Source organism: Cyprinodon tularosa, unplaced genomic scaffold, assembly GCF_016077235.1.
Source record: "Cyprinodon tularosa strain WSP-4 unplaced genomic scaffold, ASM1607723v1 ctg372, whole genome shotgun sequence".
Lineage (NCBI taxonomy): Eukaryota > Metazoa > Chordata > Actinopteri > Cyprinodontiformes > Cyprinodontidae > Cyprinodon > Cyprinodon tularosa.
In genome coordinates this window covers 125,814-197,902 of record NW_024039088.1, presented here as the reverse complement: position 1 = coordinate 197,902, position 72,089 = coordinate 125,814, and the positions used below count along the sequence as shown (strand labels likewise).

General features: G+C 38.1%; 2 protein-coding genes across 2 annotated transcripts; one reads left to right on the top strand and one right to left on the bottom strand.

Annotated features, from left to right (window-relative positions):
- Positions 1–38,879: 38,879 nt before the first annotated feature.
- Positions 38,880–53,449, top strand: LOC119790848 (ubinuclein-1-like). The gene is made up of 13 exons (XM_038296579.1): positions 38,880–39,107; positions 40,669–40,767; positions 40,844–40,936; positions 41,177–41,317; positions 47,377–47,459; positions 47,556–48,147; positions 48,386–48,456; positions 50,472–50,604; positions 50,682–50,788; positions 52,300–52,383; positions 52,488–52,631; positions 52,693–52,743; positions 52,822–53,449. Exons 1-13 carry the CDS (start codon positions 38,880–38,882, stop codon positions 53,228–53,230), a joined length of 2,235 nt encoding a protein of 744 aa, XP_038152507.1. The 3' UTR covers positions 53,231–53,449.
- A 7,885-nt stretch (positions 53,450–61,334) lies between these two features.
- LOC119790842 (intercellular adhesion molecule 1-like) lies at positions 61,335–71,348 on the bottom strand. Its single transcript, XM_038296557.1, has 7 exons — positions 71,169–71,348; positions 66,057–66,213; positions 65,896–65,971; positions 63,014–63,152; positions 62,605–62,937; positions 61,763–61,846; positions 61,335–61,643 (listed from the first exon to the last, which is right to left on the bottom strand). Exons 1-7 carry the CDS (start codon positions 71,221–71,223, stop codon positions 61,573–61,575), a joined length of 915 nt encoding a protein of 304 aa, XP_038152485.1. The 5' UTR covers positions 71,224–71,348; the 3' UTR covers positions 61,335–61,572.
- Between the last annotated feature and the right edge of the window lie 741 nt (positions 71,349–72,089).

The window sequence follows — 72,089 nt, the reverse complement described above, 5'->3', positions numbered from 1 at the left end:
TCTGGATCAATCGCTAATTACCTGGCGCAGTCCTCTAATTCAGACCTGTCTAAACAGCGAGGACGAGGCTAATCTGGCTCCCGGAAAATATCCAAGTGACTAAAGGAGCCAATTCCATTAAATTCCACAAATAAAACTTACATCTGTTAAAATGAGAAAACACAATTGTGTCTTATACTTACCCATTGCCAGAGGTAAATCTCTACAAATCGAAATATAATTGGAAAGGTTTGTTTCAGTAATTAATTTTACCCGTGATACACATTCATTACACTAAGTGGTGCATTGTAAGCGTTTAAATCAGATTTAAGGGATACTGCTAAGACTAATAATATTAATATTACAATAATATTGCAATACACCAATAATTATAGTTTTTTTAAACAAACATTATAGCCTACTCTTGCCTTATCTTAACCTATAAAAATACGGGAAACACTGCAAACTTATACAGTTTAAGCCACAAAAGTCTGTATACAAAACTACACAAAATGAAAAAAGTCCAGTGGAAAATTGGGTGGAAGGAAAATTGTACTTTAAAATTTGTAAAGATCAGACTTTAGATAACTGTGAATAGAGAGTAAATAAAATAGTTAAAGGACTTCAGCTGAAAAAATTGCTTTAAACCAGAACTTTTATGATCCTGTGGTCAACACTCTACTGATACAGAGACATCAGAAGCCCTATTTATGCTCAGGATATATATATATTTATATATATATATATATATATATATATATATATATATATATATATATATATATATATATATATATATATATATATATATATATATATATATATATATATATATATATTTACAATTTTAGTATGATTACTGCGCCAAAGAGCAGTAATTAAAAATTAAGAAAGAAATTAACCTACTATCTTGGTTTTGTACAATCTACATATGCGCTATGTGGGGTCCACATTGTCTTTTAATGGGAAAATAAATATAACATTTCATTTCTAAATCCAAGTTGAACTGTCTAAATAAAAAGAGTGCAGAGTCACTGATGATCTAGAAAGCCATATCATCCCCTGGTGTTGGTCCACAGTGTGTTATTAAGTCACTCAGTGCAGTCACACCTTCTGCTCCCTTTGGCTGATTAGCTGTGATGAGGATTTCATTTTTCTGTATCTCACAACACATGATCCTGGTATCAACAAATGTCCATAAGGATGCTGTGAGTTGATGTAAGAGGAAGATGAGGGAGACTAGACCTACACTGCTGATGAACTGAAGGTGCTATTAAAGTAACCTGGGCGTCCACAGGCTGATCTGCTCTGTTTTTATCTTATTTATTAAAAGTGACTGAGACCCTTCACTTGTATATTTGGATACAAATATGGCCTCCTTCATGTTATTTGTCTCCAACCATTTGACTGATTTAATAACAACTCTGTACAATTACTCTCCCCCTTTTATCTGAGCTGTCTTATTACATTTGAAGCTAAAACCCATTGTTGACATCAGCAAACATTCAATACCAGGTCTGTTTTCTGTTGTGTTGATTAAAGCACCTCGCAAACTTTCCCTGTAACATGTGTGCTGCAATGTTTAACCAAAATTTTTTATGTATGATACAATATGCTTGACAATAAGATTATAAAAAAATATAAGAGTAAAAAAGAAATATTTTTTTAACATTCACAGTAATAGGGTATTTCAAAAATGTATAGAGCGCATCTGTTCATGGTTTTTCCTGTTAATAATCTCAGATCTAACTTTTAAGACAGACAAATAGCAGAAAGAAAATTTAAAAGCAAAGTCCAACTAAAATGTATTGTTTGAAAACATTTAAAATACTACAAGGTGCATAAAATAAGACATAAAACGACAATATTAAACATGTAGTAAAATGTTTATAACACATTTATTTAATTATCTAACTTAAACTGCAAAAACAAAAGGTTACATTTTACTAGAGACTTAAACCCCTCTTTAATTTTTAGAAGTGATATATTCCAAAGTTTTGGAGCCATACTTGATCTCCTTTTAAGTTTTTACTAAGGTTTTGAACCAATTAAAAGCAGAAGGTTTGCTGATCACTCTGTAGAATAATAAGTTAAACACAATACATATAGAGAAGCCCTTAAGAGGGTAGCCTACCCTCTTCAAGAATGAAAAGGTTTGCTGTGCAGGTGCGAAATGGAGATTGTCCCTTCCTTTCCAAGTTCAGATCACACTCCAAAGGATACCAAAAAGTTCTCATCCTAAGAGCAAGAAAACCCTTAACAAACCAGTGATTAGAAGAAAAAAAGAATATCCGAAAAGTCTGGTCTTTGAATCAATCCGGCAGCAGTGCTGTGGCATTAAATGAAACTCCTAAAACAGAAATCAACGTCTGAAAACAAGTTCTTCTATTAGAGATTGCATTCCAAAGAGTCTGGTTTGTCAGATTAAATTTTGAAAATAACTACCTTTAAACACATATTAATCATACTCTTCATACACATTTCTGATTATGATCATATAAGGAACCTGTTGGATCTGCTCCCTGATATGTTTAGATTGCAGTAGGATTAAGATTTAATACTCTGCCACATGTACTGTCTGGATTAAGAAAAGAAGACATATAAGCCTAGGTTTACTGATGTGACTGTTTTTTGCTCTGGTTGTTTCATTTTCTCCATCTCATCTAACCTCATCTCCTAAGAGTTTAGTCCCATCAGGGAAGAATATCATGACAGAATAAAGGTGATCAGTCAGAAATCCTTGGAATTGATTTATACTCACCGTTCTCAGAGCAGAGGACTAATAGACTCATGGTCATGAGGTGTCTCTCACAACATAACTGAGACACTATCGTTCATGAACAATAATAACAGATAATCTCAAATTTAGCACGGACAACAATGAAGGAAGCATTTTTGTTCAATAGCTGCAAAAAGCATGAAAATTATGACAGTTTTATTAAAGGTGTTTTTTACTGCTAATCTTTCACAACATAGAAATACATTTGATTTGAGGTTTGATTATGTGCTTATTTAGATTTTAGTTTTAAAAGCTGAGTATTTTTGCAGAGTATTTAGAACATAACAGAAGCCTTATGTAAGGGAGTTGTGTTTCTGCAAATTAAGTTGACGTTATGATAGTTTAGCTAAGTTTTCCCACGTTTTCTCCTATTTAAAATGTATGTCCTGAATGTCAACAAAATATAATAGAAACCACTCACTTAAAATATTAAACAATGGCACAAACAATTTAAGCTGCTTTTATGTCATGTGTCACTAAGCTTCCTACAATTTTGTACTTTATTTTGTATGGTCCATTTATGGGAGCGCATGTAAGTAATTGGTAATCAAAAATCCACATTGAAAACCCCCATGTAAAAAAGGCAAAAGTTTAATTCTAGAGTTGGAGGATATTTCAGGTCCCTACCTTGTTAAAAATACAGAAAGAGTGTGCCTCTCCGGCTCTCCACAACCACTATTGAGCATTTTTTCTATGGTTAAAACTTTACATGCACAAGTTCACCCTCACAAACAACTACAGGTGCTAGGCTTCAGGTACTTAGAGATTCACTTCCAAACAGAAACCCCACATTCATATCTTCAGGTAACACAGAGTACATGTCAGACTTAATAATATTACTTTAGCGATAGTTTCAAGGTGTTTGCTTTATTGTATATCTCGTACCATGTCTTTTGGTTGTGCTGTTCTTTTTTTTTCATCTCATTGCAGGTGATGAAGCAGACTGAAAATGTTTTGTCATTGTCTCCTTCCTATCTCCTCTTTCTTTCATCTTTTGTCCTTTTTTTTCTTTTTCTTTTTCCTTCTTATTCTTCTGTTTTTCTGCTCTACTTACATTGCAGTGTCCATATGAACTGTAAAACTCCCTGCATAATTATAATAAAGCAATTTATATACATGAAACAAGTGAAACACTTGTGAAAGTAAAATCTGTTGGGCTCCTTTTGGCATCAAGACAATTATTCTTATTACCACCTTGCCAGACAGGACACTGTAAGAAAAAAAAAAAATACAGAAAGATGGACGCGTTATTCAAATATAGTTGTGATAACATGCAATATAACTGTGACAGCAGTAAAAAAAAATTTCAACATTTTATTTAAAATATCAAACAGCTCTAAAAATTGCTCTAAAACTGTTTCCCTCACCACACAAACACCTGTTACTAAAACCTTCAAGCCATCTGGAGGAAAAGGAAAAAAAGTCAGACACCTGATTCAAAGAAATGATGTTGTCATGTGCAGCTTAAAGTGAGGTCCTCCCTTCTATTTTCATATTTTCTGAATCTTTTCAGCCAAAATGATGTGTGTCACTCACAGCAACAAGGACCTGTTACTCAAGTAATAAAAAGACATATTACTATATTAGTTTTCATAATAATAATAATAAAGCATGCTGATAAATGAAAACACTTAAGTGGTTAGTAAAAGTCACTTTTATTATCAGGTATCCTGTGTATTTTATGGAAATAATAACCTTACTGAGACAATAGTCAGTCGTTTGCAGGAGGCAAACATTATTTTAATTTTCTTTTACACTGGGTTATTGTAAGCCTATATTATTCTCCATAAGTGAGTCAATGCTGTTTAAAAGCACCTTCTGTTGAAGTTACAGCTGCAAGTCTTTTGGGGGATATAAATTAAACTATGACTAAAAAAAGAAACAGTTACTCAGCTTAGCGAAACACATAAAACACGCACTAATGTTTTCAAGATTTTATTTCTGTTGATTGTGACAATTTTTCAAATACTGCTGATGAAAAAAATACAAATTTAAAATATTATATCAAGACTAAACCGTTTTTTTACACAGCAATTACAGTTTCATAAACAATTAATCAAAATTTCAACTTAAAGGTTGTTATTATAAAAAGTAACTTTTAATGACAAATAGAAGGCATATACGCTGACCCCTGTTTCAGACCCCAAACCCCCCCGCCACCGGACTTACTCTTGTTACCTTGGCTGGTAACAGCCAAGTTGACCGCTGGGTCACCTTTTGACACTCTTCCCATTAGTGCATCAACAGACAAAAAAAAAAAACAACATCTTAGCATGTCTATGATAATTCATCACTACTGTTGTTGTTGGTGTTTTAATAACTATTATGGTGTTTCGTTTTTTATTTGATATGCCCAAAATCATTTATGTCAAAAGTGTGTTAATTGTCAATGGCCTTTCACTGAAAAAAATTCCCTATACGTATAAAACATTACTTGGTTATATGCTGGTGAAGATTGGACTGGACTTTGTTTGTCCAAGTTTGAAGACGTTTCGCTTCCCATCCAAGAAGCCTCGAACTCAACACTATTTCTGACATTTTTAATTGAAAAATATTCCTAGATGGAATGCGTAACAGTGATTCTAATCAATCAAACCTAAACCAGCTTTGCACATAAAGAAAATGTAAATTAAAATGAATATCTTTGTTAGTGGGAAAATGTACCCCCACTACGTGGTCCACACTGCAAAACGTAGTGGAGGTACATTAATGGCCATTTTTTTTGTGGTACTGTTACGTTTCTCCTGCCTATACGCTTTCTATTGTTTTACGTCCTAGTCACGTGACTTTCAAGATTCCAACTGGGAGAAGAAAAAAATATATATATATGGCCGACATTCGCTCATTTTTTTGTGGAAAGATTAATGACTTGAGTTTGTTTTTGCATTAAAATGAGTTTTGATTACATTTCTAGTGAGAAATGTATAGTTTGTTGGCAGAATATTTACTCAGGGAATGTACATATTCACTTGCTTGTTCGTTTCTTGCAAAGATTTTTCAAGATAATGTGAAACTGAAACGTTTTGGTATAAACATGGCTGAGATTTCTCTAACTTTTAGTGGAAAAATGAATAATTTCAATCAGTTTCTGCATTTAAATGGGTTTTGATTACATTTATAGCGAGAAGTGTAGGGTTTATTTACATTATATTTACTTAGTGAACATACATAATCACCCGCTTGCTAGTTTTTGCTACGTTTTTCGGATCTCGTCAGGATTATGTGAAATTGCAACGTTTTGGCTGCTACCCATCGCCTAGCATTTAGCTGCCGCCCCGATTCAACATTGAATTCTTTGTGATTTAACTCCATCTGATGGATCAAACCCTCGCCACTGCGTGCGTTGCGTCTGAGGTTGATTTTCAGATCAATGCATTACGTCATGACATACGGGAGAAACTAATTAAACTAGTTACCGTAAAAAAAGGATCATGGGTTAAGATCGGATGTGTTTTATTTGGAAATCTACCGGATCCTTTGTGCATTTAACTTCCTGTTTGGTGCGATCTCATTGATGGGTTTTGACCAGATTTTGACCAAAGAGGAATAAAAAAAAAAACAATTTAAATACACAACCAGCATATCTTGAATCAATGACAGAGAGCATACATAATCACCCGCTTGCTAGTTTTTGCTACGGGTTTTCAGATCTCGTCAGGATTATGTGAAATTGCAACGTTTAGGCTGCTACCCATCGCCTAGCATTTAGCTGCCGCCCCGATTCAACATTGAATTCTTTGTGATATAACTCCATCTGATGGATCAAACCCTCGCCACTGCGTGCATTGCGTCTGAGGTTGATTTTCAGATCAATGCATTACGTCGTGGCAAACGGGAGAAACTAATTAAACTAGTTAAAAAAAGGATCATGGGTTAAGATCGGATGTGTTTTATTTGGAAATCTACCGGATCCTTTGTGCATTTAACTTCCTGTTTGGTGCGATCTCATTGATGGATTTTGACCAGATTTTGACCAAAGAGGAACTCAAAAAAAAACAAAACAATTTAAATACACAACCAGCATATCTGGAATCAATGACAGAGAGCGACTGGGACCAGAAGTTTATTAATTTCTCCCCATTGATTTCCATTCAAAATGTTTTCGATCCCACCGGGCTCTAGGGAAGGGGCGTGCATACCGCCACCTACTGTTCATGAGTGTGTAGCAACATTGTTTTACATCTATTAAATTCTATTTTTTAATTTTGTATTCTGAAGATAAATAAATAATGCTTTCCTTAATCTATAAATATCTTTTATATTTCCTTTATTTCCCAATAATCCTTTAAGACTCCATTCTTGGCCTGTCCTTTCAACTCTTTTCAATTCTTCCTTTCAGGTTCATATGTTTTGCAGTTCATCAATACATCTGCATTTTCTATCTCTCCACATCCTTCACATTTATCATTATTTTTCCTCCCTATTAAGTATAAATTGTCATTTAAATAAGTATGACCTACTCTTAATCTGATCATTATTATTTCTTCCCTTCGGTTTCTCTCATTAATATTTCTATTTAATACTGACTTTTGTACTTTATATAACCTTCTTCCTTTTTATCTTCATTCCACCTTTTTTTTTTTGCCATTTTTCAATTTCTTTCCTCTTAATAAATGATTTTCCTTCCCCTTTCCCTAAAGGAATTGTAATTGTTATTTGTCTACTTTTCATTCCACCTAACTTTCCATTAATTAGCTTGAAAACAGCTCTTTGTAGGCACCCAGTTTCTCTAACAATGGCCCTTTTTGGGTTACCCTCCATGCATTGGGTGTCAGTTCAGTGGCAGTTCCAGAACACTTTCTTAGGGTTGACCAGGCAGTACAATAATGTGCATGTGGCCAAAAAGTAATAGGGATCAAATTCGGTTCAGAGTCAAGCTATTGGGATCAGGCATCAGGTTGAATTTGCATATTTTCTTAGCCAAAAGAAGGATTTGTTGGGCTACTGTAATTTTGAATTGAAAAACGTCCTGAATGGGAAGTCTTCAAACTTGAAAAACAAAGTCCAAAGTTTTTTTTTTTTTGGAATGATTATGACCTGGATGTCTAAGAATCTTCACCAGCTTATCAGGGAAATGAATGCCCACAATGTCTATATTCTCCAAAAGAGAATAACAGAACAGACCTTCATGAGGCCCTTGTTAAAGCTATGCACATATTTATGCATCTATGCTCTTCAAATAACTTTCTGGTTCGACGCAACATTTACATTAAATGGGTTGAGAGGTTGTTCTTTACCAGAAAATACATAAAAGATTCCCAGATGACTGCCGATACAAACTCTCCCCTATAAAACCTAAAACTAATTCTTATAAGAGAGTAAAATCTGTATTAGTCTTCATTAAATGTAGCATATTGTTGTAAATAAATGATTGCTTTATTTTTGGTGTCAGCTTTTGGTCAATATGCTAACCTTAAAAGGTCAAAGTGGGAAAATGTACCCCCACTACGGGTAGTAGTGGGGTAGTAGTAGACAAATTAGCAATTAGAGGAGGCAATAACAATTACAATTCCTTTAGGGAAAGGGGAAGGAAAATCATTTATTAAGAGGAAAGAAATTGAAAAATGGCAAAAAAAAGGTCTTGAAAACCAAGTCCAGTGGATATTTTTTGAATTTTTACGGAAGGACTATGACCTGGATGACTGAGAACCTTCATCAGCATATCAGTATTAAATAGAAATATTAATGAGAGAAACCGAAGGGAAGAAATAATAATGATCAGATTAAGAGTAGGTCATACTTATTTAAATGACAATTTATACTTAATAGGGAGGAAAAATAATGATAAATGTGAAGGATGTGGAGAGATAGAAAATGTAGACGTATTGATGAACTGTAAAACATCTGGACCTGAAAGGAAGAAATTGAAAAGAGTTGAAAGGACAGGCCAAGAATGGAGTCTTAAAGGATTATTGGGAAATAAAGGAAATATAAAAGATATTTATAGATTAAGGAAAGCATTATTTATTTATCCTCAGAATACAAAATTAAAAAATAGAATTTAATAGATGTAAAACAATGTTGCTGCACACTCATGAACAGTAGGTGGCGGTATGTACGCCCCTTCCCTAGAGCCCGGTGGGAGCGAAAACATTTTGAATGGAAATCAGTGGGGAGAAATTAATAAACTTCTGGTCCCAGTCGCTCTCTGTCATTGATTCCAGATATGCTGGTTGTGTATTTAAATTGTTTTTTTTTAGTTCCTCTTTGGTCAAAATCTGGTAAAAACCCATCAATGAGATCGCACCAAACAGGAAGTTAAATGCACAAAGGATCCGGTAGATTTCCAAATAAAACACATCCGATCTTAACCCATGATCCTTTTTTAAACTAGTTTAATTAGTTTCTCCCGTTTGCCACGACGTAATGCATTGATCTGAAAATCAACCTCAGACGCAATGCACGCAGTGGCGAGGGTTTGATCCGTCAGATGGAGTTAAATCACAAAGAATTCAATGTTGAATCGGGGCGGCAGCTAAATGCTAGGCGATGGGTAGCAGCCTAAACGTTGCAATTTCACATAATCCTGACGAGATCCGAAAAACGTAGCAAAAACTAGCAAGCGGGTGATTATGTATGCTCTCTGTCATTGATTCAAGATATGCTGGTTGTGTATTTAAATTGTTTTTTTTTTATTCCTCTTTGGTCAAAATCTGGTCAAAACCCATCAATGAGATCGCACCAAACAGGAAGTTAAATGCACAAAGGATCCGGTAGATTTCCAAATAAAACACATCCGATCTTAACCCATGATCCTTTTTTTACGGTAACTAGTTTAATTAGTTTCTCCCGTATGTCATGACGTAATGCATTGATCTGAAAATCAACCTCAGACGCAACGCACGCAGTGGCGAGGGTTTGATCCATCAGATGGAGTTAAATCACAAAGAATTCAATGTTGAATCGGGGCGGCAGCTAAATGCTAGGCGATGGGTAGCAGCCAAAACGTTGCAATTTCACATAATCCTGACGAGATCCGAAAAACGTAGCAAAAACTAGCAAGCGGGTGATTATGTATGTTCACTAAGTAAATATTATGTAAATAAACCCTACACTTCTCGCTATAAATGTAATCAAAACCCATTTAAATGCAGAAACTGATTGAAATTATTCATTTTCCCACTAAAAGTTAGAGAAATCTCAGCCATGTTTATACCAAAACGTTTCAGTTTCACATTATCTTGAAAAATCTTTGCAAGAAACGAACAAGCAAGTGAATATGTACATTCCCTGAGTAAATATTCTGCCAACAAACTATACATTTCTCACTAGAAATGTAATCAAAACTCATTTTAATGCAAAAACAAACTCAAGTCATTAATCTGTCCACAAAAAAATGAGCGAATGTCGGCCATATATATATATATATTTTTCTTCTCCCAGCTGGAATCTTGAAAGTCACGTGACTAGGACGTAAAACAATAGAAAGCGTATAGGCAGAAGAAACGTAACAGTACCACAAAAAAAATGGCCATTAATGTACCTCCACTACGTTTTGCAGTGTGGACCACGTAGTGGGGGTACATTTTCCCATGAGACTGGGTTGACTATAGTCAACTCTGTACAGCACTTTGGTCAGCTTTGTTTGCTTTGTAAGTGCTTAACAAATACAGTTAAATTGGATTGAACATATTTTTAATTTTACTTATGGAGGTGCAAAATCTACAGGGCAACAGCTTCATCCACAGCACTTGTCAGTAAGATTAGAAAACATCCACAAGTTCTCAAGATAATAAAAGACCATCTGCAGTACCAAACATTAAACATTGTTATAAGTTCATGATTTATTCATTCATTTCAGAAAGTGAAATTCAAACTCATCACATACAAACTGAAAAACTTTTTTTCCCCCAGCTTTTATTGTCATTACTCTGTCACAAGTACAGCCGGGGAGCAGTGGGCTGCCATTGTGCGGTGCCCAGGGAGCAGTGTGGGGTTAAGGATCTTGCTCAGAGATTCAGAGTGGCAATCCATGGGAGTGGGGCTTGAACTCAGAACCTCTGGATTCCAAGCTCTATGCTCTAACCACTAGGCCACCACTCCCTTCCTCTCTTGTAATTCTACTGACAAGCTGTTCCATTGTGGAAAGAAGCATATTGTGCTCTAAAAAGTCCTGTTGGAGGCATTGACTGAGGACTTCAGAAAACACAGTGGACCATTACCAGATGATCCAAATCGTATTCTTATGAAGCTCCCCAAATGTTTGAGCAGAAGATATATTAATGGGTGCTCACAGCAGAGAGTTGATTTAAAATTCAGGGCCGGCCCAAGTCAAAAGTGAAATGAGGAGCTGCTTAGGGCCCCAGAACCATCAGGGGCCTCCCATAAAGACAGATCTAAAAGATTTTTTTTTTCATGAGAATACTATTGATTTAATTGAATAACTTCAACATTAATTAATGAAAAGATTCAAAAGAAATAGTTCACCATTAAAATATGAGGTTCAAAGAAATTGCCAAGTTTACTTAATTAAGTTACAAACAATAATCTTTGTTTTATTACTTTGTTACCATAATAACAATCAGTTACATTTTTTACCTTTATATTTAATTTTCAATTTTTTTGCGGAAAAATACAAATCAGCAAATAAGAACAAAATATATTTAAATGCCTTCAGATTCAGCCTATTCCAGCCAATCGTTATTTAAACACTGCTAATAGTAATTATATTCTTAAGAGAAAGAAGGGCTCTAAATCAAATCCTGCTTAAAGCCTCATACCTCATACCACCTTGGGCCACCACTGTCAGTTCATATCTGATGATGAAAAATAACTGTGAATTACCAGAAGGCTGTAAAACTGTACAACTGGAGAAAACCTAATCTTAGTTACTTTATTGATTGTTATCCATCATTGCCATCATTCATCCATCCATCATCCATCCATCCATTCATTACCCATCCATCAAGCTAGCCATAATTCATCCATCCATCCATCATCCATTCAATCATCCATCCTTACGTTCATCCATCCATCCATCCATCGATCCATCCATCGATCCATCCATCCATCCATCCATCCATCCATCCATCCTTACGTTCATCCATCATCTATCCATCGATCCACCCATCCATCCATCCATCCATCCATCCTTACGTTCATCCATCATCTATCCATTCATCCATCCATCCATCCTTACGTTCATCCATCATCCATCCATCCATCCATCCATCCATCCATCCATCCTTACGTTCATCCATCATCCATCCATTCATCCATCCATCCATCCTTACGTTCATCCATCCATCCATTCATCCATCCATCCATCCTTACGTTCATCCATCATCCATCCATTCATCCATCCATTCATCCATCCATCCATCCTTACGTTCATCCATCATCCATCCATTCATCCATCCATTCATCCATCCATCCATCCATCCTTACGTTCATCCATCATCCACCCATTCATCCATCCACCCATCCATCCTTCCATCCATCAGCCAGCCAGCCAGCCAGCCAGCCATCCATCCATCCATACGTTCATCCATCCATCCATCCATCCATCCATCCATCCATCCATACGTTCATCCATTCATGCATCCATCCATCCATCCATCCATCCATCCATACGTTCATCCATTCATGCATCCATCCATCCATCCATCATCCATCCATTCATCCATCCACCCAACATCCTTTCAAGCATCATCCATCCTTCCATCCTTCCATCCATCATCCATCCATCCATCCATCCATCCATCCATCCATCCATCCATCCATCCATCCATCCATCCATCCATAATATTTTCATCCATCCATCCATCCATCTCTCAATCCATAAATCCATCCATCAAGCCAGCCATCAAGCACGCCATCCATCGATAACATTTTCATCCAAATAATTTGTCAAATAAAAGTATAGGAACCTCTACAAAAAGATATTTTGGTAAAAGTCCAAGTTACAGACTGAAATGTTACTTTAGTTCAAGTTTTTAAGTAATCTGAAATGTCTTGTACTCAAGTATGAAAATTACTGTAAAAATATAGATGTACTCAAAATGCAGTTTGAATGACATTTTATTATATTTCAGTAAACTTTGAAGGTCAAACTCACTTAAGATGATATACTTAACCAAGTGCAGGAGAAATTTAGAACACGTTTAGACAGAAAATACAAACTTTTTGAAAGCCTTCAGTTTTCCATCTTCAAGTAAGGTCAGTGCTATACACTTTAAAATTGTACACAGCCAAGTTAAGGTAAAATTTAGACCAGAGGATGTATACTAAGAACAGGGTTAAGAGATAAATCAGGCTTAGTTAACATATAGAAAGTGGTAAACCTGCTATAACATTATGGTCAAGATTTTGCAATTGTGCCAAGTGACCGAGCTACAGTTACTGAAACAGGTGGATTATAACAATTTCATAAGAAGTTACCTCGATGTGTTTCTTCAAGTTGGACAGTTTTTGTAAGATAGAATTTACATATCTTTGGGCAGGCATAACAGACACTTTATGACTTACATTACGCAGGATACGACAAATCTTTAACACCCACAAAAGAGTACAATGTATTTAAATAAGGACATGGGTTCTCATCACCAACTGGGGGTTCCCCTATAGCAGTCACCGTCGTTGTCTCCATCTCCTCTTCCATATGGCTGCTGCTGATTGCCAGACTGGCTTTGTGTTTAATGGGAGAAGCGAAATGGGTGTATCCAATTGGTGGTGATGAACTAGCCCAGGCAAGTCAGAAATTTGTTGCAGTCAATCTGTAGGTGGGGTCAAAACACTTGCTCTGTCCTTTTTTTGTAACAAATATCTAAACCAAACATTGAAACTGTATCAGAGTAAAAGTATGCAATTAAGTTCCTAAGACATATAGAGAAGTAAAACTGAAATATATCAAAAAATGTTATACTCGAGGAAAGTGTAAAGTACTCCAAAATATATTTAAGCACAGTAGTGAAGTATTTTAAAGGGGAATGTTGTTTTTTTTTACATTGGCCCCTTGATTTTACGTTATTACATCATGTTCTACTCACCCATGTGAGTTTTGTGTCATTTGGAGCTGTTCTGCAGATATTCCATTAGGTTATATCCAAGTAACGTCATACACGACGCCCTATAAAAAATATAACCGCGGATGTCTGGGGGACAGTGATTCGCCTACATGTTATGAATACCATAAAGAAAAAATTATGAACAGTTCAGTTTGTATGGGGTTCCGTTAGTGCCAAAAATATGTTTATGTGTCTTCTGGTGTGTCCATGTATTGTGCTTATATAATGGAAGTTGTATATGTAGTGGTTTAAAGTCTATATGTCAGATGCATATGTTGTTTCTATATGCTGAGCATATGTATCGTGTCTATATGATGGATAACGTGCATTGCATTATTCTTCACTTTATGTTGTTTGACCATGCTGTTGAACCCGTCAGCATGTGATCTCTTTTTGCTGTCGTTTCCTTTGCTGTTACAGCCTGTCGTTCTCCCCTGTCGTCTCCCTCTGCTGTTATACCTGTCGTTGTCCCGTCATCTCCCTCTGCTGGTACACTACCTATACAGCTTCCATTACATAAGCACGATGCATGCACACCTTACATAGACACATGGACACACCAGAAGACATATAAACATACCAGAAGACACATAAACATATTTTTGGCACTAACGGAACCCCATAAGTTTGTGCCGTCAACTTGTTTGCCCATAGGAGGACGTTACTTAGATGTAACCTAACAGAATATCTTTAGAACGGCTTCAAATTACACAAAACTCATATGGGTGAGTAGAACATGATGTAATAACGTAAAATCAGGGGCCAAATGTAAAAAAAACGGCGTTCCCCTTTAACTTAGTTACTGTACAACACTGGTGTTAACATCTGCAAGAATTCAACAGGAGAAATTGCACATTTTTATTTGAAGGCAGCACCAGAGAGAAGGTCTGTTTTTTGCAGCCTCCCTTTAAATGTGAACCAATATCCTAAATGTCAAGTTTTATCAAGACACCTCTTGCTAATGCGACCAGGAAACAGCTACATGACACTTCCTCTTCCATTTTAGCTACACTGTGGTGCAGATAGGCAATTTACTGCAGTCCTGGGGTGCATGTTTATGGGAGATTTGAAAATAGAAAATGGCTCCAATTAAGGTTGGAGTTATCCTATCACGTGAAGTGTCTGTCCTATTGTGGAGGAAATGGTACTCGAATTGAAGTGTGAATTGGAAAATGGAAAATGAAAGGTTTTGAGATTCACAATCACAGTGCAGGCCAGAAGCAACTGGGCGTCCAGGTGGCCATCTTTGGGGGGGCAGTGGATGGAGGGAGATGGGGGGGAGTGGGAAGATTATACATATAAATTGTAAACGGTGTCGCAGGGGCCAAATCTTACCCGAGGCAGACACTGCTTCATTCTGTGTTAAATTTCTTGACAGAGAGCCACCCCTCGTGCTGGTGAATACTGAATGGTAATCAGAGCTGGTTGAATAAGTGCCACCCCTCCCTCCCTCCCTCTTCGCCCTCTTCCATTACTGTGAATTAATTCGACTTTATTTATCCAATTTCTGGAGCTGACAGAATGTTAATTTGAGTTGAGATTTCTCTCTGCTGTTCTGCCTGTGACCCGCAGCCCTGGGATTGGCGTGTTGTAATAACCTGAATCTTTCACCAGAAGCTTCAATAATTGTTACCTTATTAGCATGTAAATTGTTTAATTAATATTATTATGAAGAACCATATAATCCCTCCGTTACTTGACCCTGAGTCCACACGCGAGCGGGGCTCTCTGCATTTCAATGTGCGTTTTTATAAATGGACCCTTTAATGTTGCTGCTCATAGGGCTGTTATGAACCCCCTATTTTCTCTTTTACAGGATCTTATAGAAGTTTTGAAAAACTTGAGTGGTGCTTTTCATGTCGCCCCTTCTTTATCTCTCTCCTATACTCGTTCTGTTTCCTTTTTATTTCTTTGTTGCTCTTTCTGATGCGTATTTATTTTCTTGCTGCCATTTCAGACCATCAAACTCCTCTTTCCTGTCATTTGCTTATAAAAGCTGTTTTAAACCACCCCACTCTTTCCTCTTTCCCAGTGACTATGCAAGCCAAACACATGCAGCATTGAATGAAAAGCAGCCCTTGACATGAGGTCCTCAGAGACCACAGCATTTAAATTCCCTTTTCTTCCTTCCTCCTCCTTTTTTTGTGCTAGGCACGAATGACATTGTCAGATGCTAGCTTTAATTAACTTGATAATAAGACGGGCGACTCGCAGACAGGCCAGGGTTCTGCTTGCCGTGCCTCAAGCCACCCCCCACCCACACACACACACACACACACACACATGGACCTCTCATCAAAATTTGCAGAAAATGCCACTCAAGTGGTGGGAGATAAAATAAAGCTAAAAAAACAACAAAGCTGTGGTCCTCCCTGAGGTGACTCAGCTCAAACATGTGGTCATCAACGATCTGAGGCTAAATGTTTTTAAAGAAAAGAAAGATTGAATAGCAGGTTATTTAATTTGATTCCTGTTGATGTTATGGGTCCTGGATGTGCTGGAGGAGATCCTTACATAAGAAAAAAAAAATATTGTAATTTTGTATCACTATCAATTTCTAGATATATTTACTACTGTGAAGCTTCTCAGAAACTTATATGCCCTCAATATAATACGTTTATAATTTGTCTGCACAATCAACACCATGTAACACCGTGCAAACCTACTTGGCAATAAACTTGATTTTTATTCTCATTCTCATTCGGATTCTGATTACTAGATATATATAGTTCCAAGTTGGATTTTCCTAGAATTTGTTGCTTGCATCCTTTAACCAAAGCCACAGCTTTAGAATCAGAATCAGACAGATCTTATTGTTTTAAGGTATCAGCCAGGGAAAGCTTAAAAACTCATTCAAATAATTCACAGCAGCAAAGTCATGTGGTAAAACCCATACACTACAAAGAAATACTTGCATGTCCATGTGTATTTCCATGTGTATTTATCAACTCTATCCAAGAAAGTAATTTATTCACGAAAATGATCACTTGTTTAAATCCCAGTGCAGCATTGGTTTGTTGAAACTAAAGATATTAAGGAAATTGTGCTTCCCAGCTGAAGAAAAGGTCAGGACCCCCCCAATAGCTGGTCATCATCCTTTGGCCTCAGTGAGATGCTTCCTATAGCCATGCACGGGTGTGTAATCAACGTAAGTAAAGTTTTCCTACATCTACACTTTAAGCTGAAAGATTTGGGGTCGTTCTTGTACACAGCCTGTTTCAAATCAATCCACAACATCTCAGTGAGATGAAAAACAGGTCTTTGACTGAATTCTAATCCATTCCTCGGCGGATTTACAGTCATTGTCATGGTGCAGGATCCTGTTCTGCTTTACTTTTTTTTTTCTTACAGATAATCTCAAATGTCACTATAGCACCCTCTAAAGAACCGTATATTGGATCTAAATAAATTAATGTTGACTTTAAAATACCTTAAAGTAATAAAGCATGTTGAGATATGTCACTTCTACGTACCACAAGCTGGTGCAGTGTTCTTTTCATTGAATACTGTATTTAATATATGCCAAACATGTCGTCTTCTCATGACTATAAACAGTTTACATTTAGACTTGTTTGACCAAAATACATTATTCCAGCTGTTCTGTTCTCACATGGAAGTTAAACAGTCTACTTGCCGATTTTACAGGAATTGATTTCCATATTAGTAAGAACTTGCTTGGGGTCTTTCAATGAAGTTGTTTGTAGACTCCTATTAGCATTTTTTTCTCAGGATCAACCTGCTTGGATGGTCTAAACTGGACATCTAGGCAATTATTTTGAGACCTCTTAAGCTCTTCTTTCAGACTTGCTGCAGGTTAAATTCGCTGCATGTTTCCATCTTATGATGGTATTCACTCTCACTTCAACAAGGAGGATTAAACCAAACTAAACGCCTGTTGTTTGATCAAACTTCACTCAAAATGCTGGGTAACAATTCTTTAATCATAAGCTCCTGATGTGATACTACGGCAGGGTTTAGCTAGCTAGCAGTTTGCAGGAAAATGTTTTTTTCTTCAGTTAAAATTGTTAATTAATATCACCTAAACTGACCATCCTTTTTTAATTGATTTTAAATATAAATTCATTCAAGTATATTATAAAAACAGGGGTTTTCCTAATTTGTCCTATGTTTTTTTTCTCATGGCTGTTTGTATCTATCAGCACAGTGAGGTCTGTTGTTATCATTAGTATGAGAAATATATATATATATATATATATATATATATATATATATATATATATATATATATATATATATATATATATATATATATATATATATATATATATATATATAATATATAGTGAAATCAAAAAATACTGACCATTCTCCACAGTGAATGAAAAGACAATTCAGAAACTGATCAGTAAGGCTGTTGAACACTATTATAACCATTGAATCAGTTATGCTACCCATGCAGCTGTATGTGATGCCTTGGTTGCTAGAACCACAGCACATGATCAATTAACAAAAGCACAAATGTAAGACCCAGTATGGAACATGTGAGTTTAGGCTTAAAACTGAGAAAATTACCTTACACACTCTTTTAGACATGTTTTCAAGCCTTTGAAAGCACTAAATTTAAGAAGAAAAAAAATGACTTCAAGAAACTCACATCCAAATCTTTTTAAAGCCTAAATTCTTTTTTTTTGTTATTTGAAATTTGATCATATAAGTTAAAAAACTGAAAAACATGAGATGCACTTCAGAGCTATCAGCCCCTTCGTTTGTCTCTTTCTTAGGAGGAATTAGGTTGTGCTTATATTTAATTAGCAAGAAGGTGAAGCGGTTGAGAATTAATTACTCAATTATTGCCTCTGAGTAAATTTTTAACCAGCTGAAATGGAGTCGCTCATTATTTGGTTGATTGGTTGATAATTAAGAGTCTAATCTAGATTCACTTTTAGAGAACTGCTGTTGATCCTGCGGTTTTTGTTTGCAACCTTAAACCTAGAAACTGGATGATAGTGTTACTAGTAGTTCAGGAAACAGAGAATAAAACAGAATAGAATAGAATAAAAAATCCATTTATTGTCCAACAATGGGGCAATTCTGGTGTTTGCAGCAGTAAAAAGATTATAGAATAAAATGGTCACACCAATGTGGACCTTAGAAAAATGTATAAGAATAACATAATAGTGAAGAGTTAAAAAATAGACAATTAAAATACTGTACTGTAAAGTGTTGATGTCCTGGCAAAAAAAACCTTTGACTTTGATGGCAGAAAAATAACTTTTTGTTTTATAGAATTTTTTCACCTTTACTGTAAACAGATGAAATTTGGGGTAAAGATGTTAAAATGATTATGCACATACAAATATTAAAGGTACACTATGCAACCGGTGTTGATTTTCCAGCGAGGCTCCCTCCAGAGGGCGAAAGTAAAAGTGCACTGTCGTAAATATGCTCAGCTGTTCTCCTGGTTTCTCCGTCAAGCCAGGCGCGGTTGTTTTGAGCTTAGCAGCGAATGACTAATGCTGCGTTCACACTGGACGTAGCTGGCGCGACAGAAGCAGCGAGTTTACATGCAAAGTCAATGGTTGACGCGCGTCAAGGCGCAGCAAAAGGTCCTGCGGCGCGTTTTGAGCTGCAGGCGCAGCACGTCTGAGCAGCTGAAGCAGCGCGTCGGGCGTCGGGCGTCGGGCTAAGCATCTGACGCAGGGAGAGAGACACAGCGCTGATGATCAATTCTCTTTTATTAATGCCTAAATTAACTTAAAATGCAGAAATCTGCCGGCAGAATATGCAGCTTGGATTATATAGATGAAAAACACCTACCAGCTGCCGTGGTGAACCGCGAGGAGGCAACCCGGCCAGAGGCTGCTGATGAAGGGATCCCTACTTTCGGCGCATCCCTGGTATGTGGGGGTCTGAGCGGCTCCGACAGAAAAAATATTGAAGGCAGGATAATAATCTGAATGAACTGACTGCACTGATTACGTTTTCAGGTGTATTTTCTCACTTAAACACATATTAAAACTACTTTATTCCCACTGATCACAGCAAATATAGCTGCAAGGCAGAGAAAGGATAGTGAAGCTCCGCCCAACGCGCGTCAGACACACTTTTGCACCGCGCAGCCAGAGCAGCAAAGCTGTTTCAGCCGCGTCAGAACTAACTGGTACAAGCAGCAAAACTGAAGCAGCAGACGCGATTTTGCTGCTTTTGCTGCGTGAACGTAGCATAACTGCACAAAGATCGCCACTGTGCTAGCAACGAGAATGCTTTTAACTGGGGGGTGTAGCAGTTCTCGCCGTAAAGCAAGACTGACTCTCACGAGACTTCTGAGCCTGTGGGTGCGGGTCGGTGCTCCTGCAGTTGCAAGTGCAGTATTTCCCCCACAGACCACCAGGGCGGCCGAGAATACCTTTGTTCAACCTGAAATGACTCATTTAGTCATCCATAACGTTATGGAACACATTAATTAACTGAAAAATGTTGCATAGTGTGCCTTTAATCTGGAGCATACCAGTGGGCAAACAATTGAAAATAAATATAAACTGTGTTTATGTTTATCGTTCATGATATTTTTTAAACCTTTTAGATAATCTGTTAAGTTCTCGTTTTTTACACATAGAAAATTATATTCAGGCTATTGAGTAACAAAAAAATGAAACCTTTTCTTCAGTTTCAATTAAAATGGAGTCATTCCCTCTGTATTCATTTTTCCTTTTTTAACTTCCAGAGTTTGAAGCTCGATAGCTTCCAAAATGCCACCTTAATTATCACCAAGTGAGCCCCCCTCCTGCTTCCTCCTCTTCAGTCCTTTCTCTTTCTTCTGCCCACCGTCCTTTTTCCTTGGCTGTCTTGGCACAAGCCCATGGGCGTAGGTTTGCATAGGGACCATAGGGACATGTCCCTACCAAAATTTTGAACCGACCTAATTGTCCCTACCAATAATTGGATGTGAGCAACATGTTTATAATTTACAGCAGTAGTTGTTGCAGCAGTGGCCTCTTTTCCTCTCGCAGCTCCTCTGCCTGGTCTCTCCTGTCCCTTTTACGTAGCAGCGCATGGAACTGTGCTGCGCTGTTTAACTCTACTCTCATTGGTTGTTCTGCCCTAAGTTCCGCCTTCTCTCTCTCTGATTGGCTGTTTACTAGTCCGCGTGTGCTTGGAGCACAACATTGAACATTTATTCACACTAGAATGCAGCGGTTACAACAATTAATATTAGGCTACAAAACTAGTCCCACTAAAAAAAATGAATATCATGTATACTAAAAAACAAAAACTTTTTTTTTCTTTTATAAAACGAAATATTCTGAGTCAGCCAGGAGTTCTGAAGACTGCTGGAAAAATGGGCAAATAAAGGCTGTAAGCCATCAACATTTCTGATTCTTAGCCACAGCCAACTAAAAAAGAAAATGTGAGGGTTTCCTTTTTACTGATATTTAGTTGATATTACTGTTTTCATTTTTTTGTTTTTATTTTTACAATTTTGCTTCATTACCAGTAAAGAGCGAGTATCCTTCTATCAAATGTGTTGTGGAGTGGGAGCTGAGAGATAAAGGCAACAAAGACCTGTTCTACAGGTGCTGGTCATAAAATTAGAATATCATGAAAAAGTAGATTGATTTCAGTAATTCCATTTAAAAAGTGAAACTTGTATATTATATTCATACATTACATACAAACTCATATATTTCAGATGTTTATTTTGTTTAATTTTGATGATTACAAATGACAACAAATGAAAATCTCAAATTCATCATATCAGAAAATTAGAATATTGTGAAAAGGTTCAAAATTGATGGCCCCTGGTGCCACACTCTAATCAGCTAATTAACTCAAACCACCTGCAAAAGCCTTTAAATGGTCTTTCAGTCTAGTTCTATAGGCTACACAATCATGGGGAAGACTGCTGACTTGACAGTTGTCCAAAAGACGACCATCGACACCTTGCACAAGGAGGGCAAGACACAAAAGGTCATCGCTAAAGAGGCTGGCTGTTCACAGAGCTCAGTGTCCAAGCACATTAATAGAGAGGCGAAGGGAAGGAAAAGATGTGGTCGAAAAAAGTGTACAAGCAAGAGAGATAACCGCACCCTGGAGAGGATTGTGAAACAAAACCCATTCAAAAATGTGGGGGAGATTCACAAAGAGTGGACTGCAGCTGGAGTGAGTGCTTCAAGAACCACCACACACAGACGTATGAAAGACATGGGTTTCTGCTGTCGCATTCCTTGTGTCAAGCCACTCTTGAACCACAGACAGTGTCAGAAGCGTCTAAAGAGAAACAGGACTGGACTGCTGGTGAGTGGTCCAAAGTCATGTTCTCTGATGAAAGTAAATTTTGCATTTCCTTTGGAAATCAAGGTCCCAGAGTCTGGAGGAAAAGAAGAGAGGCACTTCATCCACGTTGCTTGAAGTCCAGTGTAAAGTTTCCACAGTCAGTGATGGTTTGGGGTGCCATGTCATCTGCTGGTGTTGGTCCATTGTGTTTTCTGAGGTCCAGGGTCAACGCAGCCACATACCAGGAAGTTTTAGAGCACTTCATGCTTCCTGCAGCTGACCAACTTTTTGGAGATGCAGATTTCATTTTCCAACAGGACTTGGCACCTGCACACAGTGCCAAAGCTACCAGTACCTGGTTGAAGGACCATGGTATCCCTGTTCTTAATTGGCCAGCAAACTCTCCTGACCTTAACCCCATAGAAAATCTATGGGGTATTGTGAAGAAGAAGATGCAATACACCAGACCCAACAATTCAGAAGAGCTAAAAGCCACTATTAGAGCAACCTGGGCTATCATAACACCTGAGCAGTGCCACAGACTGATCGACTCCATGCCACGCCGCATTGCTGCAGTAATACAGGCCAAAGGAGGCCCAACTAAATACTGAGTGCTGTACATGCTCATACTTTTCATGTTCATACTTTTCAGTTGGCCAACATTTCTATAAATCCTTTGCTTTTATTGGTCTTCAGTAATATTCTAATTTTCTGATATGATGAATTTGAGATTTTCATTTGTTGTCATTTGTAATCATCAAAATTAAACAAAATAAACATCTGAAATATATGAGTTTGTATGTAATGTATGAATATAATATACAAGTTTCACTTTTTGAATGGAATTACTAAAATCAATCTACTTTTTCATGATATTCTAATTTTATGACCAGCACCTGTACATCCGATTCCCAGTTCAGATTGTGAGCTAAACCACCATAATAAAAGAACCTCAGATGAGCTGCTTTTAAGAAGGGATTCAGCTTTGAGTAAAAAAATAATAATAATAAAAAATCTAATATCCCTGGTTCTTGAGACTTTTATCTAAGTGGGTTGCTCTGTGGGGAAAGGCACATTTTACATTTATATTACTGTATGTTTTAAAGTCTCTATACTCCAGTTAATGATGAATCACATACTAAATTAGTTGACGATTATTGAAATAATCAATTAATATGATTCATTTTTTTCAGCCCCAGATGAAATACATGAAATGGGCTACACAGAGTAACTACAGCCCAGATGTTCAACTTTTATAGTGAATTTAATATTTTAATGAATGTATTATTTTGCTTGATACAGAGAGAGCATAGTAGGTACAAATATAAGAGTGGGGTTTAACTCTGCACAATTGTATATCTTCAAAAGAAAATACTGTATTTACCTTCTCTCTTAGTCGTTCAAATGAAACCGTTTTCAAAGTGGAAAACAGTCCTAATTCATCAGAGCCGGTGATACTTCAAACATTGATAAACAGCATCTAATGAGTGTAGAGCTTATAACATTTTTATTAATGGAGCAAAATATTGCTTTTCTCTTTTAACAATGAATTCCTCTTATCAGTACGGATGCTCACATCCAGCATAAAAAAGGGCATGCATATTGCATAGTACCAATGACACCAGGCCAATAGTGTCCCTACCAAAGTTCAAATCAAACCTACGCCCTTGCACAAGCCGTACGGAAATAGACCTAATTAACCCCCCTACCCCTCAGGGAAATCTGCTATGCAAATTAACATTTTCAAAATATAATAATTTGAGTACTGGGGATGCCAATTTTTCATGCACGGTTCCAAGAATTTGCATGCACATTAAGCCACCCAATCAATACCTTGCTTCTTATATCTTGATTGTCTTAAGTGTGTGGTTACGTGCACCCATGCACGCGTGGAGAGGAAAGGGTGTTACAGCCAATCCTGGAAGCTGATGGGCTTGTAGTGCATGTAAGAGGAAGAATAGATCAGCCTATTTGGCCACTGGCTTCTAGAGCCCAACAAAACCATCTGCTGAGAATGAAGGCATTGGAGAGAAGGGAGGGGTATGGGGTAACCCAACAGCCCCACAAAAGAGCTTAGCTAAAAGCTGCTCTGTAAACGAGGACGGATGTTTTAATTAGGAAGTCAGTTCATTTAAATTTTGCATCTCATTTGAATCACTCTGATGACTAGCTCAGTGGGATTGGTGGCGAGTGCTGACATGAAATAACTGAAGCTGGGTTTTCTGAACTCATTGAAATCCTCATGATACCATGATACCATACAACCCAACACCATGCTTTCACATGACATAATAATCATGACACAACATAAGTACAGTATGGAGTTATTTTTGTGTATTTATTACATTAAAGAAAAAATTGCTCTGAACAGGCAAAATAATTTTTAAAGGTCAAATAAATATTTTAGAGAAGACAACTTTTCACACTGCTACCAAAACTATTTGAGACTGAAGTAAAAGAGACAAAATTAAATATTTTGTCATCGAACAAATAAAAGATATTTGGAAAATGATTTCCTGGGAAAAAACGCTATCTCAAAATTATATTTTTACTCTTAAATATTGTTTTTTGCAATCAGAGTGAAAACGTTTTCTCAAAAAAATCGATTTCTCTGTCAAAACCCCTTTCTTCTCTCTTTCAAATAAAGTATTACCACTCCGCTGACAATTTTGTTGAGACTGGCCAATAGGAACAGTGGCCCATTCATGACACATTTTTCATACCGAGAGAAAAATCCTAAATTGAGAGAAACTCAGGTTTTGAGAGACATAAGAAAAACTCTTTGAGGGAGAAATCTATTTTTGAGAGAAAACATTGCAAAAAAGCAATATTTCAGGGGAAAAATATATTTTTCCCGGTTAATCATTTTCCAAATGTCAATTTATCCTTTATTTATTTTATGACCAAATATTCTTTCTCAAAACTTCGTCAGTCTCAGATAACATATGTTTTTGCTATCAGTGTGAAAATGTGTTCTCTTCAAAACATTTATTTTGCTTTCAAAATTACTTTCCTCTTTCAGATCGCTTTTTTTCTACTTGAGTTTGATAGAAAAAAAAACACAAAAATAACTCCAGACATATGATGATCAAATAAAACCAGATTTTTAAATAAACTGTATAGACTAAGACACTATAACATCCTCTCTGACATTACATCAGACCACATTTTTCCAGTTTTAGATCTATTATTAATATTGCAAACACATTGCCATGTCAAGTTCAGGCTAAGATTAATACTCCTTTAACAATCTGGGATAGTCCACATTACAACATCATGGTTTTGTAAGGTCACAAACTCTTAGTTGAATAGAGGAGCAACGGGTGAATCTCATGGAAACAACTAAGCTCATATTCATTGTGTAGAATACTGGAAATAAGAATCAAATCAGAATGAATTGGACTAAAAAGAAAATGCAGATGCACCTTAAATAGATTGCTTCAACTAATAACAAAAACGCTTCATGGTGCCGCAGTTTGTACCACTCGCCTTGAAGCAATAAAATCCAGGGTTTGAAACCCATTAGGCTACAGGGTCTTTCTGCATGAAGTTTGCATGCTCTCCCTACCTTGCCTTTATACATAGACTGTTGGCAATATAGGCACCCGTGAGCCTGATGGACAAGCAGTATGATGGTTAAACTTATACACAAAAATTTGAGCTGCATTCTTCTTAGAGAGCAGGAACAGTATTTTAGAGCTTCACATTTCTGGTTCGTCCTTGGGTAGAATTTCCAGATAACAGAAGGGGGCATATTCACCTGTTAAAGCAATCACAGCAACATACTGTAAGCATAAACATAATTAAAAAATATTCAGCCATTATATGGTTCCAGACAAAGCTGGGGTATTTGTCTTGTATACAAGCTATTACTCGTTTTAATTAACCCCAGAATTAATTTCAATTCAGTTTATTTATGTTGCTCCTGTTCTCGGCACATGTCCTTTTAAAGCACTTTACAGAGACAATACTGTCAGACTGGTTTGGAAAACCAGTTGATTGCATCCAGTCATTAACTTGCAAGTGTGCAAGCATGCATGTAGTGATAGTGGAGAGGAAAACTCCCTTTTAAAGGGAAGAAACCTCCAGCAAAACCTGGCTCAGTGTGAGCGGCAATCTGCCAACGCCGAGGGGCAACAGAGTCCTGATGGGAATATCCAAAGCCGAAGTCGTAGCAGAGCAGATTAACAGAGCAGACAGAGGCAAAGCAAAACTCAGGATCCACAAGGCAGAAATAGGTCATAATCAGATAATCAGAACAACAAAAAGAATGCTAGAGTTACTATCACCAAACAGCTTGAATAATCTGGCACTGGTAGCTGGAAAACACGCAGCATATATAGGAGCTGGAAACGGGTGGATTAAGATAAGCAGTAATGAGAAACCGGGCAGAGTTCAACAGGTGAATGGAATGAGCAATCAACCCAGCCACCAGTGCCAGGATTATGACCGAATGAGGTCCTTATCCAGGATGAACCGGGCAGGAACCTAAGACCTCTCCTCTGGTCCCTTCCCAGTCGACTAAATACTGGAGCCCACTGTCTCTCTGCCTAGACGGTGGAAGACGGCCGACCGTGTAGACTGGGTCTCCATCAATGAACCGGGCGGGTGGGGGTGACCTATGGGTGGAAACAAACCTGGAAGTCTTTACAGGTTTGACCCGGGACACATGGAAAGTGGGGTGAATTCTTAAGTTACGAGGGTGGTGGAGGCGGACGGCCACCGGGTTCACCACTTTAACAATAGGGAACGACCCAACACAGCGGGGAGCCAGCATCTTGCTGTCGACCTTAAGGGGGAGATCGTTAGTTGAAACCCTTTTTTTTTTTAAATAGTAAAAGTAGATTTGTCCATGATGTTAACGAGTAACTGATAGTTTGTTGCAAAGCAAAGTTAGTGTGCAATCTGATTCAGCAAAGATCCACCCATACATTGAATTATTCTCATAATTTTTATACAGTCCAAAATTCCTTTAACAGATTCATTGCAAGAAGAGGGCTATGATGTATCATTTACTCTGATAATGAAAACAAAAACAGGAGAAAAAGATTTAGTTATGGCAAAATCTATAAGGATCAGCACTCAGAGATTTCCATTGAAAAATGAAAGAGCAGCTCGGTGGGGGCCTTCAGGGAAAGACTTGTGATATCTGTAAAAACATGCTTAAGAAAGGTACCAGGGAAGGCATCATTAAGCATGAGGAACTCAGAACAGTTCTTACTGCAGATGAGGCTGTGTTAGATTCTAGGCCTCTGCCTCAAGTACCTAGTGATGCATTAGAACCTCAGCCACTTACTCCGTCTCATTTCCTAGTTAGTAAACGCCACGAAAAATGATTCCCTCGCCTCACCTAAATCAGGTATGCACTCACTGCAAATAGTGCAGCTAGGTAGAAGGAGGAAATACAGACAGAGACTTTTACCTGGTTTTGCAGCAACTGGCACAGAGATTACTTGATGGACTTGAAATCAGCTTACAAGGTGAACACTCCTACTCCAACAGCAATCAAATTAGAATAAGTTGTTCTCATAGGGAGGACTGTACACCCAGACAAACCTGGAAACTGGGCAGAATTGTAGAGACCAGTCCAGGCAGGGATGGTCTCATATGTTCATATAATGTTTATACAGATATATATATATATATATATATATATATATATATATATATATATATATATATATATATATATATATATATATATATATATATATATGTGTATATATATATATATATATATATATATATATATATATATATATATATATATATATATATAATATATAATATATAATGTTCTACAGATAGGCTGCCATGGAGGCCTATTCAGTTATTATGTTCTTTAAAGTATGTTAATAAAGAAGGTCAACCCTATACTGATGAAGAGTTGTTCATCAAGTGGGACAATGTTGTGACTTAAAAACTTAACAGTTGTTTTAGGTTTAATTTACTTGATTGTTATTATTCACTGAATTTAGCATGATTGTCCATAATTACACAGTTTTAAAAGTGAAATGTACTCAAATGTCCAGTATGATTTACTTTGGTGAAAGGAAGGATTTTATTTTGAAGGGACTAACTTTTCTCCATCTGTGTCTTGTGATCTGGTGTTGGCTTTGATAGAATATGATCTCCGGCTATGCTACTGCAAAAAGCTTTAGCACTGCAGAGTAAGGGGCACTGTGTCTGTTCACGGTTTGATTAGGTCAAGTATTGACCTTCCAAAGCAACATATTACACCTCCTGTTCTTTGGTGGGCTTGGATGAGGTTGGCGTTTAACTACTGAGTTTCGTGTGAGACCAGATAGGAATCAATCGCAGGTTCTCTGTATCTGTGAATTTGTTTGAGGTCTGACTCTATCGCTTCATCATGCATGAAAACTCAGGATTTTGATGAGTTCAGATCTACCATACATCATGAGTAAATTTATAAAAAGGAGTGTTAAAAAATGTTTGGAGGAGTTTGATCCAATGCACAGGGGCAAATATGCCCAAATCAGAGTCAACATTTTATATGAAACCCAAGATGGTTGACTTCCTGTTACTTGTAGGCCATGGGTTCAAGAAACATTTGGGTAACCCTCTTTAAGGGTAATCTTAAATCAGTGAGTTCTGATAGTTGTTATAGGCCCCCAAAAAGCCACTTCATTAGCAAAGATAATAATAATATATAAAAACATTCAAATTACAATAGGCTGTTGCAGTGCTTAGCTGCCTGGTTCTAAAAAGCCAACAGGGTACAATCATTTCATCAATAGACCTTTGTACTGAATGCAACTGGAACGAGTTACTGGTGTAGAACTTTGTTACACCATAGTATGAAATTAGGCTAATTTAATGCCTATCAATAAATTTGGAGAATAAAGTAGAAGCCCTCAGGCCTGAGTTGTGTTAGTTAGCTGCAGGGGCATTGGTGCACTTCACTGATTCTTTTAAACAGAAAAAGACACAAAACTTAGGGCCAAATGAGTTACAAAGTGGCTGTAGGTTATCACACCATCAGTGCTTTGGATTGGCAGCAAACTCAGACCCATAAAACGTTTGTAGACAGAGCTGAAAAGGTGTGTTACGGAAGTTGACTACACCTTAAGACTGGTTTATGCTCAGAACCAGGTCGTCTGAGTGTGTGTCGGAGTTAACGCAAATATAGCCCCCCCTTCCGCAGACACTCTGGCCCACCTCCCCAAAATTGTAGGTGCCCGCAGACAGTGCCGCAGATAGTGTCGCAGGGAGCGGAGAAAAGTGGCCTCTGATTGGTCAATTCTACATCCGCTCTAAACCATGCGCATTTCCTGTTTGATACCTTATGGCAAAAACTCAGGCTGTAGTGCCATCCACAACGCCTGGCACACCTCGGACACTATCCCAGACACAGTGAAGGATGCTAGTTTGTAGCTCTGTGCGACGGTCTGTTGGTTTGCACCCGAAGCCAAAACATGCAGCGCTGCGGCCAGTTTTTCTGGAACACTCACGGGTGAACTTTGTGTTGTCCTGGCATTGGATGAGGGGTTGTAGTTGCCGAACAAGCTTGTCAAACCGACACACGGACACCCTCAATCCTAGCTAGTTTGTGATTGTCCCTCTTGTGGCGTGGAATAACATAGCGCAAACCACGCTTCAAAATTGGGCATAAATCAAAAAATATCTGCGTCATACCTGCGACAAGCTCACTGCTAAACACTGCTGCAGGAGTATATCCAGCCCTTTAGTAAGCTACAGCAGTTCTGTGTGGGGGAAAAACGGCTAATATTTCAGCAAAATTTTCCTGAATCTTAAAGAACAGTTTGATACTTATCACACAGTAAAAAAAAAAAAAAAAAAACCATTCTCCAAGGGACTGAGGATGTCAACTAAATTAAAAGAAAGTATAAAAATGTTACATAATGATCTCTTAATATTCTTACATATACTTACAGATTTAATAGACCTAAATGATGTAATGTTTTAGTCTGATTTAATGTTAGACATTACATCAGTGTCTTTTACATACAGGTGCTGGTCATAAAATTAGAATATCATGAAAAAGTAGATTGATTTCAGTAATTCCATTTAAAAAGTGAAACTTGTATATTATATTCATACATTACATACAAACTCATATATTTCAGATGTTTATTTTGTTTAATTTTGATGATTACAAATGACAACAAATGAAAATCTCAAATTCATCATATCAGAAAATTAGAATATTGTGAAAAGGTTCAAAATTGATGGCCCCTGGTGCCACACTCTAATCAGCTAATTAACTCAAACCACCTGCAAAAGCCTTTAAATGGTATTTCAGTCTAGTTCTATAGGCTACACAATCATGGGGAAGACTGCTGACTTGACAGTTGTCCAAAAGACGACCATCGACACCTTGTACAAGGAGGGCAAGACACAAAAGGTCATCGCTAAAGAGGCTGGCTGTTCACAGAGCTCAGTGTCCAAGCACATTAATAGAGAGGCGAAGGGAAGGAAAAGAGGTGGTCGAAAAAAGTGTACAAGCAAGAGAGATAACCGCACCCTGGAGAGGATTGTGAAACAAAACCCCTTCAAAAATGTGGGGGAGATTCACAAAGAGTGGACTGCAGCTGGAGTGAGTGCTTCAAGAACCACCACACACAGACGTATGAAAGACATGGGTTTCTGCTGTCGCATTCCTTGTGTCAAGCCACTCTTGAACCACAGACAGCGTCAGAAGCGTCTAAAGAGAAACAGGACTGGACTGCTGGTGAGTGGTCCAAAGTCATGTTCTCTGATGAAAGTAAATTTTGCATTTCCTTTGGAAATCAAGGTCCCAGAGTCTGGAGGAAAAGAAGAGAGGCACTTCATCCACGTTGCTTGAAGTCCAGTGTAAAGTTTCCACAGTCAGTGATGGTTTGGGGTGCCATGTCATCTGCTGGTGTTGGTCCATTGTGTTTTCTGAGGTCCAGGGTCAACGCAGCCACATACCAGGAAGTTTTAGAGCACTTCATGCTTCCTGCAGCTGACCAACTTTTTGGAGATGCAGATTTCATTTTCCAACAGGACTTGGCACCTGCACACAGTGCCAAAGCTACCAGTACCTGGTTGAAGGACCATGGTATCCCTGTTCTTAATTGGCCAGCAAACTCTCCTGACCTTAACCCCATAGAAAATCTATGGGGTATTGTGAAGAAGAAGATGCAATACACCAGACCCAACAATTCAGAAGAGCTAAAAGCCACTATTAGAGCAACCTGGGCTATCATAACACCTGAGCAGTGCCACAGACTGATCGACTCCATGCCACGCCGCATTGCTGCAGTAATACAGGCCAAAGGAGGCCCAACTAAATACTGAGTGCTGTACATGCTCATACTTTTCATGTTCATACTTTTCAGTTGGCCAACATTTCTATAAATCCTTTGTTTTTATTGGTCTTCAGTAATATTCTAATTTTCTGATATGATGAATTTGAGATTTTCATTTGTTGTCATTTGTAATCATCAAAATTAAACAAAATAAACATCTGAAATATATGAGTTTGTATGTAATGTATGCATATAATATACAAGTTTCACTTTTTAAATGGAATTACTGAAATCAATCTACTTTTTCATGATATTCTAATTTTATGACCAGCACCTGTATATTGTCTTTATACCATATATGCAAACTTGTGGTTTTAACTTTATACTACACCAAAGGTGAAAAATGTATTTTAGTTTCATAGTTTTTCAGCCAAAAATGAATAAATTGAGAGGATTAAATATTTTTATGTATTCCCTGTAGAAGTTATGCTGTCTGGTTGTTTTCTTTAAAAAGCAAAAACGAAAATTTTGTTTTTTATACACTCTGTGTTTACGAAGTTACAATTAAAGTTGTCTAAAAGTTGTTTTAGTCTAAGTTAATTCAGAAGTTATTGTACAGCTAGATTTACTCAGTCAAAATTGGTGATAGATTTAAAGAGAGATTTCCTCTTAAAATAACCATCTTAATCATTATATGGTTTCTGAAGTGCATTGTCTTTGCAACGCCAGTAAAATTAGTTCAAATTCTCTTTTTGATGCTTAGAATTTTTTCAAACACATTTAACACCGCAAGAATAAGAGTCTGTGTAAGTTGGGGGAAGGACAGATCAAACCAGGAGACAACATAGGAGATAATCCTGAACTAAGTAGTATGACATAATCTATTTTTTTTTTATTATTATTCTTAAAAAGAACTGACATAATATAAAACAGTCTATCGCTTTGCAACACTTTGGCTGGTCACAAAATTCTGGGAAATAAAATTAGGTCATAATTCTTTTTTTTTTTTTGGATCAACCAGCTTATTTTTCCTGCATCGTTGCTAGATGTGGCGACAGCCTGCTGCAGGTGGCGCATAACCAACATGCTGGGACAGTCAAAACAATTATTGTTCAAATTAACAAATGAGAGCAAATCATTTCCCTTAAACTGCTCTTTCCACCAAGCGCTGCCTGATGAGGCCCTCCGGAATATCCCATCCTAGCATATGTTTAATTGTTTACCCCTGCTTGTTTACATAAATAGAAAAATGCTGCTCCTTTTTTTTTTTTTTTTTTTTTTGAGGGGGGGGGGGGTATGTCGGAGGGGTAGGGGGAGATAGAGGAGGGTTTAGAGCTAGAATACTACATGACAGAGCTGGAGAATTAATAACAATTTGTGGCAAATAATTACTTATCAATTAAAGCTGTTATCCTGCCTAATTAGGCAACGTTCATTAAATTCAGCCAATTTAAACCTTAATCAAAGTTAGCAGGGCCTGGCAGCAGGAGACAGAGTTAGTGGAGGAGCGCCTCCAAGTGGAGGAGAATAGAGGGCAACATTGCATGGAAAATTTGTACAGAAAAAACAAGAGAAAAACCTAATTAATCTGCTGATATCTCCTGGAGAAATTCAACTGTGGGCCTGTGTGATTCATAATGCATGATAAATCAGAAATTCCTGCTATTTAGCAACACACAACTACCTCTGAAAATTCAAGAGCAATAAGTTACATTTTAAAAAGACCACTGAGCATTCACCAGGAAAAGAAGAAGAGCATTAAAATGGTGTTACTAATCATCAGTGATTGTTTTGATCAAACATAAAGAAGCAATATTTTAAAGTGGACTTTAATCGTACATCACTTTAAGCATAGTTAAGCTATTTTCAGAGTAATCTTTAAATGCTTTTGATCTAGTTCACTCATTGTTAGATTTTAAAAAGAATAAAAAATCAAACCAAAGTAGTCTGTTTGATGGGAACAGGAAATGTGAGGATCTAACCACAAGTCTTTGACAGCCTCTCACAGATTTTCTATCAGATATTTAGATTATTTCGAATCGCTTTCAACTCTGAGCAGGTTTCTTTACTCCATTGACCAAAAAAAACACTGTATTATGCAGCCAACACCATGTATGACGGTTGGGGTTTTAAGGGGGATACCCTGCTTTACTTTTCCACTACACACAGCATTTTACATTTTAATCCAATAGGATAAATTCTTTACACTATCTGATCATGGCACCAACAGGCTGAAGCTATAATGAGACAAACTGTGAGAAAGTCAGAAAATAACAATTACAAATAATTTACAATATTTCCATAAAATGTGCATTTGAAGTAAACCTAGTAATAATGGAGCTTTGTTTAAATATTTTGCTAAAAAAAAAGAGAAAGAAATTAGAATGTAATTATGCAGGAAAACCACAAAAGCAAATTCTAAAATCTGGAACTGAAAATTGATTATTTGTCCCTTTCCTATCTAAAAGCATCACTTTCAGAAACACAAAAGCTCCTTACAGCCTCCTTCACCCTCTGGCCCACCGGGCCTTCATTTTAAAGCCTTCACTTCCAAGAATGCTGTGGCCATTTGACAACAAAGCACGCGCTTCACAGGGCGCGAGGCACAGAGGATGGAGTTAATTAATACTGGCTCTTGTTTGGTCTAGTTAATGAATGAGTAAATTATGCACCTCTGGGACACCACCTCCCCAATCGGTATAAATTATCCCCCACACCACTCGTCCAACATTGTCCTCCAATTTCCCTGCTCTGATCCTCCACTGATGGGGTCCCTGTCACCAACCAGACCTCCACACACACCCACACACACACTAACGCAGACCCATGATACCCCTGCCGTCTCCATCTGTCTGTCTTTGTCCTGCCCTGGTGTGTTTAGTTCATTGTGTCGTGCAAATTTATTGACGCCTTCTCCTTCTTTTTAATTCAACACTTCTGTTCAGCCTCGCATCTTCAAGCTTATGGAGGCAAATAGCTTCCATCCAATTAACTCGTTTGAGAGGGAAAGCCAGTCATACAATCTGACGCCCCCCGTCCTCCCCAATACACACATACACACACTTAAACTCAGAGCAACAAAGTCGGTCCTGTTGGCGAGAGGCTTGAAAAAAAGAGATCCATATTATTTGCATTAAAAGCTTCACAGCGTGAAATTCATTTATAATTACAAAATGAGAACCCGTGTGCGTTATGCAGATCAGGGACACGTGTGTGTGAGTGTCAGGGTGTGAGAAGGGAATTGGGTTTGGACGGGTTATTTTGTGATATGCTAACACCGAATGCATGGTGACAGATTGCAATTATCCCATCACTGTAATTGTCAAAATCAATTCAACTACAGGCTAAAAAAAAAGTAAAGAGGTCTGATCCTTTTTATGGTTTTGAAATTCTTCCATAAAATATACTGTCGTGGTTTGAACAAACCAGTATGAAAGGTTGACATAGAACAAGAAATGTGCAGAGTTCATTTTTTTATTTTGCACTCAGTGAACATATTAGCAATAATTATTACAGCGATTGGCAGTAAAGATACCAGCTAGAGGTGTTTATTTGTGTGTAAGCTCAGCAAAGAGGAATGGATATCCACTGCAAGAGTTTACCAAATAAAACATCCTTAAAAAGTTTACTTAAGAAAGAAAAAATGCTTATTCTTTTTTTCTGTTTTGAGCTCCATGAAATCATAATCTGATTTATTCAGATGCAATTGAGCAAAATGAAGGAATGCATCTTTGTTTAGAGTGCTACCAGCATGGGGTCATGATTTGTATACCTTAATTGTATATTTTCTTGTTTCCTTTAAGTAAAGAAAGGAAAACATTGTGTTATAAAGTGAAAATACTCATTTTATTACACAGCAGTGTGGTTAAATACCATAAGAGTGACAGTGGAGTGATTTTGTAATGGAACTGTTTCTATGGTGGTTTGTTTTCTCTGTAGTGCCAATCTAAGAGTAAAAGTCTACAGTTTGAGTAAAGAATATGTGGGGTTAAAAGCTGACCTTTTTTTGTCCTAGACATGTAAAAATCTTGGATCATGATTCGGGCTAATAGATGGGATTTGTTCCGTTTTGTCATGGAACCAAACTTCGCACTGATGGAAGAAGCTGAATGAAGGCACTGTAGAAGGACATAAGCAGGATCAACACCAAAGTAACTAGAGAAAAGTTGAAATGCATTTCACAAAGACTGGAATGTTAGAGCTACATTGAAGTTATAACATTTATACATAGTAGCATAAAAGATACACCCTATTTTTACTGACATGCAGCACAAACATGCCTCTGATAATGTCAGCCTCACTGAACTTTATGAACTACTGTATACTGCTCATATAGTTCTGTGTCTTTTTCTGTCTATTCTGATTCTCTTCGCAGCCAGCTTCTATTGATAGTTTTTTCTTTATTAAAATCCATGCAGTACAAACAAATAAGATTCTGTTTAGCAGGATCTTTAAAAAAAAGAAAATCAGAATGAATATCAACATTTTTGATCAAATGTGCTGAAACAAAGAATTTGACTACATCTCCAAATTCCTTGTTTGTGTACACAAACTTGGTCAAGAAAATATCTAATAGATTAAAAAAAAAGATCATGAGTATGTATAGGGTAAATGATCTAAGTGGCTCTGGCTGTTTATATGTGGATGAAAAGATAAATAAAGCAAAAAGAAAATCTGTGGAATCCCTTCTCAACTTGTTCAGAAAGATATTTAGTGCCACCTTGGGGTCTTTAATGTGAACTGCAGCAGTTTTGGCCACCTCAGATAGCTTCTATACACTCTGTACTGTGAAACAGAGACATTTTCATCATCCAGCATCAGATAAATTCAACTTATCTGATTTTTTTTGGTTTAATTTAATTTAATAAATGCATTTATATGTAACAAATATTCTTTATTCTCTATCATTGTACAGTTAAATGTTAATGTCTGCTTTTAAGAAAATAGAGATGTCCTTCAGGAACAGGATTCCGTTTTTGTAAAGGAAAGCACTGTGTTTACATCTCTAAGCTTTCTCTCCACGATTCTTTCCTGAGAAGAGATCACTCGGAACAAATATTTTAATTAACACTTTATATTATGTATATGTATTAAATGACCATGAGGCTTGACAAAAGATTTTGACAGAAATTGTAATCCTACTCAGACCAGACTTCACTGGCTCCTGTCAAAATAATGCTCAGTGTTCTTAGATCACAGAAAATGCACCCACTTCATTCCCAAATCTTTGTAAATTAGAAAATGAAGATGATTACTTTTTTATCCAGAGAGAAGAACTCTCCTAATTAGATAAATCCAAGCAGCATAACAGGCAGGGCTTATTAGAGTTTAACAAAAACATATATGAATAATAGAAATAAATATAACAAATAACCTTCGTGGTAATTTTTTTTTATATTCACACACAAACACAAATCATTGCTGCATTGTTTGAGCATAAGCACGCCTTCAGCTTGTACGCTATCTGACTTTTGTGTGGTTAAACTTGGTGTAGAGATATGCACCTCGCTGTGCTTGATTAGTAAAATCTCCAGATCTAAACCTCAGAGAACAAATGGAGTGTGTGTGGTCAGAAAATTGAGATTTCAATTTGTTCCTTATTTCATATATTGATTTATGCTATTTACTCACTGAGAAATGTTTTTACTCAGTCTGTTTCCCCTGAGAGGCCACAAAATGTCTGAATGAGGAGTGTTTGGATAGAATAAACACTTATTGTCATAATTCTATCTCAAGGTTTATTCATGACATGTTACTGTTTAACCGAAATGTCTGGAATGTGTTTTGATTGAGAGTTCTTTTAAAAATGGGGAACAAACTCTGTGTAGATTAGAACATACATGTGTGATGTTGTTGGTGTCATGTTCTCAATTTACTTTGCAAAATAAATAAAGCGCCGACTGAGTAAATCCATCGATCTGTTTATTTAACTGGACTAGTTATAAATTTTTTTCACACAACATGTGTTGACAATAAGAAGATAACAGATCCTAGAGCCAAGGACTCGGTTTATGGTGCATGAATTAAGAAAAGGGCCAGGTGCATTGCTACAGATCCCACCCACAAGAGCAATGCATTGTTAGGCCCACTTCATAAAACTTCTCAGGAATGTTGCATTAAAAACAAGTAAGCTAAGGAACAGTTTCGTTTCCAAAGTTCTGAAGGTATATTAAAGGAATAGTACACCCAAAACATGATTAGCCTTCATTTTCTACTCACCCCCATGCTGAACAACACTCTGGAGTACTTTTTTGATATCTCAAATGCATCTGGAGATCTGGGAGGCTTCTTGCTGTCTGCTGACATTCAAATAATGGAGGTCTATGGTGCCCGAGGCAGAAAGGTCCATAAAAGTCCACAAAAAACGTGTCAATATTCCTCCATACTGCTCGTCCAATGTATTCCAAGTGTCCTGAGTGGGTAGCGTCCATAATTTACTCGAAACGAAGTCATTTAGAATGTTTTTAGAGCATAAACAGTAGTGTATAGGATTTCCTAAAAGCGCGTTCACAAGTCTACGGAAACCGCGGCAGACCAAACCAGACGAAAGTGTGCATTCAACTCCGCAAAGAACTCATGCTCTTCCTCAACATTGAAGTCCTCAGACATTTTTCTTTCGTTGTTTCTTTCTTTGCACAGGTAAACAGCACATTTCTTCTTCTACGCTTTCATTATCGGCAGAGCAGACGCTGAATGCACACTTTCATCTGGTTTGGTCTGCCGCGGTTTCCGTAGCGTCGTGAACGCGCTTTTAGGAAATCCTATACACTACTGTTTATGCTCTAAAAACATTCTAAATGACTTCGTTTCGAGTAAATTATGGACGCTACCCACTCAAGACACTTGGAATACATTGGACGAGCAGTATGGAGGAATATTGACACGTTTTTTGTGGACTTTTATGGACCTTTCTGTCTCGGGCACCATAGACCTCCATTATTTGAATGTCAGCAGACAGCAAGAAGCCTCCCAGATCTCCAGATGCATTTGAGATATCAAAAAAGTACTCCAGAGTGTTGTTCAGCATGGGGGTGAGTAGAAAATGAAGGCTAATCATGTTTTGGGTGTACTATTCCTTTAAAGCCCCTTAACTTAACCAGAGAACCATCAAACTGATCACAAGCTGAAGTTTATGTAACCTTTGGCCTTATTCCATTGCATGTGCATTTTGAGCCAGTGTGAGATTTGATTATAAAATGAAAATAAGGACCTTTAATTTTTACAATGCAGATGAGCTGCAACTACATAACACACACAACTGGGGGAGAAAAAGGCAACCTCTTTTGGCATTAAATTAATCATATTTAGTTACTTAAACTCAATTGTTTTATGTCCTACCCAGCTAATATGAAACTATTGTGTTAGTAACGAAAGTAAATGCCAAAAACGGTTGCATAGTTGTTTTTTTGAGTGAGAGAAAACAGATACATTTACTTGGAATAGGCTTGTATTTGTGATTATATACAAATTTAAAATAAATGAACGTTAGTTCCACCTGTGCTGTGACCTCACTGGCAGCGGGGCTGAGCGCGTGCCCAGAGCAGAGGGACGCACCTGTACCCACTTGTTCTTAATTGAACCCTGCAGTAAATCAAAGCAGACTCTGCTGTTGGTGAGTCAGGGAGAATGGCTGATTCTCGTAGAGTCCAGCTCACTACTCTGAGCTGTGGTGCCGCATTTAGCTCCGTCATACCGGATTCTAACCGACAACCTTCTTTGGAGGCTCTGCAGAAGGACGGAGCAGGGTCAGAGCGACTGTCTGCTAACGAGACTGTGCGGCTGGTTTTCACTTTGTTTGAGCCTGATAAAAGGAACTTTCCAGAGTTTAACTATCGGGATCTGGTTGAGAACAAGGTGGGTTTACATCCTGCTTTAATTAAGACTTTTTTTTTAACTAATGACGCCGTTTCTAAATATTCACTGGATTGAAAGCAAACTGATAAACATTTGTTCTGTTATTGGGACCAACGGTCAGAAAATTACACCCTATATAACCTATATAGTTTTTATTCTATATGCAGAACTGAGTTAACTTTATTGCCATTTCAGTCTGAACCACACTAAACCGTTATTTTAATCTAATTCAGGTGCGGAGTTTTATAGTCTGTGTCTCTGACATCTGGGTTTATTTGCGGCTCATTTTTTCTTCATCCTAATTGTTGGAGGTCAAAGGTGAGAAAATAATTTTATGGGTTGGAATGAAAAACGTAATTTTTCAAAGAGAAACGTTTTGTAATGACCGCAAAGGTTCAGTAAAATTAAATAGATGGAGGAAGTTGTTTTTCGGGAGAGTGTTTAATATATATAGGCTATATACACACACACAATATAGACATTTTCTTTTTTTATTAAAGGATGCCCAAAAAAAGTAAAACTTTAAAGTGCCATAAGGAGATTTGATTAAAAAAATAATTATAATAAAATTAAGGAGGAAAAGTATTTTGTATCACTGCATATAGCCAAGGTTCTACAGAGACCACTTTATCAAAATTCTCTACCATAATATAGCCTGGAATACCTGTTGCAATTTCAGTAATCCAGTTATGTGATTGGTGGCCTGGAGAGGCTACCTTTAGGGATTTTTCCAGATATGTCCAGGAAAGATGTGGTCTGAGGACTACTGTGAATTCCTCTGGAGTGCCTTTCCCTTGGTGGAAGATGATGTAAGTACTAATGCATATGAACATGCATTAACTGCTTGGTTTAAAGCTGAAAAATTAAGAGTAGAGCTATTTTTATGGTAATATCAGTCATAATATTTTAGGTTTTAGAGGTTTCTCTGCTTCAGCACAGCTGGTTATAATGATTGCTGTTAATCAGCTTTCAATTAAAATCAGCTGTGCTGGAGCAAGGAAACCTCTAAAACCTGCAGGACAGGGGGCCTTGAGGACTGAACTTTGGGAGTGCCTGTTTTAGAGGTTTCTCCGTATCAGTGCAGCTGATTTCCATTAATGGCTGATTAACGCGCGTTTGCTTTTGGCTTTTTTAATGTAACATGACCAATATTGAGTGCCTCTGTGATTTTTGAAAATTGCATTTTAATTTCAAATTATATTGCAAATGCAATTAATTGCCAAGCCCTAATCTCGCATATATCTGTATTTGAATTAGGTGTGTTTATGCAATTGAAACAATTTAACTCTCCTTTATTGGGAAGAACATAACCTTAGGTTAATTTAAAGCTGATATGTTGAAAACCCTAAGAATCACATGGATGCAGTTTACTTCCCCTCTCCAACTTGAGCACGCCTTCAGCTTGTACCTTATCTGTATATCTTGACCTTTTCCACTTAATTTACCCACACGTTTTTCCAAGTATCCCAATACATCTATAACAGTTGTTTGATCAATGGAACTAAAAGAAGGCTTTGCCTTTTTTGGATGGTATTGTTAACAATGCACTTGTCGGTCAAAGCAAACAGAAGGTGATGTCACACTGAGTCTACCTGAACTGGAAGAAAAGGGAGAACATGACGAAGCTGCTGCCATTGCAAGGAAGTTGGAGGAAAAATATGTGAGCAGCAATGATTATGTCAATCTAAACCTTGATGATTTCAAAATTTTGTTAGTTATGATTCAATCAATTCCAGGGTGGCAAATACAGAAAGGACAGCGTCCAGGACCTGGTGGACATTGGGTATGGATATGATGAAGATGATTCTTTTATTGACAACTCTGAGGCGGTGAGTTGGTTTTAAATGAACATTTAAATAAAGATGCTACAGATATTTTATTTTCTTTGTCAAAACAAGAACTTGTTTAAGTTTAGGCTTCTTAACTACTATAATTTAGACATTTTAACAATAAATAAACCATAAAACAAATGGAAGGAAATATTCTCTAAAGAAATCAGTAATTTATTAGTTTCATTGGTTCAATTCATCTGCCTTGTGTATAACTGCACAATTTCTGGTTTAATCTAGTATGACGAGTTGGTTCCTTCCTCCCTTACAACTGAATTTGGTGGATTCTACGTGAATTCAGGTGTACTGCACTTTCGTCAGACCTTTGACCATGACACTGATGACCTCTCCACAGAAGAGGGAGCATCAGAGCCAACAAAAGTAGGTGGAGGATGATCCTGGGTTCCATTTTGCGAAGCAGTTTTAACAAACTCGGATTAAAATCCTCAACTCTAGATTGATCTAGCCTATACATATAAACAGAGTTTTATGGGGCCCCCAGGAACTTGGGGCCCTAGGTAATTGCCTAGTGTTGCCTAATGTTACACCCCCCGCCTGACCATGACAACAGACCACAGGAACTAGAGATTTTAATGCAGAAATGAAAATAAAAACGGAGAATTTGTTCAAAAGACAAACTGTGCTACAGCTGCAAAGAGGAAGGATTTTGCTTGAGTTAAGTTGCATGACGTTGACTATGGCAGGCTGTTTTTACATTTATTAAAAGTACTCTCCTCTCTGTTGTTCCATTTGTAGATCTAAAATAAGATTCTTTCTGATCAAAATCCCACTCCTAGAACAACTATATTTCCTAAGATTAAATTTTTGTAGCAGAAACTGAATTTTAGAAAGTAAAAAAAAAAAAAAAAATCATAGTAAGCAGTGTTGTGCCTGAACGCGTTCATTGAACGAAAGTTCATGAACTCGTTCATATTTTGGGCGAACGTGAACTGAACGTACTGCATTCTTGCCTGATGAACGTTATTGTGAACTCGTTCATTCTGGTGTCTGTGAACGGCACGCTCTCTCAGTTCAGCTCCGTTCAATTGGTTGCCAGATTTCTATAGAGTCCTCCAGGCGAAACCCCGGCTAAATCAAACCGTAAACAAGCCTTAATATGTAGCGGGAAAAACACCCAATCTGGCAACACCAGCTACCAGTGTCGTAGCCTACAGCCGCGTGCGTCATCAAAACAAAATGCCGTGTGGAAGCCACAGCAGCGTAGAGGCGACAAAGCAGCAGTATGATCACTTAAAACAGTTTTATGACCAGGTGGTCGGTGAGGATGATGGCAACAAGTTTGCCCGCCGGCTTTCAGTAACCTTAAATTCCTACCTCAGCCTGGTCCCTCAGTTTGTGTTAGTAAAATCTTCTTGAGCGGAGGTCTTCAACAGGGGATCCGCGACCCCTAGGGGGTCTACGGAGGTACTGCATGAGGGTCTGCATGGTTAGTTGATATTTTTATATTCCCCCCTGCAATTTTTCCCCCCACTAATTGAAATGTCTTTAAATACTCATTAACATGAAATCAACACACTGTAGTAAACAGATAAATGGAGACAAAAGATGTCTTTCAGTCATCAATGCACACATTCAGCGACACACAGGAGCTCTTTCAAGCTGGGCACCGTTTCCTTCACAACAACCAGGAATCAGAATCAGAAAAACTTTAATAATCCCAGGGAGAAATTAATTTCTTTACATAACTCCATCTGTAATAGAGTGACTATAGGACACAATTTCATACAATATATATAGTTAAGGGGTCCCCGCTCCATCTCGCCATCAGTTTGGGGGTTCTTGGTCTGGAAAACATAGAAGACCCCTGTTCTTGAGGGTTTTACTATCCATGTAACTTGTTTGTTAAACCTGCCTGGTATAATTTTCCAGGATTCCAGTATTCCTTTTTAGTATGTATTGAAATGGAATTTCAAATGGAAAAAATTATAAAAAAAAAAAAAAAAACATTTGCACCTTAAAGACTACTTTCCTATTTTTCTTTTAATAATTAGTCATAAAAAAGACAATTCAAGCAGCACATTTTTCCTGATGTTTTTGAGAATATACTGTAGGGGTGAAAGCTGCAGCTGCTACTAGTGTGAAGTGAATGGACAGCAACAAAGCGTTAAAGCAACAATGGGGAAATCTGTCCCCTCAATGCTAATGTAAACCCTGGTTGGATAAGGATTCAAAACTGGATATGAAGATGAAATCTGACGCACAGTTTCAGAGTTACAACTGATAAAATAATTGCTGTCTGTGGTTCTACAGTAGGCTATGGTGTAAATGAGCAATATATGGAAAAAAAAAAAAAGAACTATGAACTAGTTCATTTTTTGGTTTTGAATTATGAACTATGATCTGAACTAGTTCGTTTTAAAATGTGTGAACTGAACTTTGAACTAGTTCACGTAGAAAGAGAACTTTCCCAACACTGATAGTAAGAATTAAGTTTTGTATATCTAGAAATTTCTGGTCATTCTGAAATGCATGTCTTCAAAGTCAAAATAAAAATGCTGATGAGTAATATTAGAAATATGGAGATCTGAAATTAATTCCTAGACATCCAGAATTTTCATTCTAGATGTGGAGAGTGACATTTAGTTTGAAATTGTCATTTAGACAATTGTCATTTGCCATAGCCTGTTGTTACAGGATTGTTTCTGGAATGGCAGTGGACCAATGTATCTATTTAGGGTGAATCATCTGGCAGCAGGTGAAGATTAAGTCTAAAAGCGTTTTTCTAATAGATAGAATGCGCTTGTCGTTTCATGGGGTTAAAGTTGATTATGTCTTTTACACAGTAAGTCCCAAGTGGATGTTTCCAGCCATTTCATGTCCTGTTAACTAATTTGTAGAATCCTCTCCCTATAAATAGTTAATTCTGTGAAAAAATGGACCTAGTGAAGGATTTATTTTTTTTCTTGCACAAAAATGTGACCAAATCAGGAAATAAAACGTGATTGTCTGTAAGGGGAGTAGAGACAGAGCACGCTCTGAGTTTACAGAACAAAACCTGCTTAGCTCTGAGGAGAATGTTGCTACGGTGGCTGAAACGGAGGTTGAGGAAACCTTTGTGAACCGGAAAACTCAGTTTCTCATATTTCAGCTTTAGAAAACTTAGTTTTCAATAAACCTGCTTCATGAAAAAGACCCCTGGTTGCTATTTTATTATTTTGGGGTGGGGTCTAGAATTGTGACAAGTAATCATATTTGCGGCTAAAGTAGTCTGTGTGTGAAACAAGATTTTATAAATGAAGCCTCCAAATTTTAGACTGGAGAAGCAGACTAATTACTCTGACAGCCCTGTTTATTAGCAGCAGTGTTTAGAGTAACCCTGAGTAAGGTATTGGAAATTAAGTTTCCTTTCCTAGAAGAATCTGAGATTGGATTGCAATTGCTCTAAAGATATGTCAGAGCGACTTGATTAGAGCACAATTGGTTGTCATATTTTCAAAAAGGAATATCACTTTTAAAAATTAGCTTTAATAAAGACAATCTATTTTCAGAAAGCACTAGAGATTCATTTGGGGGCTTTTTCATGTTATTGTATAAAACATTAGCTGTTCAAAGATGGCCTGCCACACACTTATTTTGAAGGATTTACATACAGGTGCTTGTCATAAAATTAGAATATCATGAAAAAGTAGATTGATTTCAGTAATTCCATTTAAAAAGTGAAACTTGTATATTATATTCATACATTACATACAAACTCATATATTTCAGATGTTTATTTTTTTTAATTTTGATGATTACAAATGACAACAAATGAAAATCTGAAATTCATCATATCAGAAAATTAGAATATTACTGAAGACCAATAAAAACAAAGGATTTATAGAAATGTTGGCCAACTGAAAAGTATGAACATGAAAAGTATGAGCATGTACAGCACTCAGTATTTAGTTGGGCCTCCTTTGGCCTGTATTACTGCAGCAATGCGGCGTGGCATGGAGTCGATCAGTCTGTGGCACTGCTCAGGTGTTATGATAGCCCAGGTTGCTCTAATAGTGGCTTTTAGCTCTTCTGAATTGTTGGGTCTGGTGTATTGCATCTTCTTCTTCACAATACCCCATAGATTTTCTATGGGGTTAAGGTCAGGAGAGTTTGCTGGCCAATTAAGAACAGGGATACCATGGTCCTTCAACCAGGTACTGGTAGCTTTGGCACTGTGTGCAGGTGCCAAGTCCTGTTGGAAAATGAAATCTGCATCTCCAAAAAGTTGGTCAGCTGCAGGAAGCATGAAGTGCTCTAAAACTTCCTGGTATGTGGCTGCGTTGACCCTGGACCTCAGAAAACACAATGGACCAACACCAGCAGATGACATGGCACCCCAAACCATCACTGACTGTGGAAACTTTACACTGGACTTCAGGCAACGTGGATGAAGTGCCTCTCTTCTTTTCCTCCAGACTCTGGGACCTTGATTTCCAAAGGAAATGCAAAATTTACTTTCATCAGAGAACATGACTTTGGACCACTCACCAGCAGTCCAGTCCTGTTTCTCTTTAGCCCAGGCAAGACGCTTCTGACGCTGTCTGTGGTTCAAGAGTGGCTTGACACAAGGAATGCGACAGCAGAAACCCATGTCTTTCATACGTCTGTGTGTGGTGGTTCTTGAAGCACTCACTCCAGCTGCAGTCCACTCTTTGTGAATCTCCCCCACATTTTTGAATGGGTTTTGTTTCACAATCCTCTCCAGGGTGCGGTTATCTCTCTTGCTTGTACACTTTTTTCGACCACATCTTTTCCTTCCCTTCGCCTCTCTATTAATGTGCTTGGACACTGAGCTCTGTGAACAGCCAGCCTCTTTAGCGATGACCTTTTGTGTCTTGCCCTCCTTGTGCAAGGTGTCGATGGTCGTCTTTTGGACAACTGTCAAGTCAGCAGTCTTCCCCATGATTGTGTAGCCTATAGAACTAGACTGAAAGACCATTTAAAGGCTTTTGCAGGTGGTTTGAGTTAATTAGCTGATTAGAGTGTGGCACCAGGGGCCATCAATTTTGAACCTTTTCACAATATTCTAATTTTCTGATATGATGAATTTGAGATTTTCATTTGTTGTCATTTGTAATCATCAAAATTAAACAAAATAAACATCTGAAATATATGAGTTTGTATGTAATGTATGAATATAATATACAAGTTTCACTTTTTAAATGGAATTACTGAAATCAATCTACTTTTTCATGATATTCTAATTTTATGACCAGCACCTGTAATCTATTACTCCTATTTGTGTTGCACCTGGACGCATATGGAAAAGTGTGCAGAATGTTTAAAAAAAAATAATTCTAATTTAGGAATTTTTGTCTCATTTGGTGGCAAAAACTAAATGCGTTAAAATTAAAGAGCATTTAATTTCAAATGTTTGGAAGATATGTCAATGGGCCCATCTCAATTGCTTCCTGAACTTCATCCAGCATCTGTTTCCTCTTTCATTACTGGACAGACTGATAAATCCAGGTCTGTCTCACCTTGGTAGCCATGATGATATTGGCCAGACACACCTGGGCTGTGTCAGAAGGTGTAGGCCATTTTATGAGATTGTCTTAGTGGATGGAAAAGTGGTGGACTCAGTTTCCCACACTGCACCTGGGAAAAGTGGCAATCAGCTGTGGTCACAAGAGGAGCAGATATATGCCAGGATGCTTGCAAGAGCTCTCCTTGTTAAGCACAATGTGATTTTTATTTTTATTTTTGCGGGCAGGGGGTAGAGCGAGAGAACAAAGAGGGCTTAGGAACCGTACGAGTCACGTGACCAACGGTGAGTGAAAAGTAGTGATCTGTCCAAATGTCAATTAGCTGAGTTCACTATAAATTCCACTATCGTCCTTCATCTGTATAGTGATGGAGTTTGGGCAGACCTTTGGATACAGCTCTGGTTTTATCAGTCTGTTTAGTAATGAAAGATGGGAAACAAAGATGCTGGCGGAAGTTCAGAGTATCGGAGTTGGGCATATAGCCAACTAACCGTGCCCCTCCAATGGCCCAGTATTTGGACACAACCACAGGGCATACAACTACTGGTGAGAAAAGGAGGCATGCTTGAGGAGAGTCAGACCACCTTTCCTCTTCATTCCCTATACTAATGGGATGTGAACAATTGAGCCGTTGCCATGGTGAATTGCATTATCTGCATTTTAATTAGTTCCTCCTACATGCTTAAATTTGCACTAAGCTGATTGGATGCCAAGTTTAGTTATTACATTGATATCTCCTGTCCTAAACCCAACACTCTGTAAGGAAGATGGGGGTAGAGCTACTCGAGTATCTGCTTACTAGGGCTACCTTTTAATCTCCTCTCAGTAGGAACTTCCCTTGAAAAGAGAGGCCTAATTATCCTTTGGAAAAGTCTTACCCTCCACATATTCTCTGCAGAAGGATTTGACCTCTATAATTGAATGTTAATACAGAACTTTTCTGAACCTTATCAGAAACGTAAACTTGACTGTGAGCAAGTTGAATCAGAGAAACGGCGTAAAGCACTCGGAGAAATGGAAACCAACTTAAAATTGAGGTAAGCTGGCCCAGAATAACACTACTCTTGTTTAGAAGTTTGTTTTATTGGGGTTAAACAATTGACTTGAATCTCATAAGACTGTCCACTCTGTAGCACTGTGTCCAAAGTAAGTGTGGATGATGTAAAGATCAAAAAGAAGAAAAAGGCTGCAAAAACACTGAGCGTCACCAGCATGTTGAAAAAGTTTCAGCGTGAGAAGGAAAGGGAGCGGCAGAACACTGAGAAGGCTAATCGAATGATGGCTGCTGTTACAGATCCAACATCCTCCATGTTCCCAGCAGATGCAGCAGGAGGAGGGGGTTCTGGTCTGACAGACCCTCTGCTCAGTTTGATCGGCTCCACTAATGATCATGCATTAATCCAAGCAGCCAGCACAGTGGATTTTGATATAGATTTGGACTCTTTGTTGGAGGTCAGTGAAGAGAATTTGTCACCAAAACCTCTTCCTCAAACCGCTGCTGAAACGCAGTTCATAAAAGCCAGATCTGAGCTCAACGTCCAGCAAAATATTAATTCTGAAGCTGAATCCAAATGTTCAACTGAAAGGGTCAACCTGCAGCCGCAGCCTGAAGCAGAGCAACTTCAACTCCAGGCTGAACCTGCTCCTGTGGTACAGTCTCAGTGTACCCTGCTGCCTGAGGGACTTCCCCAACGGCTGGAGCACAGCATTAGGAACCTTGTTATGGTAAGGTTTGCTTTATTTTTTTCCTCCCTCATTATTGTGTTTTTTTTTTTTATCTTAATCTTTGATGCGTTTTTTACTTTAACTTTGTCTCTTTTCATTACTGCAATACTGTTGTTTTTTTGTCCTCGTTCAGAGTTTTAAGGTTTATAATATTTAGATGGCTTCTAATGTAGTTAGTATTCAATAGAAAGAAGTGTGACACAAAATACTTTAAAGCATTTTTTTTTCTTTTTCCCAGGCTGCTAAGACATCAGAGGGGGAATCAAAACTCAAGTTCTTCACTCCAGATATCAACTCAATTCTGCTTGAGTAAGTTAATCTACAACAAATGTGATATTGTATATTATTTCACCAAAATTAATCTTACAAAAGAAGCATAAACAGCCATAAAAATTTAAAGTCTGTTACCCTCTACCCGAGCTAATAAATGCTCTAAAGCAGGCTACACCAATGTGGTGCCTATGGGCACCAAGGGACCCTCAAGGTCCACATGAAGTGCCCTCAGTGTTCTGAAAACAGAACTCACCAGCGAGCCAAGATTGAAATTTTACTTTATTCCGTTGCACTTTTTTTGTAATCATTCATAGAGATTTTCATCATAATCACAAAAGTTGCTCTCAGCCTTAAAAAAGATGGTGACCCTTCCTCTAAAGGTTTTGTTAAGATGCTTGTAGACGATGTAAATAGTAATTGCTTAACTGCTGGCCTCTTTAAAATTTAAGAGAAATTTTAAATTTACTAACATCTGTAATCTGGTTATGTAGAGTAGAATAACACAATTGAATTTAATAGTGATTTATTATTTTATGATCAGAAACTTCTATAAATGGATTCCAGTTAATTTTGGTAATACTTCAAATGCCGAAAAGACAAAGGCATGGGGGGGGGGGGGGGGGCTTCCTCCATTTAGAAGGAACCCGTTCTTAAAATAAGATTTTCATGCTGTAGGTGCCAACAACTGGCGCAGCATGTAGCCTGTGTAAATGTTGCTACATAAGTTCCATTTTCTCATCTACCTTTATATTTAAAGGGATAGTTCAGGTTTTTGGACATGAAGTTGGGAAGTATCACTCTCGGTAGATGAGATAAATGTCATTTTCTTTTCTCAAAGCCTGCTGCTTTGAGAAATGGCTGGTAACGTACCAGAGAAAAGTAGTAAGTAGTACAGTGGTACAAGTAATCAAGGATTTCTTTTTAGCAAGAAAAAAATATTCAGGCATCATTGACTATTTCAATGATTTGAAAACATCCCAGAGCATGTCGGACTTTGATACAGTGGGTAAAACAAGGCACAATTCACAGTAAATATATTTCTAGAGGTGCTGTTCATGTGACATTTTCACCAGACGTTGGTAACAATCCATGCAATCCAAACATACAAAGAAATCGAGCCATAGATGTCCAGAAATGAAGTTATGTTTAATAAAGTGGAATGGTAGAACCTCTAGAAATATATTTACTGAGGAAAAATGGTGGGTTCAATACTTATTTTACCCACTGTATCAATTGGCATTCCTTTTATTTATTGGCCCACTATCAGTCTGCCACATAGGTGCAGAACACTGTCTCAACAGGGGGAAGAAGATGGCGTAGGGGAGCTCAGTCTGAGCAGATGTCTTGTCTCACTTCTGTTCGTAGTGTATCCTTCCGCTGGCTGTATGAATTGCTTTTGCTGGCCAGGCAAATTTCAAGGCATTGTTCATTTCATTCTATGTCAATATTATTTATTCCTTTTATTTAATTGAGCTTGTCTACTTGTTTACTACAGCTGAGATGAGGAGCTGTAAGGAGCCCAAGCAGGTGCGCTGTAGTTGTATATAAACATCAAGGCTATTTTGTACTTATCGCCATTTTATTTTTTATCACAGAACATTACATAAAACTTCCCAAAACCCTGATCTATTCCTTAAGGCAGTTATTAAAATATGACTTCATGATAAATAAGCGAACCTCAAAAATTGCATTGACTGAAGTTATCCATTTAACTAAGCGTTTTCATACAGCTGATCCCATTTTCCTTTTATGACATAAAATTTCTAGTTATTAATTCAATTCAGTTTATTTATATAGCGCCAAATTCACAACACATGTCATCTCAAGGCACTTTACAGTTCAACCAGATCATACAGTCAAATTGATACAAAGTTTTCTATCTAAGGAAAACCAGTTGATTGCATCGACTCATTGAATCAAATACAATCCCTCACACTAAACACATTTACAATAAACTGCTAAAGTAGTCAAACTTTAAATTTGTCAGACTAAAGTGAATTGATCTGTGATTAAAGTTAAGAAGTGCTAAGCTTCTGATTGTCTCACCCTAGTATTGAGCTGCAGTGTCAGGAGCAGAGCAGCACCCAGCTTCGCTCAAAGGTCTACAAGCATCTGTCCTCTTTCATGCCCTGCAGCAAAGACACTCTGCTGAAACGAGTAAAAAAACTGATGATCAGACATGAAGTGAGTCTCCTTTATTTTATTTTTTTAATCTGATTTGTTTGAGTGGTGTGGGTTTTTTTGACTATTTATTTTTTAAGGAGGATAAACTGCAGAAACTAAAGGAGGCTATTGAAAGATCAATGCCAGAGCAGATGGCTGACTTTCAGGAAAGCTGTAAAGCATATGAGCAGGCAAAGACTTTAAAGTAAGTTCTTTGGCATTTCTAATGAGATGGTTGCCAGAATCAAATCTTCAAAGTGCATTTTTAAGCTATCAATTTACACTCACTGGCCACTTTATTAGGTACACCTGTCCAACTGCTCGTTAACACTTAATTTCTAAGCAGCCAATCACATGGCGGCAACTCGGTGCATTTAGGCATGTAGACATGGTCAATACAATCTCCTGCAGTTCAAACCGAGCATCAGTATGGGGAAGAAAGGTGATTTGAGTGACTTTGAACGTGGCATGATTGTTGGTGCCAGAAGGGCTGGTCTGAGTATTTCAGAAACTGCTGATCTACTGGGATTTTCACGCACAACCATCTCTAGGGTTTACAGAGAATGGTCCGAAAAAGAAAAAACATCCAGTGAGCGGCAGTTCTGTGGGCGGAAATGCCTTGTTGATGCCAGAGGTCAGAGGAGAATGGCCAGACTGGTTCGAGCTGATAGAAGGGCAACAGTGACTCAAATAACCACCCGTTACAACCAAGGTGGGCAGAAGAGCATCTCTGAACGCACAGTACTTCGAACTTTGAGGCAGATGGGCTACAGCAGCAGAAGACCACACCGGGTGCCACTCCTTTCAGCTAAGAACAGGAAACTGAGGCTACAATTTGCACAAGCTCATCGAAATTGGACAATAGAAGATTGGAAAAACGTTGCCTGGTCTGAGTCTCGATTTCTGCTGCGACCTTCGGATGGTAGGGTCAGAATTTGGCGTCTACAACATGAAAGCATGGATCCATCCTGCCTTTTATCAATGGTTCAGGCTGGTGGTGGTGGTGTCATGGTCTGGGGAATATTTTCTTGGCACTCTTTGGGCCCCTTGGTACCAATTGAGCATTGTTGCAACGCCACAGCCTACCTGAGTATTGTTGCTGACCATCTCCATCCCTTTATGACCACAATGTACCCAACTTCTGATGGCTACTTTCAGCAGGATAATGCGCCATGTCATAAAGCTGGAATCATCTCAGACTGGTTTCTTGAACATGACAATGAGTTCACTATACTCAAATGGCCTCCAGTCACCAGATCTCAATCCAATTGAGCATCTTTGGGATGTGGTGAAACGGGAGATTCGCGTCATGGATGTGCAGCCGACAAATCTGCGGCAACTGTGTGATGCCATCATGTCAATATGGACCAAACTCCCTGAGGAATGCTTCCAGCACCTTGTTGAATCTATGCCACGAAGAATTGAGGCAGTTCTGAATGCAAAAGGGGTCCAACCCGTTACTAGCATGGGGTACCTAATAAAGGGGCTGGTGAGTGTATGTGTACTACCTCTCATGCTTACTTCACTCCTTTTCTGTTCATTTAGGGTAGCTGTTCAAATATTTAGTTGCTAAATCCTAACAGCCTGTCGTAGCTTTTTAAACGGACTGAACCAGTCTGTTTATAAATGGTTAAAAATTAAAATGGACAGAAACTTCTGTATAAATGTGTTACTGGAGGCCTAGCACATTTACTTGTATTTCCATTTCTGCTTTAGGGAAATTGAGGAAGAAAATGTTGAGGAGAAAAGTGGGAGAAAAAGTGGTCCAAAAAAGTTGTTCAAATGGAATCAGGAGATCAGGTGGGGCGTAACACAGAATATCTTTACTGAAAGTTTCAATACTTACCTAATGGAAATTTTTATTTTTTTTCCCTTATTGTAACACTTGTTTCCATAACATGCAGGGATTGCTTGGATCAGTTATTGAGAGAGAAAATTGCTAAATGCCAAAAGGAGGGGAAAGATGGGCATGAGCTTGAAGAGTACCTTAAAACTATGCTTGATGATGAAGTAAAACCCCTCTGGCCTAAAGGATGGATGCAGTCAAGGTATGCTGCCATTTAAATCCTTGATGTAACTAAAGAAAATAAAGTTTACCTCTTATTTCAGGGTACTGGTGAGGGAGAGCAAGAAGTTGTCAGGCCTTTTCTCTTCTTCCCAGTAAGTTTTATCATCTAGCAAAATGTGGTTTGGATTGTAGTTGATATTTTGTAATAATTAAACTGTTTGTGTGCAAAGGGTGAACAAGGCCAAGAGTTTTCAAACTCAAAAGCGTCAGTCTTGTGTTGGTGGAGCTTCAAAATCTACTGATGGGTGCAGGAGTCTTCAGGGAGACGAAGAACTGAAGGTGAAATCTGGCTTATCTGTCTCATTACCTTCAAAGGCAGACAAAGCTCCAGAGAATGCCACATCCTCCTCTGGCCATTCCCTGCTTGATATCCTTGCTGACCAGGCGCTGGCTCGTGAACAGCCGCTTACTCTTTCAAGGGACTATTTGGCATCTGCCGTTTTCAAACCCTTGGGCTTTGGTTTGGGTGATATAAATCCCACTCTCCCCCCTCCACCACCTCACCCCAGCCCAATCGATTTTCCTGAAAGTCGGGTAACCTTGCCGGAGCTATCGCTGGTTGGAGACGGGAGATCTTAAGGAGCCTCCCAACTCTGAAACGGACAGATTTCATTTGAATATAATCGTATGGCCTGCTGATCCAACATGATTCCTGAAGCATTGTTCAGGCTCGATCGAGTTGTTAAGGATGGAGGATACTTTTGTTGGTTTACAGTTCTAAGGTACAGATGAAAAATGTTTCTTCTAGTGCTCTTGCAAAGCTTGTATTTACCCTTATTAAAGATAAATAAAGCTCCATATGTAAATGCGACATTTTATCCAAGGCCTGAAAGATGCAAACTAACATGCACTACATGAGCTGGTTGTGCCATCCTGGGGGGCCACGGGGTAATCTTCATTTTTCTCACTCCACGCAAAGTTTAAGTATCTGTTTCTAGATCATTGTATGTAAAATCCTGGTGCTCATCAACAGTTTTTGCTCTGAAGCCCCTGTCATACCTTGACAATTTAGCCAGCGTATGCAGAGGTCCCAAATCTAAAACTCTGGCATATGCTCAACTTTCTAGGTATTTTTTTCAATTGTGGGCGTATATATGGAGTATTCATAACAAATCCAGAACTTATGTCCAACAACAGCCTAACTTATGCATAGCACAAGCAGCCTAATGCCCATGAAATGTTACAAGCCAATGTCCTGAGGGGGGTCAGCAATGCACCTGGCCTCCATAAAAAGATTTTTTTAGATTGTGGTATTAACCTAGCTGCTGTTGATCTGTTGAAATGAAAAAAGGGTTTGCAGCTGTTTTTTATGAAATCTTTTACCCATTTGTCAGGAGGGTTTCATTCAAAAGACTTTATTCTACCAATCTGGAGGTATGAAACCGTTGGTAAATTTAACCTAGTGTTACCAAAAACCACAGCAAAGGCAGGTTAGTTTGGTTTTTTTCCCTTTAAACTGAAACAATTTAAGGTCATTTTTAATCAAACTAAGTAGGTCAAATGTAACGAAACAGATTGGCTTGGCTTGGGTAAGGTAGAGTTATGTAATGTACTCCAGACATTTATGAAAACATTAAAGGTATAGTGGAGGATATTCTTTTTTGGGGTGGATCATTAAGTAATGGTGCTCCTAATTGTTAATGATTCTGTGATATGTTTATGTAAGGCTGACCTATGTGCTTGTCCCCATTTTCACTTACTGGTGCTGAGTCTGACATAGTGGAAAAATTGCAAATATTCTTTTGGAAAGTAAGCTTGTATGAATGATGCAAACAGCAACTTTTAAACCGCATGCACAAGGAGAAATGGGCTTGCATGCTCTTGAATGCATTTAACAGGCTTCTCACTTTCGGGAGCGGGTACAGGGCTGTGGATTTTATTTTTAAATTGGAGAGGGCAGGTCTTCTAAAAAAATTGGAAAAACCCTCCATTATACCTTCAACATCCAAAAGCAGAATGAGCATTTAAACGTTTATTTTTTTTAGCAAAACAGTCATATAGTCAATGTACCTCACCAAATGGCTCTTTTGAAAGCAAATTATTTTTCTCTTTTAGGATACAACTTGGATACAGGTGTTTATCATAAACATGAAAAAGTTGCTGTATTAAAGTAATCCTTTAAAAAAAAATCATAACAGATTATTTTTAAAGTGTTTTGATAATTATAACTGGCAACTAATAAAAACAATCCAAACTCGGTATCTCAGAAAATTAGCATATAAAAGATGGTGTCACAATGTAATCTGGTAATTAACCCCACACCTTTTCACATTGGTCTGAAAACTTCAGAATTTTCTAGTCTAAGTCTTAAAACTTTTCTAAGTAAAATGCTCCACACAGCATCCAATCAGCTGTTCGGGGAAACCATGATGTGCCCTTTCAATAAACAACCAATTTAATTCAGTGCAAAAAGGAAAGAATGACAATATTTTATAAGAGTGACTGGTTTTCACGGGCCACACTGTCATATGTCACATCCTGGATAGGCGTGTTGGCTGTGGGGCCCACAGGAGTTCATCACTCACTGTGTGATAGACTACATGTACGGCCATGTGATATTGCACAACCGGCAACTTTATGTACCCCGTCGGGGAGGCTGAGTGGCTTTGGAGAAATAGTTTTGTCGACCTGTCCAAGTGTCCAGTGCGGTGATGAATTCAACTGCCTTAGCCACTTGCTGGGCACCATATATACACTCACCGGCCACTTTATTAGGTACCCCATGCTAGTAACGGGTTGAACCCCCTTTTGCCTTCAGAACTGCCTCAATTCTTCGTGGCATAGATTCAACAAGGTGCTGGAAGCATTCCTCAGGGAGTTTGGTCCATATTGACATGATGGCATCCCACAGTTGCCGCAGATTTGTCGGCTGCACATCCATGATGCGAATCTCCCGTTCCACCACATCCCAAAGATGCTCTATTGGATTGAGATCTGGTGACTGTGGAGGCCATTTGAGTACAGTGAACTCATTGTCATGTTCAATAAACCAGTCTGAGATGATTCCAGCTTTATGACATGGCGCATTATCCTGCTGAAAGTAGCCTTCAGAAGTTGGGTACATTGTGGTCATAAAGGGATGGAGATGGTCAGCAACAATACTCAGATAGGCTGTGGCGTTGCAACGATGCTCAATTGGTACCAAGGGGCCCAAAGAGTGCCAAGAAAATATTCCCCACACCATGACACCACCACCACCAGCCTGAACCGTTGATACAAGGCAGGATATATCCATGCTTTCATGTTGTAGACGCCAAATTCTGACCCTACCATCCGAATGTCGCAGCAGAAATCGAGACTCATCAGACCAGGCAACGTTTTTCCAATCTTCTATTGTCCAATTTCGATGAGCTTGTGCAAATTGTAGCCTCAGTTTCCTGTTCTTAGCTGAAAGGAGTGGCACCCGGTGTGGTCTTCTGCTGCTGTAGCCCATCTGCCTCAAAGTTCGACGTACTGTGCGTTCAGAGATGCTAATCTGCCCACCTTGGTTGTAACGGGTGGTTATTTGAGTCACTGTCGCCCTTCTATCAGCTCGAACCAGTCTGGCCATTCTCCTCTGACCTCTGGCATCAACAAGGCATTTCCGCCGACAGAACTGCCGCTCACTGGATGTTTTTTTCTTTTTCGGACCATTCTCTGTAAACCCTAGAGATGGTTGTGCGTGAAAATCCCAGTAGATCAGCAGTTTCTGAAATACTCAGACCAGCCCTTCTGGCACCAACAATCATGTCACGTTCATGACTCAAATCACCTTTCTTCCCCATACTGATGCTCGGTTTGAACTGCAGGAGATTGTCTTGACCATGGCTCTGTTCGGAAACCTAGGACGCATCCTTAGAAGACCGAATTCGAAGGCCGATTACGTCATAGCGCGGCGCCGAGGTCTGGTCGGATTCCAAGAGTCCTCGTTATGCGGCCTTAAAATGCGTCCTTCTTTTTGCCCGATTTGAAGGACGGGTCTGATGTATCCTCGGTATTCTTGGATATCCCAGGACTCATTGCGAGACCAAGCAAGCCGTGATCAGAGGAAAGATTACTTGGCGCCGAACAGTGGTGAAAATTGGAAGTTCAGTTTAATATAATACAACTCTGTGAATAGTTCCGTCTGAAATGAATGAAAATAGTTGTTTTAATGGTTACTGAGTCAGATATGTGGCGGTAATGTTTGGTTTATCTAAAGGTTTTAATCTGTTACTGTGTAAATGGGTTTGGCTGGAATTTAAGGACAGATACTAATATATTTGCAGGGTGGGGACTATAAATCTGATAGGATTTTTATCTTTTTATTGCCATTTTGCACAATATGCTTAACTTTGTATTTTTTGTTGTTGAATATTAGAGATTTTGCAGATATATTTTTTATAAATATATTGTTTAGATTTACTTATATCTTTCTACCCCTTTTATAGAATAGAATAGAAAATCCCTTTATTTTCCCACAATGGAAAAATTTACAGCAGCAGAAAGATTATTGAAAGTGGTCACACAAATGAGGTCCTTAGAAAAATGTATAAGATTAACATAATAGGGAAGAGTTAAAATATAAACAATATAATTCTGTAAAGTGCTTTAACAATATAAAACTGAAGAATAAATAACCAATATGCAGCTATGGACATTTTTACAGTAATGGATATTTGAAAATAGCAGCAACATCAGAGATGTGCAAAATGACAGCAGCAGGTTGTTTAACTGACTAAGGTTTCTGTCATTACATTTGATTTTATTTGTTCCTGCTCCCGGCTGTTGGAACATTTATTCCACTCTGGATTCTTGTGAGTGTAGTCTTTGTTCACTTCACAATAAAAAAGAAATAAACAGTTTTGAAAACTTCTGTATTCATTCTTTTCCTGCTTTGTGTGTCAACGTTCACGGTTGCTAAGCAACAGAGCATACGGCGGTAAAACCCGCCAAAGGGTAGACCTGGTCGAATTTACAGCCAAAACTCTTCCGGTCTCCTTATTTTCAAGGACTTCGAAGGATCCAGTCTAGGTAGACCGCGTCCTTGGAGGACCCGTCCTAGGTTTTCGAACAGAGCCCATATCTACATGCCTAAATGCACTGAGTTGCCGCCATGTGATTGGCTGCTTAGAAATTAAGTGTTAACGAGCAGTTGGACAGGTGTACCTAATAAAGTGGCAGGTGAGTGTATATTTCTGTATAAATGAGAAGGGGAAGAGCTGCATGGTGTTTGAGGGCTTTCACTTTTTTTAAATGAGAGTAGATCTTTACCATTTGTGTCCACTGAGTTTTGACACGGCTCAAAAATCACTTAATATGATGCAGTTGATGCATAAACCTCCAGGTTTATTGTAGCTCATACATTATTGAATAAAACAATCTAATGGGTAAAAGTTTTGTATTATCTACTCCCAAGTCATCTCTTTACCAGAGAAGTTGCATCTGGGTGATGAGATTTGTGATGCGACTAATATGCAGTACAGTGATTGGGAGGTATGGATGTGTTAAATGACACCCGTGTGAAACTTGTTTTGGTGTTTTGGGGCCCGTTTCAAGAAGTAGGTTTAACAAATTCAGATTCAAATCTAAATTGATCTAGCCTAAAGTTAGGAACTCTGAGTGTTTGGTTTCACAACGGCTGCTATCAATTAGCTGAATCAATTTTTAACTAGATCCACTCAAAGTGCATGTGCAACAGGTATGAAAAGCCATTATCAATAGAGCACCAATTCAATGAGTCACCATGACAACAGGCAACAGGAAGTGCCTATTTCACCCCACTGGAACTAGAGATTTTAATGCAAAACAAGAAAAAAAAGGGACAATGTGTTTAAAAGACGTAGAAACAGCATTTCAGCTACAAAGGAGAAGATTGTTGCTCGAGTTCATTCATACATTTGAAGTGGCCCGTTTTTACATTTGTTAAAAGCACTCTGTCGTTCCATTTGTAGATCACTAAAATTAATTCTTTCTGATCAAAAACACGCTCCTTAGACTGGACTATAATATATTTTATAAATCACAAAATTATACTATTACGAATTAAGTTTTATATATCTAGAAATGTTGAGTCATTTTAAGTGGCCATTCTGAAATTTATCAGCTTGACTGTAAATGCATTTATATGTGAAGATTTTTTTCATAGTTAAAATAATACAGATGCTGACCAGTAATATTAGGAATATGGAGATCTGAAATTAATTTCTAGACATGCTAATGTTTATTCTAGATATGGAGAGTGACATTTTGTTTGAAATGGTAATTGAGACAAAAACATTTCTTTTTTTTAATGCCTTGCCACAGGATATTGTGACTGATGATATGATGGGATTATTTCTTGAATAGATCAATACCATACCAACTGAATTTATGAAGCACTTTATACACTGACAAGACCAAGACAAGTGCTTTACAATCATAAAATACAATGCAATTATAAAAAGGTATTTAAGTGAAATCTGTCAGCAGGTGAAAATGAAGTCTTAAAACATTGTTCTAATATGTAAAATCTGTGCATCATCTCATTTGTCCCTCCTCATTTTGATTCAGTCTTCTTTTACACAGTAAGGTGGCTGTTTGCAGCTGCGCTTCAGATGTTATCATCCCAATAAATGGTTGTGATTGGCGGCTATCAGTCCCATAGGAGGGCTTCAGATTGTGCAAGTAGGCACATTAGCTTGTTATGGAGTGAATCCTAATCCTAACTCTAAAGTAATTCCTTTTCGCCAATGGAAATTATTTATGTTTGATCCTAAAATAATTTCAGTAGTTCTTCATTTACTGTTAATATAACTAAATAAAAATAAAACAATCTGCTTCTCGCTCATATTAAACAAACTTATGACAAAAAAACTGACTAAATCAGGAAATAAAACAACATGCTTTGTTGTAGGGAGAGTGGAGACAGAGGAAACTGAGTTCACTAAAGAAAACCTGCTATCGACCAGGTTAGCTCTGAGGAGAATGTTGCTACAGTCACTGAAACAGAGTTTGACTAAACTCTCTTTGTGAAATGGAAAAGTCAGAGTTTCCCGGTTTTCAGGTTTAGAAGACTTAGAGTTTTCAGTAAACCTGCTTCATGAAACGGACCCTTGGTGTCTTTTCTAACCCATCACCGTGAGACTTGTTTTTTCCTCTTTGTATTTCTGCAAGATTAGTTTTTGTTCCTCAGAGGACACATACGACATTCTCCATTCTGTGCTCCTGTGATTGGTCCAACTTGAACCCGCCCCTTTATAGGGGTGTGTTCACAGATTCATGATTAGTTGGGTCTAGTTAGTGAGTTGATAACCAGCTTTGGGGTACTGCTTGGCCTGATTACCATTTTTGTGGATACCTTAAACTGGATAAGCTTGGAGTAACCTGAAAGAATGAGCTCATGTTGTGGTACGGGCCTCTAGTGTTGGTCCACTGTTTTATCTGTGCTCTTATATCAATGCAGCGGTCTTCCTTGGAAGTTTTAGAGCACTCCATGCCCCTTGCTGCTGACCAACTTTATGGACATGCAGATTTCATTTTCCAACAGGACTTGGCACCATTACACAACATTACCATGGACCATGGTATCCCTGTTTTTAATTGGTTAGCAAACTAACCTGACCTTACCCCATAGACAATCAATAGCAGGGATCTCCAATAAGATCTACCGTCCTGCAGATTTAAGATGCATCTCTGCTCCAATCAATCAAATTAAATGACTGTATTACCACTTCAGCATGCCATCAACTTTGGCAGAGGCCTATCAATGAGCCAGTCATTTAGCAGAGATTGAGCAGGGATTTATCTAAAGCCTGCTGGACGGTAGATCTTAAGGCCTATGTTTGGAGGCCCCTGCTCTCCATGGTATTGTGAAGAGGAAGATGTGATACACCAGACCTAACAATGCAGAATAGCTGAAGGCCACTATCAGAGCAACCAGGGCATCATCATAATGTCTAAGCAGTACCACAGACTAGGCTGGTCGGGACGCCGATATTGGCAAAAAAATACGTATCGGCAAAGCATGTAAAATGCCGATCCAGACTGCCGATCCAGTTAAAAAAAAAAAAAAATCTGGTCCATATTTTCCAGTTTCGCAAATTGAAATGATCCATTCCACTATTTTGCGCCAGTGTTCCCCTGTTTTGCATTTTTATTAAAACTTACAGTAATACTTGCACCTTTAACTGTTTACGGTTTTACTGCTCACTGTGCAATTTCAGATTGCTATTCATAATTTTGTCCAGTTTGTGTTTATCTCTTAATAAACAGGTAAGTTTGTTGTTACCAAGCATTGTGTTTTATTCAATCTCACCTAATTTAGCTGGCTAGATGTTATCAAGAGTACTAAAACCCTTTTCAACATGAGCCTTACAACTAAGGCTAAATACTTTAACTTAAACTTAAATACATGCTCGGATAGGCTGGTATCGGCCAGTATCGGTATCGGATCGGAAGTCCAAAAACAATATCAGTATCGGATCGGAAGTGCAAAAACCTGGATCGGGACATCTCTACCACAGACTAATCAACCCCATGCCACATCGCATTACTGCAGGAATAAAAGCAAAAGGAGCCTCAACTAAGTGTTGAGTGCCGTACATGTTCATACTCCTACATATTTAGTTGGCCAACATTTCATGAAATCTTTTTTTTTTTTTTGTCTAATTTTCTTAGACTTAATTTGCTGTTTTCCTTAGCTGTCAGTTATAATCACCAAATTAAAAGAAACACTTGAAATATATCAGTATTAGCGCAGTATGGTTATAATCAATAAATATGATATACAAGTTTAAACTATTGAGTGGGATTACTAAAAAAAAAACAACTTTTTCATGATATTCTAATTTTATGACCAGGTGGGCTTCCATTCCAATAGTTGGACATGGAAAACAAAGATGGTGGATCTTCTGGAATGTATTTCCCAAATCGGGATCAGTCCAAACCAAACAGTCATGAATCAGACTGTGTTCCTTCAGCTTTCAGAGTCCATTTATCCAGTAAACAAGAGGGACAATCAGTAAGAAACATCCTCTGTAGCTGTTTGTAGTTCCTATAAGAAAGAGCATAATTAAAGTAAAAGACCTATTTTTACAAACCTGAAATTCTTAGCAGGAAAAAAATGTAATTTCAAGAATAAAACATTCAATAAAATTCTTATTGTAAACCTACCACTTCCTTCTAATGGTTGATGGTTTGTTTTTGCCTCATGATCTTTCATAGGTCGCTCTGTTTGATAAGTAGGTTCTTGATTCCCTATAGAGGAGAAAAAAGGCTTTTAGACATTATGGATATAAAATCTATAACCCAAAGCTTTTAGGGTTATGGACTTTGTTTGCTGTAAACTCTCTATAACCACAAACTAGGAAAAATCGTCTACTCACCTAATACTTGCCATGATTTTAATTTGTGTTCATTTTAAATGCAATGAGACAAGAATAAAATTACAGTCTATCCGGTGGAAAATCTCCAACATGGGTTGCAAAGAATTTCTTTTTCTGAATTATAAAAGGTTTAACTAATATTTTTATATGTATTCAATTAATAATTCAAATATCAGGGCTTATGATTAATGCTTAAAATTTGGAATAGCAAATTATTCTTAAATTGGACATTACCATTTTTCCTAAAGGGAAAAACCTGGGCTACTGTACATAATTTAATGTTTGAACAGACCACACAATACTGGTAAAATTCAAGGTTCATTCCGTTTATGTCAAATTGTTACCTGCAAGTATTATTATATAGTAAGTATTAAAATGCTGGAATATATATATATATATATATAATTTTTTTTTTAGCTCAAAACCTCGCATTGTTTGCATATAGCGGCATTATTAGCTAATCTGGTTAGAATAACTGAATGCTACACATTTCAGACTTTAATTTATAAAATCAATTTACCTTGTCTCTTGTTATTCAAACGGTGTATTTGTAATAAAATACTAAACATTCCAGTTCTGCTTGTGAGGCTCTCTTCAATGAGATTGTTTTAAAAGATCAGCTTTACTCACAGATGACCACTGCAGTGAGGTTTTGAGATGTCTCCACTGGAGGTTGCTGGGGTCCTGCAGGTCGCAGATCTAACTTGGCCTCACACCAGTACTGACTTCCATTGTCTCCTCTGGAGGGAATGATGTTCAGAGTGAAGCTTTCATTTACTGGCATCTTCTCTGCTTTGCTGTCAGACTGGAGCTGACCCAATGGGGTATGTCCCCTGTAGAAGGTCACCATGAGCTTTGCCACTGGTGCAACATCCTGAACTGTGCACTGCAGAGTGTACTGATGCTGCTCCACCATAGGGCCGGTGTGATTCAGAAACTGGATGGAGACTCTTTTTGGTGGGTCTATAATGGCAGGGACAGGTCATTTACCTTAAAGTGAAGTGATGTTCTCACAGGTTAAAATTAAATGGTAACTTACTGTAGACTATGGAAGGAAGAGAAATGTTGCACGACCCTCTCAGGTCAGAGGCTGCATAACATACAAGGTCGATGCTCCACTGAGTCACACTCTCCACACTCCACACCAAAAAACTATCAGTAGTGGGCTCTGTTAATCCCTGTGTTGGCATAAAGTTACAAATATAAAAAACTAAGGAGCTTTTTTTAGAGAGAGAGGTGGAACACAGTATCTGTCACTGCTGCAGTTCTGTGTTATCTTTCATCCAGATGTTTCCTTTCTCTCTGCAAATTCTAACCTCATTTAGACATGCAAGCTAAATCCTTACCTTACTGGAAAATAAAAATGTCAAAGCAAATTCCACACATCAGATACCTTTTTAAAGTACAGTTCTGTAAAAATGCCATGGCTTCATTTCAATATTTCAGGAGATTACAAAGATAACCAGAGTAAATACAAAATCTCCATATGATGCATTCATTAAGAGCCAAAGTTCTCTCTTTGTCTTGACAAAGACATTTCCCCTGAAACTACTGTAACTACTGGTTGCACCACCCTTGTTTTAAAAATAGTCTCACTGGTAATGAGGATTCTAAATCACTGTGGACTGCAGGAATTTAGTAGCATTGTTTAAACTCAGCCCACTGTAAGGTTATTTCAGCATAACTGGTCACTTGAAGGTCCTGTTATGTCTACTTAAATCTGCGCTTTAAATAGAACATGCTAAAACATTTAGGCTTGTTTAGACATTGAGATTAACTTGTTGATGTGTTTTAGATTATTATGGTTGTACATCAACCCTAGCATGGGTACATTAACTTTCATTTTTTTTCTGGTAGAGAGTAAATCAAAGCATGCCATGATGATCCTGTAGGAGCAGTTCAGGGGGTCTAATGTTAACCACCGTATCAGATGAAACAGGAAGGAGTTGGCCCTGCAACCGGAGGGTTGTCAGATTAAGGCTCTGTTCGAAAACCTAGGACGGGTCCTCCAAGGACGCGGTCTACCTAGACTGGATCCTTCGAAGTCCTTGAAAATAAGGAGACCGGAAGAGTTTTGGCTGTAAATTCGACCAGGTCTACCCTTCGGCGGGTTTTACCGCTGTATGCTCTGTTGCTTAGCAACCGTGAACGTTGACACACAAAGCAGGAAAAGAATGAATACAGAAGTTTTCAAAACTGTTTATTTCTTTTTTTATTGTGAAGTGAACAAAGACTACACTCACAAGAATCCAGAGTGGAATAAAGGTTTCAACCACCGGGAGCAGGAACAAATAAAATCAAATGTAATGATAGAAACCTTAGTCAGTTAAATAAAATGCTGCTGTCATTTTGCACATCTCTGATGCTGCTGCTATTTTCTAATATCCATTACTGTAAAAATGTCCATAGCTGCATATTGGTTATTTATTCCCCAGTTTTATATTGTTAAAACACTTTACAGGATTTTATTGTTTATATTTTAACTCTTCCCTATTATGTTATTCTTAGACATTTTTCTAAGGTCCTCATTTGTGTGACCATTTTCAATAATCTTTCTGCTGCTGTAAATTTTTCCATTGTGGGAAAATAAAGGGATTTTCTATTCTATTCTATAAAAGGGGTAGAAAGATATAAGTAAATCTAAACAATATATTTATAAAAAAATATATCTGCAAAATCTCTAATATTCAACAACAAAAAATACGAAGTTAAGCATATTGTGCAAAACAGCAATAAAAAGATAAAAATCCTATCAGATTTATAGTCCCCACCCTGCAAATATATTAGAATCTGTCCTTAAATTACAGCCAAACCCATTTACACAGTAACAAATAAAAACCTTTAGATAAATCAAAAATTACCGCCACATATCTGACTCAGTAACCATTAAAACAACTATTTTCATTAATCTCAGACGGAACTATTAAATTACTTGTATTATATTAAACTGAACTTCCAATTTTCACCACTGTTCGGCGCCAAGTAACCTTTACTCTGATCACAGCTTGCTTGGTCTCGCAATGACTCCTGGGATATCCAAGAATACCGAGGATACATCAGACCCGTCCTTCAAATCGGGCAAAAAGGAGGACGCATTTTAAGGCCGCATAACGAGGACTCTTGGAATCCGACCAGACCTCGGCGCCGCGCTATGACGTAATCGATCTTCAAATCCGGTCTTCTAAGGATGCGTCCTAGGTTTTCGAACAGAGCCTAAGTCCTTGTTCCGACCTTGTTGCGGAATGACTGAATGTATGTAGTGTAAAGCGCTTTGGTCACGTCCTCTGACTTGAAAAAGGGCCACATGCCATTTACACAAAACTCCATAGGATGTTTTTAAGTTTTGTACATCAAATTATTTGGCAAATATGACTTTTGAGGTCTGTTTTTAATTGGAACCCTCCAATGAATAGCTTTCATTATATTTTTAATTATGATCACTGACCTTAACTGAGGCAAGTAAGGCCTCGGTTGAGACCTCCTTTCTGATTTGGGTTTTATTTGCTTTTGGAGTACCAAGTTCTTTTGGCATATTTGTATTCAATTATGTTATTATTATTAGAACTATGGTGTCTGGAGAAATAGATTTATAGATTGTTGAATTATTTATCTCTAAAAGTTTGAAGATATGAGTGCTGTCTGTGATTAGACTCATGGTGCTTTTGTTTTAATTGCAAAAATCAAAAAGCTAGTTTTATCTGTAAACAGCAGTATAGATGCTAATCCTTGAGTCTGCCTTAAACCTAAACCTCTATAAAAACAAATCAACTACAGCTATATATGTTTGCTCATCAGATTTTCACTTTTAAAATGATGTATTCTGAGGTTGTTCTGAAATTAGGTCCAACCTAAATTTATGATAGCAATTGTGTATTGTCTATACAGCATGATATTTTACCCCTTTTTTTTTTTTTTTCTTACCGGATTAGATACCCAGCCCAGTAAAAAGTGGTCTTTGCTTGGGTTGGAGCAGGTTGCTTCTGCAGGATCTCCAAACCTAAAACATTAGAGTTTCTTGAAATGGTTGGAAATAATAGTTTCCTTTAAGAGCTGCAGAAGAACTGTGCCCTTTCCAGTCATACCTGACGACAAGAGCTGAAGGTGAAATCGTCAGATTGCAGTCCACTTGGGCCCTCGACTCAGCAAAGCTGACTGCGGAGGTGGGAGGCGGCAAGCGGACAGATGGGGGAAGGAGGTGTGGAAGAACTGAATCAGGAGTAATGAAAGGAGACGAGGTAGCTGAAATAAAACAGAGCAAGAGAAAATATGAGATAAGTCACACTCATACAGTACAGAAATCAAAGAGAGAAATTATCTAAAATTTTTGATTGTTTTGTCACATTTTTCAAACCCCAAAGTGAACAAAACATCATACATCCATCCATTTTCTGACACGCTTATCCTTGCTGGGTTTGGGAGGGGTGCTGGTGCCTATCTCCAGCTGTTATGGGCGAGAGGCGGGGTACACCCTGAACAGGTCGCCAGTCCATCGCAGGGCAACACAGAGACAAACAGGACAAACAACCATTCACGCACACACTCTTACCTAAGGAGAATTTAGAGAAGCTAATTCACCTAACAGTCATGTTTTTGGACTGTGGAAGGAAGCCGGAGTACCCGGAGAGAACCCCCACTTATTCAGGGTGAACATGCAAACTCCATGCAGAAAAAAACCCTGGGCCGGGAATGAAAGCCGGAACCTCCTTGCTAGAAGGCAGCAGTGCTACCCACTGCACCACTCTGCAGCCTAAAAAAAACATTATACACAGTTTATAAATTAATTCAACATTCTAACCTAAAGGTTAATCTGTTAAAAGAATAAGTGTTCTGGTATGAGCAGAATGGTGAAGTCCAACCATTAGGATGGACTTTCTTCATATAGGAAACTGGTTCTGTGTCCCAGAGATGAAAGTTTTCTGGTGTGAAATGTTTGAGTCAACCACATAAAAGCAAAACACCTTGTGAAGACCTTTATATAATTCTGAAGAGAGTCTCTACAGTGAAACCTGTCCTGTATCAATGTGGGCTGAAAGGCCACTCAGTGAGGAAGAAGCAATTAGTCAAGAAGCAACACAATGCTACATTAGTTTGCAAATGACTGGGATAAATACTTCACATTAGGGAGACATGGGCTGTAGTTTCACTGAACAAAAAAAACAACACATTTGGCCGTGATAACGTTACATTTGGAGAAGTAAAACTAACGTCAGCTGAAGTACAAGGGGGGCAGGATTGTGCAATCAAAGTCACAAAACAAGCTTAAATTGGAATCTCACTGTATTATTCAATCGTGTGGAATCATTAGAAAAATCATCTCGATAGATCAGCAAAAGGGGTTGGGAAGAAACTAGACTGAAATAAACAATGCCAAACAACAAAAGGTTTAAGGTCAAAACAGTAAATAACACAGAGCTCTGATTTCAGTCCCAGTGCAAATTTAAGGACAGAACTAAGGTGAATGAGGGGTGAGGGGACAAACCCCTTCTTCCAGAAGGAATGGGCCAAGAATAAAGCAAATGAAAAGAAGTCTAAATGTTTCTCAGAAGTCTTACAGATTAAAGACAAATCTGGTTCTCAATAATAATCTAGTTTAAAGTCCAACACACTGGGAAAAGTTATCAACCAAAAGTATACATGACTGTCAGATTTTCCATTATGGAAGTCTTTGTAATACACTATATTGCCAAAAGTATTTGCTCACCTGCCTTGACTCACATATGAGCTTAAGTGACATCCCGTTCCTAATCCATAGGGTTCAATATGACGTCGGTCCACCCTTTGCAGCTAGAACAGCTTCAACTCTTCTGGGAAGGCTGTCCACAAGGTTTAGGAGTGTGTTTATGGGAATTTTTGACCATTCTTCCAGAAGCGCATTTGTGAGGTTGCACACTGATGTTGGACGAGAAGGCCTGGCTCTCAGTCTCCGCTCTAATTCATCCCAAAGGTGTTCTATCGGGTTGAGGTCAGGACTCTGTGCAGGCCAGTCAAGTTCATCCACACCAGACTCTGTCATCCATGTCTTTATGGACCTTGCTTTGTGCACTGGTGCACAGTCATGTTGGAAGAGGAAGGGGCCAGCTCCAAACTGTTCCCACAAAGTTGGGAGCATGGAATTGTCCAAAATGTCTTGGGATGCTGAAGCATTCAGAGTTCCTTTCACTGGAACTAAGGGGCCAAGCCCAGCTCCTGAAAAACAACCCCACACCATAATCCCCCCTCCACCAAACTTTACACTTGGCACAATGCAGTCAGACAAGTACCGTTCTCCTGGCAACCGCCAAACCCAGACCCGTCCATCAGATTGCCAGATGGAGAAGCGCGATTCGTCACTCCAGAGAACGCGTCTCCACTGCTCTAGAGTCCAGTGGCGGCGTGCTTTACACCACCGCATCCGACGCTTTGCATTGCACTTGGTGATGTATGGCTTGGATGCAGCTGCTCGACCATGGAAACCCATTCCGTGAAGCTCTCTGCGCACTGTTCTTGAGCTAATCTGAAGGCCACATGAAGTTTGGAGGTCTGTAGTGATTGACTCTGCAGAAAGTTGGCGACCTCTTCGCACTATGCGCGTCAGCATCCGCTGACCCCGCTCCGTCAGTTTACGTGGCCTACCACTTCGTGGCTGAGTTGCTGTCGTTCCCAAACACTTCCATTTTCTTATAATACAGCTGACAGTTGACTGTGGAATATTTAGGAGCGAGGAAATTTCACGACTGGATTTGTTGCACAGGTGGCATCCTATCACAGTTCCACGCTGGAATTCACTGAGCTCCTGAGAGCGACCCATTCTTTCACAAATGTTTGTAAAAACAGTCTGCATGCCTAGGTGCTTGAATTTATACACCTGTGGCCATGGAAGTGATTGGAACACCTGATTCCAATAATTTGGATGGGTGAGCAAATACTTTTGGCAATATAGTGTATATTAAGCATGAACACATGTTCATTCCCTGAATACAACAATCCACTCCTCAGTCTATTTATCTTGGCATTATGAGGCATGACCTCAGAAATCTCTTGCCTTTGCGTAATGCAGGCCAGGGTCAAACAAATGTTGCCACGTAGTGAAATATAACCCATTCTGTTAATCTGTTGTAAACCATTGTTTCTTCACACACTGAATACACCCAGCATGTTCCTCCGAGGAAGGAAGGACACCCTGCCCAAGTCAAAAGAACCTACTCCTCTTTTTGAATTGACCATTGTTTCAGTGAACCCCGAGGCTGGTCTCCTATCTGATGATCTCAGCCACAGGAGACCTGCTGGCTGTCAAACGTATTGTTGTGGTTCCCTCTTTGCCAGCCTACGGGCAGAAGGTCTCCCCTAGACAGCTGAAATTTCAAACTACCACTTAAAAAAAGGAATTAGACTTTTAAACGTAAATTTAAATAATTAGTGATGCTATAGTGATTGGGTTTCTTTCTAAATTAACTATATTAATTAACTAATTAAGTATAAATTTTTCATTACAGCAAGTGTTGTAAGGTGAGTAGTTTTTAAAACCTTTTTCTTACGCTATTATTTTAGATCCATTTATACTGTTTTGCAATTCTAAAGCAACTAAAAATGTTTCGATATTAATATTCTAAATAGAAAATCTAAATTTGTTTAGAAATTTGTCTAATGATTAATTCAAATAAATGATCCAATATAACCTTTAATTCCTTTGTTCTATTAATCTTTCCCCAAAAATCAAGTGTTAAAGTTTAGATATGTTCAAATTTAGTTAGAATGCAGTTATACATCCATGTATATCAGCACAGTTGCAGATATTGGGGAGATAGCTGTTAGGAGTGTTGGCCTAGTGCAGCGGTTACCAACCTTTTTACAGTTGAGGGCTAATTCAGGGATACTGAGTCACAGGAAGGGCTACCAATACTGACCTATAAATTCCAAGGGTCAACGTTCACCTAAACTTCATACATTATAAACATATCTTTATCATTTCTTTAAATTTAGACATTTTCAAATCTCTATAAATGCTTAAATGCCATATATGATTAAATGATGAAATGTTCTATAACTGATTAAAAAAGAAGAGCAACAGAATGCAATGAAATTGCAAACGTAGCTCACTGTTGAGTCGTTCTATTTTCAGAAGACTCTAAGGGCACCCTTCGTAGTCCTTGAGGGCCCCTTGGCAGAGATGGCAAAAGTACTCACTTTCCGTACTTGAGTAAAAGTACAGATACTTGTGTTAAAAAATACTCTGGTAAAAGTGGAAGTACTGATTAAACTTCTTTACTCAAGTAAAAGTAACAAAGTACAGGCTTGTAAATTTACTTAAAGTATAAAAGTAAAGTACTTTTTTCATGCCGTTGCCTACATTTTAAATGGATGTCTGCCAATAGGACTAGATCTCCGTTGTGTTCATTTTCAATCATCTCGTCGTCCATACTACTATGCTAACGCCACCGCCACCAAGCTGCAATGATTTGCTACGAGTGAATACCACCGAATTTGTTGATTCATTTTGTAGTGGTGCATCAAATGCAACATAGATTCCCATCCAATTAGATTGAATTTGGTATTGATGACGTGAAAAATAATTCCGTAACTCCATTGAAATGATTCAAAACTAAAGTAACGAGCCAATTTTTTAAAATGTAAGGAGTAGAAAGTACAGATATTTGTGTAAAAATGTAAGGAGTAGAAGTAAAAAGACGCCATAAAAATAAGTAGTAAAGTAAAGTAAAAATATCAGAAAAATCTACTTGAGTACAGTAACGAAGTATTTGTACTTCGTTACTTCACATCTCTGCCCCTTGGTGCCCCCTGGCCTCGTGAGTTAGAGCAGTGCGCTTGTGCTATGAGAAATTTGCAAGTATCTGGTACGATCCTCCACTCTGGGTTAACCCCTGATTGCTCCCTGGGCGCCGCACAATAGCAGCCCACTGCTCCCCAAGGGGAATTGTCAAAATGCAGAGAACGAATTTCCCCATTGTGGGACAATAAAGGGATTTATGTACTACCAATGTGCTACTAGTTGTGAGCTGTAGTTCTTCAGTCTGCTCAAAACCCATATAAAGTCTATGCAGCTTATCAGTTTATTTGCAATCACCTGTTATGAAGGTGTGCACCTTACTTAATCTTTTTCATCCAACAAACTAAAATAAAATTTCTATACCCTGACCTCTTTCCTGTAAGGATGTAAATACTTATCATAACACTCTTCCCTAGGTCATTTAACTCACCTGAACCAATGAGGTGAATCAGCAGAAGCATTAGCGTCCATCCAGCTGCACACATCCTCCCCTGGTTTTCCTCACCCTCTGTTCAAAGGATAAAATATAGACACTTTGATTCTTAGAGTCTGATTCTTAATGCTTGCCTGGCCACAGACTGGGAGCTCTGAGAAAACAAAAGGGGTACTTCAAGCTTTTATGAAAATGTGGGTGTGTGTTTGTGTGTACTTGTTCTGCACTGATGATCAAGCAGTTCCTTTGCTCTGGGCCCTGAAAGCCACCCTGGGCGTTCTCTGTTGGTATATCAGAAGAGGAAGGAAGGGAGGGTCAAGAATAATCCAGTGTAATGCTGCAGCGTCAAGAGGAGGAATCAAGTTTGTGAGTGTGTTTGTGTTTGATTAACTTGAATGGACTGCTGATCAGCTCATAATACCAAAAAATATGTGGATGTAAGTACTCTCATTCTGCAAAGAAGTTGGATTTTCAAAATAACATGACCCTGTTTAAAACGGTAAAAAAAAAAATTCCAGAATGGAGAAGCTTAATTCAGCACAAAGTATTTCTCTATCTTAAACCAGTCATTAGCGTCAAAAATCTTATAGCTCACTTGTGTTCCTTTGAAACAGGGGCTCTCAGTGCTTGATATGTACAGGGCCTTGCGAAAATATTCATCCCCCTTGAACTTTTTGACCTTTTGCCACATTTGAGGGTTCAAACATGAAGATATGAAATTGTAATTTTTTATTACAAATTAACAAGTGGGAAAACTCAACTAAAAAAAAAAACTAAAAAAAATGTTTGTGCAAAATTATTCAGCCCCCTTGAGTTAATAGCTACCTAGTAGTGCCACCTTTTGCTGCGACTACAGCTGCAAGTCACTTGGGGTCAGTCTCTATCAGTTTTGCACATCAAGAGACTGAAATTTTCGAT

What these genes read in the sequence shown, in the direction of transcription:
- LOC119790848 (XM_038296579.1), top strand. Translation starts at nt 38,880, where the DNA reads ATGGCTGATTCTCGTAGAGTCCAGCTCACTACTCTGAGCTGTGGTGCC. An exon ending in GAGCATCAGAGCCAACAAAA is followed by an intron (nt 41,318 to 47,376) that starts GTAGGTGGAGGA and finishes GAACCTTATCAG; the next exon opens with AAACGTAAACTTGACTGTGA. An exon ending in AACTGATGATCAGACATGAA is followed by an intron (nt 50,605 to 50,681) that starts GTGAGTCTCCTT and finishes TTATTTTTTAAG; the next exon opens with GAGGATAAACTGCAGAAACT.
- LOC119790842 (XM_038296557.1), bottom strand. Translation starts at nt 71,223, where the DNA reads ATGTGTGCAGCTGGATGGACGCTAATGCTTCTGCTGATTCACCTCATT. An exon ending in TGGGCTGGGTATCTAATCCG is followed by an intron (nt 63,153 to 65,895) that starts GTAAGAAAAAAA and finishes ATGCCAACACAG; the next exon opens with GGATTAACAGAGCCCACTAC. An exon ending in CCTCACTGCAGTGGTCATCT is followed by an intron (nt 61,847 to 62,604) that starts GTGAGTAAAGCT and finishes TCTCCTCTATAG; the next exon opens with GGAATCAAGAACCTACTTAT.